The following is a 72089-nucleotide window of genomic DNA, read 5'->3' on the forward strand; positions in this document are numbered from 1 at the left end:
AGCTTCATCTGTGAATCTTAAATGCCACAAAAACACTGCTAGCAAATAAAAACAGGACAGGAAAATCATTTCTTCTCCAACTCCCTGTGACAACTCTGCTTCAAAGGCCATTTATCTTATCTCTCTGTGGCTATGATCTTTGTCCCTCTAATCCTACAAAACGCTGAAATCAATACTGCAGCACTTGCAATAAAATGTTTAGGAAAACTTACTATTTCCTCAAGGTCACAGAGCCCAAAAGGAAATATTTATCCCTGAATGTCTCAGCCTCACCTCAACGGTAGATATCTTCTCAGGCCATTGCCACCCCTTGTTCATTTGTTTCCTCATACCCACTTGTCTGATTACCTTACATGCACAGAGATGCCCAAACCGGTCCTACAGGTTCATGCGATTTTGGTCACTGTGTTCTTTGCCTGTAAATCTAATTATTTCCAGCCTCAAACTTTATCAGAAAACCATCCTTTGTCCCCCTCCCAGGGTATTCTGCAGACCTGCAACGTGACATGAAAGTACAAAACCTTAACCATTTTCTAGTGTCTTATAAGGAATGTACATATCCTTTTTCTTTTCCATGTGTGCCTATCTCTCCTCCCCAAGGCGAAACTCCCACACCGCCTCTCCAGGTTTCAGGTGTAATCATAAACTAGCTGAAGGCAATTATGGGTAATGTAGTTCCTTCGCTCACTGCTGTCTGTTTGCACAAGTGGTGTCGGGTACCTGCTAGACTGCAAGTTCCAGCAGGCATTGCTCAGCACCCCTAAGGGACAGGCACACGCCAGGTGTGCTCACAGCAGCTAACCAAGCCCTCAGCACACTGGAATTTTTCAAAGCTGGAGCAAAAAATAGGTGCTCTTTCAACAGTGCTGATGTCCTGAGCCACGGCTTAATTTGGATCTAGGAGAAGGCTTATAGTTTCCAGAATGGTGAGTTGTTTGCTTTTCATTTTTTCTTTCAATATTTTTTTATTGCTTCTGTTTAAAATACTTTGGAGAGTCTGAAAGACTGCAGTAATTATTAACCTGCTACTAATGCTGTAGTCTGCTGCCTTGTTTCTGGACATAGCTATTGCCAGGTACCTCTGGAGAAGGTGCAGAACCTGTGTACGTTTTGGGTTGTGTGATATTGTACCCTAGGGTGGTCTGGGATGTTTGGAGGAGGGCACCATACTTGCTAAGTGCTGGTCATTGCCTTTCCTGGGAGCATAAATAATGGTGAACCTCTTACAACTTTAAATCAGCTGATTTTAAGCTGGCCTTCTGTGTCTTTCTTCTTTTGTGAAATAAGACACGACTGGTGGGTGGGTGTGCATGTGCAGTGCTTTTATTTACCAATTTATTTTGTTGTTGCTATTCAGTTCTGTTTTTCTTTAAGCACTATATGAACTGAAGTATTACTGTTGATGTATGCAGCAGTTGGACTGGCCCCTAGCTTTGTGAGTTAGAGATCTGGAACATGCAAAAGGGTGCTGAACACCACATCGCCATCCTCTCTGTTAACAAGGCAGCTATTAGAAATTGGAAAAATAGAGTTTAAGTAGCACATATACTTCTGACCTTTAACATATTTGTACTGTATTAAAAGGATCCTTGAAATGTAATATCTCTAGGCTAAATGCAGTCAAATGTTTACAGACCTTGAACAAACTCTCTTTATGGCTAAAAAATGACAAGTAGAGCTGGCCAGTCTGTTTAAAAAAATAAAAAATAAAATTCCCACCCCCCCCAAACAAACAAACCCAACCACACATTTAAATGAAAGACAAGGGAGAAACAGTTCTTGTTCTCTTCCCACCTGCTGTTGCTACTCCTCTGATAACACCTCTGCTTTGATATAGATTTCCTTTTTAAGGGAGACTGCTCAAAATCTTAAGAACTTGAGAATAATTTCTGGCTGCCTTCACTACGAAATGGCAATAGGTATCCTACTAAGTAAGGGAGGGAGGGGATCATTATTACTGGGTAGATCTTAGGGAGGCACAAATTACCACACTGGCAACACTCTCCCTAGCCCAAAACCATGTATTTGACAGAGGTTAACGCGAAACACCCCAATGCAGAGCTTACACATTAAAATTAGTTGCACAGTGTCTGTGTTGGTGGGTGATATACAAGGGGCTTTACAGCACAAGTGCAAGCTGGGTATTGTCTTCCTGGAAGCCATAAAATAGTGTTTACCTTGGGTACATTAAAAACAAGGAATATCTATAGTCATATCCACTAAACTATTTAGTGCAACGATATCCTCTGGGAATGTGTTCAACAAGCTAATTATATGTTGCAGTAGAAGGCTTATTGAGTATTAACATGTTTGGTTTAGAATGTACCTCTTCCTGCCTCTCTCTCTCTCTATCTCCCCCTGCCTCTGTATGTCCTCCCCACCTCCTTACAAGAATGGTTAATTGGGTTCAATTGCACTATTTGCTGTTATTCAGCTTCCTTTTAATTCTTGATCATAGCGACTTTCAACTTGTGGCCAAAGAATATCTGTTAGGTGGACCGTCTCTGAAGGGTTTCTATGAAGGTATCCTATGGAAGGAAAAATTTTGAAATTCACTATGTCTCAAGTCAGATGCCTTTGCTTTCTCTTTTCCAGAGCAGATAAGCTTCTTGAGAAACCGCTCATGTTCATGCTATTGTAAACTTTGTTGTGAGTCCCTGCAGGGGAAGTTCACTCTTGAAAAACAAATGCAAAATAAGTGGATGAAACACCAAAACACATACAGTGGAGGAATATAAGTCGTGCTACTGTAAAAGCCATGAGTCTGAATTCAAAGAACTGGTTAGTCAACCCAATCTGATGGTCACTGAAGGATCTCCTGTATGAATAACTGAGCTCTCTGGCAATGGCAGCTGAGGCATATCAGACTTCTGCACCACAAATTCTATGTGGTGTACTTGGATGAAAAAGAAAATAAATAAAAATCATAGAGTAAGCATAACTCTGCCTGGAACTGTAGGAAAAGAGATAGAAGAGCCTATAAGATACTTCATAGGATCCTAATTTACCTCCCAGATCCCATGGTGGGAAATGGAATGTGGTTGGAGAAGCAAAAAGGAGCTATGTCAACAATGTCCCTTTCCTGATATTTCCATAGTCTGCTGCTACCACTATAAGCTTACTCTAATTTGACCTTACATCTTTATAATTTCTACTTCTTGCGTGGAAGCCTTCTCCACTCATGCTTTACCCTCTTTCTTGAATTCTTTTCAGTCCTTCTTCTTCTACTCTGTATTATCAGTAGACAGTTTTCTCAGAAACTGAACTCCAGAGTAAAGTCGAGGCCATGTACTAATATAAAACATATATACATTGGTTTTGTAATATTTTCCCATATTTTCATCTGCTTCTAAGTACAGCCCAGTATCTTATCTGCTTTCTTTGTATCTCTGGACTTCAAGAAAACATCCTTATTAAACAGTCCAGGATCATGCATAAACTTTTCCTAAGAAACTACAGTTAGTTTAAAACTCAGTCTACATGAATAATTTTAAATGGCTCCTCCAAAAATGCCTCTTCATGTGCTTATCTGCAGCAAGATTAATCTCATGCTATCCAGTTTATTTAGATTTCTGGTAGTTATTTATATTCTGTCCTAGCATTAATAACTGAAGTAAATTTATTTATTTATTTATTTATTTTATTGTGAGCAAATGCTTTCACTTCACTTTTCACTGACCTTACCTTCCCACCCTCAAGAACTTTATTTAAAGTGCCTGCTATGTGAGCATAGGTACTGATGTACCTGCCAAGGAGTGGTAGCAAAGCTGAATGAGGGTTTTGAACTACTAAAAACTTCAGCAAATTGAAGCAAAGTCTTATAGGCTGCAGCAAATGATGTTTTGGATTCGTGGTGATGGGGAAGAAAAGCTTTTAGGTTTGGATGTGTCTAGGTATTCCTTTCAAGGAATTTTATAGGAGGTGTGTGCTGTAATGGTAGGAGTCCCTTTCCTGCATGAATGAACTTCACTGTTTGAGCCAGTCTGCTCAGGAGGAAGCCAGCTGATAACGTGGTTGGAAGTTGCATTATGTACCTTTGGGTGCTGCCTCCCTCTTACTTTACGGGTGACTCTGAAGTATGGAATGCTCTGGAAACCCAGTGAATATTCTGGCAGCCTAGAAGAGGCTCTTCTAAACCTTGTGATATGTACTTACAAAAGACTCTGGATGACAGTTACTGGAATCAAAAATGTAAACAGTTCAATCAGCCATTTTCTTTAGCTTGCTCAATGGGAAAAAGACCTCTTCAAGTTATCAGAGGAGCTCTGTGAATCCAAGTACTTAATAATCTTTGTATTCCTCTTTACAACATACCTGTGAGATGGGGAACTTCCATTTTACTTTCAGTAAAGTCTTGCTTTACATTTAAGTTGCTCTAATGGCTACCTGCTGTTAAATGGCATAGTCCCACTTCTTGTACCTTGCCATTACTTCCCACAGACCAGCACAGGTGAACACTGACTCATTGGTGCCTGGGCCAGCTCACTCTAAGACCAGATAAGTAGCAGTGTTGATGCAAAGGAGGAGTAGGACTGCTGTTTTCTGGAGCAGCCAGACAGATGGCATCCCCAAGAGCAGGCTTAGCCTTAATCACAATGCTGGATGAACTTGTCTCTTGCCTAATGTCTTTAAAAACTTGGGGGATTTGACACTAGCTCTATCCCAATCTTGCTCTGAATGAATTCTCTAATGTCTCTCTTTCTCTGGAAGCATATAATACTTACCTGTTTTAAATGGGAGCTCACAAGTATATAAGTTAATTCTAAAATATTGGCTCTTACTTTAATTTGCATTGACCTCTAGTTAAAAAGTAATGGTATTAATTCAGTTTACACTTTAATTTACTAGTCTAAATTGCTAACAACATCGATTGTCTATTGTGCCAGTCCTCTTGCCATCACACCAAAGCAAACAACTCCTTGCCTATTGGCTGTATCACAGAGCATTCATGTAACGACTTGATGAATTGTTGGAGTTCCCACCTGAGCCTAGATCTGTCAAGAACAAAAATTTCACCAGTAGACTCAAAGCTTCTGACCTATTGCTGGAAGATCCTACAGCCTTATTTCAATCCTATAATCTAATTGGGATCAAACCTTGGGTATGTATTTACAAGGAGAAGAAACTGTATTTCTACATATGCTAAGCTGCGTAATTAAAAGGAAATGACTTTGTCTGAAATAAGTAGGGAGAGGGGTGGGGCAGCTGGCAAGACTTTTAGGTCGTTTGTTTTTATTCATAGGTGATCTCATGCAATAGCAACTCTGAGTCCTGGGGTAAAGCCTGCAATTCAGTGATCATCTTTTTGAATTCCCTCGCTTTGATCCACTAGCCCTAATTTAGCATATCCTCTGTAAAGGTGGGGGATGCAATACAGCAAGGAAACAAGAATTCTCCGTTTATTCGTAGTACTGTCCTAATTTCTGCAGCATAAATTGTCACCTGTTGCTCCATGTGAAATTATAGTGCCATGAAACTGAGTAATAGCCGTTTGTTCTTCTGCTCAGTGCGTGCATGCGTGCTTCTCTCTCTTTGTTGTTGTTGGCTTCCCATTTGAAATTTGGTCTGTTTAACTTGCTTCCTGTAAACTGTATACAACTATCGAGTGAAATGAGCAATGTGACAAATACATTTGTAAAAATGCATTAGCTTTCTAAGGCAACATCTAACAATTACCAGCAGAAGCAGCTGAGAACTGAGGGTGGGGGTGTGGAACAGATAAGCACAACCCAAGACGAGTCCCTTGGCTTTCCATACCTATGACAAACTACAAGCTGGCAAGGGGAGAAGCTGCCCGGTTCTTCAGCTAGATGGTACATAGGCCATGGATTACACTAATTGAACAAGCTCATAAAGCCCCAGTGTTAAACTCCATATAGCTATATGGACTGTAGGAGAAGCCAGCTTGGCTTTCCTGGTAGGATATCAACTTTTTTTTTTTTTTTTTTGTGTGTGTGTGTGTGCTCAGAAGCATCTGAGAGGGGTGCATGAATCTAATTCTAATCAACCTAACATAAGATCATAATTTATCTATCTGATCCATGGAGAGCAAAAGGTGCATATAGTGGCTCCTGGGTTACCTGTGCTCTGGCAGGCAGCAAGGCACTTACTGCTCTGCCAGCTGGATCCCTCCCACAGTGACTTGCTTGGCTTGCACCATCAGGTGTCTGCTAATGTGGCTGCTGAGCAGAGAAGCGTTGCTAATCTGGAAAATATGTAAGAGTCCTTTGCACCTTGGAATTCCCCAGTGTGTTCTTAACAGTCGTGATTGTACACCAGTCACAAAACACAGTCAGGAGGTACTGTGTACACTACTGGTGTGCTCCCCCGAAAACTTTTTTTTTTCCCTGAGAGTTTTCTTGCCCCTCGTGTTATGTATCATACAAGAAACAGAAGAACAATTTGCTTGAAGGCTGTGCTTATTTTTTTTTAATTAATTTTTTATAAAGTAATAAAATGTCAGACTTTTTAAGTTTGACTACTAGTCAGCTGTTCTACACAATAAATGAAAACGTGGAAGAGAGGAAAAAAAATGGTGTGTATTTATTTATCTACATAAATCAGTAATTTTCTGCTACCTGTTATATGTAACTACCATTTACTTGTATGCAATTTTGATAGGTGATTTCTCCTCATAGCTGAAAAGTGAGGCCAAACCTAGCCATGCCAAAGGCTCTCAGGAGGTGTTACGAATACTTGCCTTGTTCTTAAGTTAATTGCCTTCTCAGAGTGTGAACGCTTTGGGATAGAGAAGGGCTCTTGCGGTATTTATGCAGTGACTGTTAAAGCCCTGATCACAGTGGCAGTTTTCTTCCCAAGGCACCCAAACATCCTGTGCTCTGTCACTGGTTTCCTGTGTGGTCTGGGACAAGTTGTTTGGAGCCAGATTTTTTAAGGGGCTTAGTGCTTGTTTACGCAGTTCTTACGGTAGGAGTGGAAGACACGGGAATGTGGCTATCAATCTCTTTGTGTTTTAGTTTTACATCTGTAAACTGGTCTATCTCCACTCCCCCCACCCCCATCCCTGCCCTTCCTTGTCTTGTGTATTAAACAATCAGCTCCTTGTGACCAGGATGTGCTTGCTATATATTTGTACAAAGCTTAGCAGAGGGATGCTGTTGCAGCTAGGCCTGCCAAAATATAAATGAAAAAGTAAACCAAAACCCTAGTTTGGATCCCACCATAATATAAACATCAGCTCAGGGTCTCAAGATTGGATGTCTCTAATAATTTCAATTCAATAAAAATGTATTTAGCTTGGCACAGTAATAGCTAGGTGAAAGTCTGCGGCCTTGATTCTGCATAGGGAGAGTAAAGATAATTGCTTTGTTTCTTTTGGCTTTGAAATCCTTGAATAAATCAAATCTAGCCATTCTGAAATAAAACTGGCAGCTATAGGAGCTCCCAGCTTTTGAACTTCTATGCCTGTTGCCCTCAAATATATGTCTCAAGCCCCACTCCTCTTGGAACAGGTAAGTTTGGGCAGCTGAACTGCCTATACATTTCTTGGGTGGCAAATTGACTCTCTCCTAATATGGAGAAAGTGGAGCAAAAGCTTTTTTTTTTTTTTTTTTTTTTTAACATTGATCTCTAAAGAATATTAAGAGAAAAGTATTTGTGTGGACATTAGTGATTCAGCATACTGAATGATGATGACAGCCATTGAGTTAGCTTTGTAAAAACTTGCTAAAATCAGTAGTGTGAGGTGAATTTAATGATCTCACCTAAATAACGTAATCTGACAACTTTCAGAACAGAACAAACTGTTCTATTACGTTTGTCAAGGCAGTTTGGGCGTATAGTCATGGTGTGAAGCTGAGCACAATCTGCTGTAGTTCTGCGAATCATAACTTGCACCAAACTCAACAAATGTCTTCTCATGTTGCTATTGATGAACTACTGACTGATACTTCTTTTTTTTTTTTGGTGGGTGTGGATGGCTGTGCAATAGCTAGTAGAAAAACACTACAATATATAAAGTTTTTTATGCCACAGTTAATTCAGATTTTGAGCAACATTGTGCACATTTCTGCTTATTGCAGACTGAGTTACTATACAAATAAAACTCTAGGCTGAGATGTTAGTAGCTGACCTAAACTAAGTTAATGCCTACACAACATTTGGACAATGCGACTCTGCAAATACTTGCCAAATTAAAGTTTAGATGAAGCTTTGGAAGCAGAATGTATCTCCTTGGAGCTTTGATTTTCATACCTTCTACTCTTCTTGCTCTCTGTAATAGACTGCTCTCGGTTGGAGAATCCTGTGTTCTGCAAATTTCTGCTTCTCATCATCAATGACTTGAAACACAGAAGGATTACCATAAGAAGGGGGCTGAAAATCTCATGTGATAAATTGCACAATCAGGATTACATGCATCTGTAGCAAAGAGATGTGACAGGAGTCTCCTGTAACAACAGCCAAGGAAAAAAACTTCTTAAACAAAGTAACTTGCCATCACAAGGTTGTAATGCAAAGTGTGTTTGGTTTGAAGTTGATAAGTTAAATGTTCAAATGATATCTCCATGTTTTGACACTTGTATACTTTAATCAAGGAACCCCTGACAGTGATGACAAGGATACATGTATAACGATAGGAGTGAGTTGTTTGATCTGAAGTATTTCAGCTGCATTGTACATGTGCTCTGTATGTTTGCTTCTATAGAAAAGGTATAAAGTATGAGACTTCATTTAAAAAAGTGTAATTTCACATATATGAATCTGCGGTATTTCACATAACACATTTTGAACCCTTATTATCTGGAGCAGTAGGAGCAGGTTAAAGGTGCAAAAATCCAGAGTTCCTGCAACGAGATGAGATGGGTAGGGAAATGTTTGATCATCAAAGGCAGCAACTTCACAGAAAAGCTGTGAATTCTTCCTTCTACAAGTGGAGCAAGGACAGTAAGCTTATAAAGACGATGCAAACAAAAAAAGCATTTCTTTAGGGGTGGCATTTGGAAGAGGTTGCTGCACAGGCTGAATCCTCAGAGTTAACACATGGCAGATACCTCCAGCTTCCCAAATAAGAAAGTCAAATACTAGAAAGCTATTAAACTGAAATCTGGGCCACAGGTATATTCCACTTGTAACCTTTTACCTGGTTTCTTTCAATGTGAAGCAAATGTTACTATACTATTGCTGACCAGACTGAAAAAGGCCAGTTAGAGGAACTCCAGCTCCATGAAGGCAGTGACCCCACACAAAATGGCCTGTGCTGGTGCCTGTAGGGCCTCTGAAGCCTAGGCTAAGTGTTCCTTCAAATCTGCTGTAGCCAATGTATGAGACGCTATTGGCAATTTCTCCCAGCAGGTAGTAATTGGCCTCCTGTTCTGGAAGAAGAGTATCTGACAAGCCTCAACACTTGGCAGTGTATAAGAATTATCTATTAAAGTAATATTTGTGAAACTAATGCAGCTTTGCATGATGCTTAAATATCCTAGTAGTACCAGATCAATTTTCTACAACTTTTCTTTGGTAATAGCCTATAGAGCTGGAACCAGTGGAGATTGGAGGTAGGGTGCCTGTAGCAGCCTGAGTGGTAGGGCTGTTAGAAAGAGAAAGCTGGAGCTGTGTTGTTGCTTTTGGGGGTGAATAGAGGCAATAAGAGGTTAAAGGCAGCATAGGAATGCCTGGGCAAAAATGGGGGACTTTTCCTATTTGAATAGTTTCAGAGGTCAGCCAGCTGCCTGTGAGAACCTCAGGAATGGTTTCTGCCATTCCTGAGAACTTCAGTGTTCTTGAAGTGTTTTCAGTGGGTAACCCTACCTGCAGCATTAAAATATATATATATATTTTTTTTCTGGATGGGAAACCTAGCTTTCCACTGAGGTATTGTATCCATGCTAAGGGTATGTATGACAAAAGGGAGAACTGCTGGGAAAGACACTGCCGTGCAATGGAGAGAATGAAGAACGTAGAGACTGGAGGAAGAGGAGAACTGGAACAACTAGCTCACACAATACTTGTTCTCACTTTTTCTCTTTGAAGTATGACTTTGTCACCACTGCATAAACATAGATGAGATTGGACGTGCTATTCTAACAAGCAGTAAGAAAAGTATAGATTCCCTCTTCTCAACATAGAGGAGCAACTTGTAAAGCAACAAGATTTAAGAACTAAATTTTGACATGTAAGAGCATGGAATTTATTGGGAGCTTGTTGTCTCAAATCTTCTTGAATTCAACTGTTTCCTTAGAGTAACATCCATGGAGATACTGTAGACCGATTTTTACATATAATAGAATTGTTCCTATTCCAGATTATAAAACTACCAGCAATGTTAGAAGCAGCCCTTCCTCTGTTTTCTTATGTAGCACTTCTTAATTCTTCGTCTGAAATATGTAGTCTGCTGTGATCAGAGATGGATTCTTAAATGGGATCTGATATTATGTGGCAATTTATCTTCCTCTTACTTTTTTTTTTTTCCTGGATCATTACCACTTCAGAGTCTGTTTCTATTATTTCATATTAATCATATTATTTCAGTAAAAGTATGACATTTTTAACAGTACTGTTGATAAGAAGTAGTTAAGGGTACAATTTAGATTCAAATGTCCTTCATTAGTAGAGAAATTACCCATTTAAACATAAATTGCTTTACATTTAAAAAGTAAGATTACTTAAGAAGTTTTTTTTTTTTTTTTTTTTTTTTCTCATCTTGGAAAGAGCATGTATAATTGCTATGTAAAGGGAGAGTCTGCAGTATAACAAGAGGTACTGGGTTTGGTTTTTAGAGAACAGAGTACGTTTTTATGAATTCCCCTCCCTTCTTCCCTTCAAAATTGACATTTCAGCAAACAATGTCAAAAGTAACTGCAAAATATTGGCAGGTGTAACATAATGGACAGCTCAGCCAGTTACTAGCAACACAGGCACAGATGTTTTAAATGAAATGACATCTTACTGCCAGAGAAAGTTTTAGCCAAGCTTTGGGTACTATAATTGCCATAAAAAGCAACAAAGAAAATGTGAGCTTTCTGCAGTATACCTTGGAAAGTGTCACAGTGATTAAGACTCCATCTTAAATGCTCTCTTCAGTCTGTTTCTAAAGTGCCAAGAACTATCAAACAAGTTCTTCAGTCAAAGCAGATCAATATATGAAAAACAGGCTTTTTTTTTCTTTAATATATATATAATCACAATCTGTCAAGCATATTATTTGTTCTGTCACGTATTCCTGTCTCTGTTATGTGGTCAGAAGTAAAGCAAAATGTAATTTGTGGTTGTGCTGAAGAATGATTATGCTTATGGTTATTAACTTTTTAAGCTAACCTCTAATGACAGCCAGAAGAGTCCTTGCCAAATGGATTTACGTTCTTCTACTATGTTTAATACAGTTATTTTCTTGACATGGGTAGCTGTTTTAGTCATTTGTTTCCACGTTGAGCTTCTTCCATCATTTCTATTCTCTCTGTATCAATCTCCCCTCATATTTCTTGGGAGAGCCAGAAGTGTATTACTTGATTTCCTCCCCTGCCACATCTGCAGGCACTCACCTCAATTTCCAGAAACCAGAACACCAGAGAAAAGGTACTTCATACATGCCTAGATATCAAGCTGAATTTATTTTGAGGTTCACATCGCTTGTTTTGCCTGTACAACCTTTTGCTGTCCAAAATAAAGTGTCGACATGTACCCAGACAGGTACAGCAGGCAATCCAGTTTCACAGCTGAAAGTTCAAGATTGGGTCCTGGCACAGTGTCAGCAACATTGCTTTGTTGTATCAATTTTAGTTTGGAGTAGGAAAAACACATGCAACCTTTGCAGCCTATCCAGCTGATACAGGTGCTTAACATGATTTGTTAATGTTAATTGTAATTATAATGTTAAGAACTTAAAAGCATTGTGAGTGAGTAAAATGGTGACCCTTCTCTGCAGGTGGATTCCTTGGTACTTTGACTTAATGCCATGAAGAAAGCATAATGTTTGTATGGTTTCTGTTATCACATTGATGGTCCAAATGAGACATATTTAAATGTTGAAAGTCAAGAGGAATTTTTCCCCTGCCTGTGCTCAGCCCTTAAGTTAAAGAGTAATTACTTCTGTGAAACATGTAACTCAGTGAATGTCAGTTCATAATGGAAAACTAGTTCACAACTTGACCTAGGTTTGATTTTCTGGGAATTGTTATCCTTAACTTGCTTTATGGGTGGCTAGTGGATGTGCTGTTTTCTCTATAAAACTGTAAGAGTGTTAAACAGCAAGACGCTACCAAAATTCAGTCTTTGAGGTAGAGAAAGCTTTTTTCTCTCTTTTTTTTTTTTGTCATGACCTTGTGACTCTGAGACTTTTTTTTTTTAAAGAAATCTCCTTTATTACTCTTGAAGTCAGCCATGATATTGTAAATCATTCACTACTGTTAATGTTATTGCTGCCCCTCTTCCCTCCCTTCCCCAACTGCTTCCTGCCCTCAAAGACCACAGTTTATATCAGTTTGTATCAGTCCCTTTGCAAATTGTCTTTTGTCACTACTAGGCACAGGCAGGAGCCTTTTCCTGCTAAAAGCATAATAAACACTATGCAGGAAAGTTAGGAGTGCTGCTTAAGCAAAGCCAACACGCAGGTGCCTGAGATTTCATCTTCACTGGCAGGTGAGTTGATCAGTTAACTACCTAGTGTAATTGCATGCAGCTTGGATAGGAGGAAAGGTCTTATTTATTAGAAAGAAGAAAGTAGGGGAAAAATACTCAATATAATGAGTATTTTGGAGGTATCTTGTACTTACAAACCTTGTCAAAAATTGTCAAGTATCTAGGACTGTTTTCACAGTACCTCCAATACTTCCTTGCTTCCCATGTATGTATGACTCAATGCTTCCACAGTATGTATGTTTGTATATGGTCAGTGAGAATCCATTGTGGTTTTTAAAATTATTATTGGTCTTAAAGGCTCTCAAGAAGTAGTAAGAAAATGAGTTTATAGAACAATTAAGGTAATAAACTTGCAAAGTTGGTTGCTCTGTTCAGCAAAAAGAAGAAACATTACAACTTAACGATACAAAGTTGGAACTTTAAGGGCATCCTTACTTTCCATTTTCAGTTCTTTAAAAAATTACTTAGTGATACAGATGGAAGGCAACATTTTTTTTCCCTAATGTTGAAGAGAAACCTTACTATATTTCAAAGCAGCAGCTACAACCCAAAACACAACATCAAGGTTTATGTGTGTTTTTGAGGATTCTGGAAAGCAGTGTTCCCAAATGTGAGGTTTATAATAAAAAATAAATACCATAGCCCTTATGCTTACTACAAACAATTTTAGAAGCGTAGATGTGTGGGAGGAAAGAAAGGGTACTTCTCTTGTAGAGGGAGTGTAGTCATTTCTGTTTGCATAGTGTTCTCCAAACTGGCTGTAAAGCAATGAGTCTTAGGTAACACAGAGCTAAGCAGAGGTTAAAAAAAGCATTGGTGAAGTTGTGGAAATCTAATGAGAGAATGACCCACTTCAGGTCCGATTTTTATGTTGTGCTAAGACTACTAGCCCTACCCTTTAAAAGGTAGCTCAAACAAAGTATTACAAGCATTGATTACACTAGTTACAACTATCTCTGTAGAGAGATGTTTTGGTCTGCAGAAACCTTAAACCCTGAGTTCAGAAAGGAACGTGAGCAGATCTGCAGTACCGACAAAGTGGTAAGTTGCCAGAACTTTGAAAAAGTAGGTATCACATAGTCAACTATTTAACACTGGAATAAATTAGTACGTATATCATATATACACCTCACTATCATTGTAGACAAAGTGGCAAGTAAGGGGGTTGCACTAAAGCACTGACGTTGCTGTTAAGTATCAGTAAGGTAGGTAACACAGGACTTAGAGCTCTTTAGCTGGAACATTAAAAACCACTTCTGTCTCAGTTCAAAAGAGATATGGATGCAATCCTTAACTGTCTCACATGCATCAGGTTAAGAGAGTAAGTCAAAGACTTTATCACTTCAACTGAAAGCTTTGCTTGCTGTCCTGTACTACCATTGACTGCACTACAGTATCACAGTCGAGCACTGTAATCAGAGATTGGTAAACTCGTATCTAATAACCTGTCCCCAATCTCTGAGCTGTGTAAAGCTCTTCCAGATCATGAATAATAAGGGTCCATTAAAATATGTCCCATTACTGTAACTGATGTTCAGTTAGGAACATGTTAATTTGTTGAGATCAGGCAGTGTTTTAGACTTGATGTGTAGACCCTTTTGAAACCATCTCTTTCCTTTTTTTTTTTTTTTTTTTGTAATTGCTTTCTGTTTATAAATCCTTTTCTTCCCTGCATCTAATGGAAGTTAAATAATTCAGTATACTCAGTATCTGGTCAGGTCAGGAACAATGTATTTAATCTTCTAATGAATAAGCCTTGCTTCCTTTTCAGAAGTAAACTTGTATGTTTAATAACTCAGCCTATATACCTAGCAAGTCATCTTTCCACATGACAGCTGAGTGAGCCTGAGGAATGAAGCACATCTCTATCACCTGCTTGTGTTGCTTCTCTTGTCTCTGCAAATGCCAAAGCTTCCTCCTCTGGATACAAAGGCCATGAATCATTGTGAATAATGACATGGCTGAGTATCAGTGTGTGTGTGCAAGTCCATGGGGTGACACTGCCACAGCAGAGCTCTGCTGTTAATACAGCCTGCTCTTGGAGAGGGGCAAACGGGGCTAAGGTTGAACGAAAGGCATGTTGCTAGTGTCTTGCTCTGAGATGTTGATCTTTTAAAAACACAAAGGAATGTCTTTGGTTTTGAGGGCAGAGGCAGTGGGGAAGTGTTTGCTTTTAGGCTTTTTTGTTTTCTTCCTTACCACTATTTAAAGCACAGCAGGACATGTTTTCATTGGTGTAGACTCGGGGAGGGGAGGGAGTGCACTCAAATTTTATAAGACCTGGAAGACATTTTCTAGAGGCATTGCATGCTGCAATAATGCAGTTTGCAGCAAGTCTGTCTCCTGGCTTTTCTGAAAATTTAACTGTTCTACCTGCAGCTTTCTTCTCCCTCTAATATATTTTTCTTCCTCTGTGACCAAGTTGCAGCTTTTTGCCAGAAGCACTGTGGGTCCTGCTTTCCCTGCTCCTATGGGTCACGCAATGCACTCCGAGCTTTAAAAGCAGATTGCACCTAGCAAGCTATTTCTTGGCCTCATACAGAAAAATGCCACGTCTCTCAGCATTCACTCAGGTTCACTCACTGGTCACCTTCATAGCTGATCTCTTTCCAGCCTCTTCACTTCTTCGTTTCCTGCTCACTTCACGCTGTGAGCTGACATACTCTCCCTCAAATAATTCTCTGTATGATTAAGTACTTGTCAGGTTACATCTTTCTTATTTGGTAGCTACAGCAAATGAAAAGCTTAGCTTCTCTTTCTTCCTGTACATAATTCCCTCTTTTTTCACAGCAAAAGGGTTTCATAACTTCCCTCTTCACTTCTGCTCAGCATGGCTTTCTATACCACATGCATTAATCTCTCCTTTCTTGTGGGTGATCATTCTTCCGTATTTTCCCAGGTAAGTTCCTAATTAATAGGGCTGCCCCATCAAAAGTTTTAGATAGGGTGCTATATTTGTCATAGAATTTAACCATGGAAAAAAGGGGGAATATTAGATTTTTCTTATTTTACAGGTCTTGTACAAAGGCACTGGGGATTTAAGCATTTACAGCACTAAGGCTGGAACACAGAATAGACAGGATCCAGCCTGCAGTCAGATCATTTAACTGTGTTCAGGAGGCACATTTCCTGGTACCCCACAGCATGTGTACAGCTTGTCCTCAGCATTTCCCACATCCCTTGGCATTCTGACAAAACGTGGTCATCTTTTTTGCACAGAAACATCTATGTTGTCCCCTTTCCCTCCTCCTCTTCCTGGCTGGCCTGAAGACGTGCCTAAATCACAGGGGCTCCCTCATCATGCTCAAATACCAAGGAATGCTTTCTTGAGGGGGGTGGTGGTTATTTTTGAAAGTAGTTTTCCTTTTCAGTATCCCCCTCTTCTGTCCTTGTGCCAGGCTAGTGCTAAAGGTTTTAAGGAGTTCCCAGAGGGAACTTTTAGGAAATGGCTTATTCTATTTGCAGAAATTCATAGCTTGTATAAAACTTCTATATGCAATTTTGTTGTCATGTCTCTGTCAATATACTCCCACTGTGTACGAGATTTGTTTTTCTTTTTCATTTTCTCTCCCTCCCCCTTCCCGTAGGGTTTCCTATTTTAGCTTTTCTGCAGCTACTTGCACTGTTGTGTGCTCTTTCCTCATCTTTACTTACTGCCTCCCACGTCTCAGAGCTACTGAAATACTTGTGCTTTTTATTAACTGTTTAAAGAACTGTTCTTAGATTAATATGTCAGCTGATCGATAAATCATCAGTCAGAGATCAGTGCTGGCAACACATACACTGGTACTGTAAGAAGTGAACTTTTTTTTTGTACACTTACTGGGAGTTTAGACTATGGATACTTTACACTGGTGATTAAATAACCCTAGTCCGTGATGTAGAAATCTGAAAATCTTGCATGCTAATATGTGTTCAGTTCTTCAAATTTTGAGTTGCAGCAGCAATGCAAAACACTTTCTTTGTAGTAATGGATATGAATTGTCAAAAATACTGCCATTTACTGCAAATGGAAGGAGCAGTGACATTTTTATACAGGTGTGGGATGTCAGATGTTGGGATGACAGTGTTGGGATGAAGGAGGCATCTTCAGTTCCAGTTTGGCATTGGTATGGCATTAGTACCAGAAGCTACAAACTATTAGTCTTGGATGCTAGCTTTCACTGCCGTCTGAAATTAGACCTACTAAGGCCGGAGGCTGAGGTTTCTGGCAACAGGGGAACCTGAAAGTCCTTACTGCCCTGCAACAGCAAAACTGCTGGGTAACTTTCAGCCTTAGCCTGACATCAGCCTTGCATCCTGCCTGAGTACAAATCCACATCTGAACAGATTGCCATTTGCTGAATGTAGCCCTTGTGGTAAGAATAAAAAGTACCAATTTACATCTGTAGTGCAGAAAAAATCATGTCTTCAACCGTCACCCCATGCACAATGGAAACAGTCAGCCAGCTTCCAGTTTCTCATTCAGTAATGCTTTGATATAATGCATGCTTCCTTTTTCCCATAACTCACCTACTAAAATTGTAACTGAAAATTATTTTTTTCTTACAGTCACAAAAAAATCAAGCCCAATACACACACACACACATATATATATATATATTCATTTTAATCACAATTAATCAAGATCTGAGCAGGCTGCAGTTGCTGCTAAAGAAGTGGCAGTTTGTAATATTTCAGACACCTGAACAAAGCTAGATTTTCTATCCTGTGGATGCACCACAAAAAAAAAAAAAAAAAGCTTTAAATCCATATGTCTCCATGTGTTTATTGGTAATCATCCTTTACAACCCCAGTATGTATAAAGACAGTCAGAGTTTTCTTGGAAACTCACCAAGTGATCTCGGTTTATAGCACAGATTTAATGAACTCTCCTGTACAAAGAGGTCTAGAAGACTGTATTTCCTCCAGCTTCCGCTGTTGGGATGCAGTAACTTTGGCACATAGGATACCCAACACTCCTTCACAGGCCTGCAATTCCTCTTCCTGGGCAGCTGAAAACAGCAATAAGCAGTAGTACTTGTAAATGTTCATTTCCCTGTCACTTGCCTTAGAGGAATGTCCCTCGTGCCCTGCCTTTGTGAAGGGTTTGCTCTTGACTCTTTTTTTTTTTTTTTTAACCACAGCACCTGGTTTACAGCTCTCGTGTGGCCATATGCAAATGTTGTCAAAATCAAACAGAACTTCTTGTAACCAGAAGAGAAGAGGAGAGACCTGAACATCCTTTATTAGGTTGTTGCTGTGCTGACATGCACCTCTTAGAAGTGTGTTTTAAGTTATGCGTGTACAGACTAACAGGAAAATCTGACCTGATGTTCACTCGGGGAAGAGCATAGGAAGAATAATAAAGCAGAAGGGGTCAGAAATATTTTATATCAATTGACAGAGAAAGGAATGGACCTAGATCTTCCCCTTCTAATTCCCGTTTTTAGATAAGGTTGGCTAGAAACTTTGGATGTTTATTTGACCCGATGATCTGCGTGACCTAATCTAGGTGTTCCTGCTCCAGCAGGGGGATTGGACTAGATGATCTTTCAAGGTCCCTTCCAAACCCTAACATTCTGTGATTTTATTTATATATTAAGTTTTTATTCAAGACATTCAGAATGGAAGTTATTGTATAATCGTCTCAGTTCCAACTGCAAGACATTTAGTTGTGTGACGTATTGGACTTCCCCAGGACCTGGGATACTGCGTTGTACTATGACTGTTGCATCTGGTATTTTTGCTGTAAATTAAATAGTAAGACTCACTTGGGATTATGATGCTCTTGGGCAGACTCCATAAATTCAGTCTTACACCATAACTTCACTTAGGATTTTTTTTTTCCATTTATCCCATCATAGGAGCAAAGCTCAACTATTCATCAGTTTCTCCTTTTTCAAGTTACATATTTGCTAATGTTTTATACGTTTAACTGTTTCCTAGGAGGAAAACACTTCCAGTAGTGGAACAGCCTCCCTCCATAACTCAGAGATTCCTCGGAGCAGGTCAGAAGGGACTTTGATTGATGTGGATGACCGGACGCCTTCAGCCACCTACAGTATGCATCCTCTGTTATTTTCTTTACTAAGGCTTTCCACCTGAAGTCTGTACTTCTGCAAAACTCTTGATAGTGTGAAGAGTTACAGCTACTCTGTAAATCCCTGCACAACAGAGGTTTTTTGTTTGTTTGCTTGTATTATTTTTGTTTTGCACTACCCAGGCCATCATGGATGTCCCTGGAATCAGAGTGCAAGAAGTTGTCAAGAAGTTCTCTAGGAGAAACTTGACAGCATAAGACAAGTCCCCTGTTATAATAAATGTGGGTCAGGCAGGTTGAGAGGAATTGCTGGAACCATTAACTTTACATGGATAAATTCTATTTAGAATTCTATACGTTGGTTAACCAAGCTCCTTTCATTTAAGGTTTCTTTAAAATACCAGAAATCTGGAAGGATAATTTCGGAGCTAGTCCAGATTAAAAACTTGAGTTTTAGCCTGTAGAAAATTGTGTTGAATGTCAGCTATTAACCTGAGTTAAAACAAAATTGCCTTAATCTCATTGATATGTTAGCCAAAAAGGTAAGAGACAAGATAGAACTTCTCTTAGCTTTCTTCCAGTAGGAGATGTGAGTAACAGTGAGTCTGGCACTTGCTGTGCAATTTGGGGAGTAGGAATTTTTTCTTCGCTAACCTACAGCACCTCAGTAACCCGTGCTGTTATCTTGGCATGAGAAAAGACTCCAGCTTTATAATTTGGGCTCTGCCAGAGTTTTCAGCTCAGACTTTTTCTGTGGATTCATACCCTTTAGGAAGGGGAAGGCTGGAGTGTTTTTATTTTTTTTTCATTTTCATTTTTTAATACATATATATTTATAGAATGTTACTTTGGGGAATATTTACTTTATTTTCTAATAACCGATTCTACTGTAATAGCAACACAACACAGGGAAAGCTTTTGGACATTGGGCAGAAATGAAAAGCCTTTTCAGCTGGCCCTTGAGCAGTCTGGTGTTCCTGGACAAGCCCAGGTCAGGAGCTGTCCCCAGGCTCACTCACCCCGCCAACAGCGTTCCAGATAAATTCCATTTTGGTTCTTCTCACTCAGGATTTTTCTGGAACTGTAGAAAAAAAAAAATCACTGTTTGGGCTTTTTGTCACAGTTCATGAAAAATTGGAAACAAAAAGTACAAATGCTTCAGCATTTTTTTTTTGGTTGAGTGCACTGTCATTCCTACATTTGAGCAGTAATTAATAATTTTGGAGAAGGTGGAAGCTATTATGGGTAGTGTAATAGTGAAGGATGTAGGTATGCTGAATGAATAGCAGTACTGTCTTTCCCCTCTCACATTAAAATTATTTGTAAGGATGTAGGAAGAAGGGATGGTATAGAAAAATAGTGGCAAACTATTAGTGACAAAAAACTTTTGCATAAAAAGTTTCAGTCACTGTTTGTTGCAGGAAGAATGAGTCTTAACCTATAAACCAGCTTTTGGGAACTGTTATTAATATAGACTTGAGGCAACTTATATTCACAACAAATAGACATTGTTGTTAGTAATGAGTATTTTTATTAGAAGCCATATTTAAATATTACTTGTATCCTTATTTGCCTTTTTAAGTGCAATCTCAAAAACTAATAGCCACAAAAACATTTCTCTCAATTTCGAATTGTGCAATTCATAAATTATACCAATGAATTTTTAAAAGGAGAGATAGTGTAACAAATTCCACTAAGACTGAGATGAATTGTAAGAGTGCTGTTATCAATTAAATGCATGTGCACTACCATGAAAGGGAATCCTGAATAATGCATTTATCTGTATTGTCTATGGTGTTCAAAAAATGAAACAGTAGTTGTTTAATCTTTTTATAGAGAAAAAAAGGAAAGAAGGAAAGAAATGCATGAAATTTTGTAATAGGCCAAAGATTACTGAAATGTAAGGGTTTAAAGCTTATGGTACCTTAGTATACTTGATGCCAATTAATAGTTCTTGGAGTTGGTAATGATCAGCACCTTGCAGATTATGCTTTACATCCTTCAGCACTAATTCATTTGCACACTTTTTTTTTTTTTATTAACAAAATTCTTAATGTTGCTTAGAAATCAATATTGATGCTCTTTAAAGACCTGAAGAAATATATAAATGTGTTCCTTAACAACTTGATTCGTATGCATCTTAGGGGGATAAATTTAGTCACCTGTCATCAATTTAATAGAGTATTGGTTAGAAATGAATGAAATGTGTCAAGTTTCTGTGATTTAGGAAATACTTCTGTTTTTTTTCTTTTAAACAGATGTCAATGAAAGTAAATTGGATTTGGATATTGACTGGTCTGACTTATTCGAACATGCCCATGTTGTTTCCAAGACCAATCCTTTTTGGAACGAATTGTCAGCCTCCAACCCTTTTGTACATGACATAGCTGCTTCCAATAGAAATGCAAATAATAAATACCTTTCTGTCTTGAAAGAAAAACCCTATTTGTTCTCTAAAGTTTCTAGCAATAGGGATTCTTTGGCTTCCTCAGGTGATGAGCTAGATATTGATTGTCTTCTAAGAAAGACCTCAGCAAGAAGATCTGGACGATCCAAGAGTGTCTCTGACTTCTTGGATATTATTGATAACCGAAGATTTAATCCTTGCAAGACAATACCTCAAAAAACTATAACTTCAGACATTACGTATCTTCAAAATGACCGCGAAGCCTACAAGATGGCTTGGTTGAATCACCGACAGCTGACTCGGTCTTGCCTAGATTTAGAAGCCATGAGCCATAGTCCTGGATGGGCACAGACGCAAGCTACTGACATTCATATAGTTTGTAAACTGAACCATGAAGGGGGTTCAGTTCAGCTACCTGACTCTGATATCAATGTTCACATCCCCGTGGGTCATGTATTACCTGGAGAATTCCAAGAAGTTGGTTTAAGAGCTATTCTTAATCCTCCCTCGTCATTTAACAATGAGCTGTCTAGCACTGTAAGTCCTCTGATAGAACTCACGCTGAGCAACCTCAACACGAAGGAAGCTATTTTCCTAGAGGTGAAAGTTGCAGCTCAAGTGAAGAATGATCCTCTCAGCCAGGTTATGAGTGATATTGTGTGTTTTTTTAGTTTCAGTAAAGAAGGACCTTTTAAGAAACTGGAGAATTGCTACACTTATCAAGATACCATACAAGTGAAACTAACAGACCTAAGTCATGTGATGTACGCAGTGATTGCAGTCCAGGCAAACAAACTGCAGCCTCCAGCCACTAATGTCTGGGATTATGTTCATAGAACTGTCTCAGTTGGAATTTATGGTCCCAAATATATTCATCCATCTTTTACAACAGTTTTTGCAGTGTTTGGTCATAACTACATTCCAGGAAAACTTACAATTTGTGATATAAAAAAGGGGGGGAAAAATATGCCTCCTGTTGTGTTTCAGCTGTGGGGAAAACATACATTTCTGCTGGAAAAGCCCCAGGATCTAAACATTTCTTTGGTATCCTGTGATCCAGATTTTGAAGTAAAGATGGAAGACCAAAGCAAAAATATCAAAGAGGAGGAACTGAAAACTGGTGAAATGGTCCGACACCAATTCCTGTTTTCCATGCTAGGATGCAGGGAGATGCATTTCTTTGTTTTTCTTGTTCAGATTAAAGTCTTAAGAAGTAGCCAAGTAATGCAGTTCCATGTTACAACCCCTGATCCAGCTCCAAAATTATGTGGAATTATCAGTAGGCCAAAACGCTTACAAAAACGCAAAGAAATCAAGTCTGCACCTTTATTTTTAATACCAACAGTTAAATACCCAAAGTTTCAAGACAAAATCTTAAATGTTAATACTTATGGAGTGGCTTTGAAAACTGTGTTACGTCAAAATAAGATTGACTATTTGTTAGAATATTTTAAAGGGGATACAATAGCACTTCTTGGTGAAGATAAAGTAAAAGCCATCGGACAAACTAAAATAAAGGAGTGGTATGTAGGAGTTCTCAGAAAAAAGATTGGTCTGGTACATTGCAAAAACATAAAAGTGATTTCTAAAGAGCAAGCTATGGACACTACTGACAGTGAGCTAACAACCAGGAATCTTGTTGAACAAATCGTATTGCCATTTAAAAAACTGACTTATATCTACTCAGTAGTTTTATCTACGGTGTCAGAGAGTGTTTATGACTGGAGAGCTTTGTCTGACATGCTAGGATATTCACATATGTCTTTGGATGACTTTAATGAGGCACATGGTGATAAAGAATCAGACAGAGTTGCACATGTTGTGAAGAGGCTAAAGGAAGACTGCCATGCTAACAAAAAAAAGAGACTATTCCTTTATGAGCTCATTATTGTAAGTATTGCATGAACTAACTTGGTTATTGGGAATATACTGCCAACAGGCTACTCTATAGTAATGTATGAACAACAAAATGCTGTTCTGCACCTCTATAGGATTCTTTACAAACCCTAACATATTACTGAAACTTGCAGATACCTATAGGTGGAAAGTACATTTAGATTCTCATGAAAAAAAATGCTACGATCAATTCATTCTAAATAGTGTTCTGTAAGAGTTCCAGGAGCCTTGCTCATGTGTGATTACTTATTTAAAAAAAAAAAAAAAAAAAAGGCCAGGATTGAAATAGTTCTCTTTTGTCATGGAAGTCATGATCATGGTAAACGGTTTCCCTGAGTAATTCACAATCCCAATTGGAAGCAATTAGCAACCATGTAGTTTGGGAACTCTATTATTAGTATATCTGCTGTAATATGCATCTCTAAGATTGCGTTATGTTTTTAAAGCAAGGAAATCATGACCCACCTGTTGAAGACAACATTTTCATTCTATACATGACAACTTCATAGTTAATGTTGTAGCTACCTAAAGACAGTAATAAAAGTATTTTAATACATATTTTCATGGGCCTCAGTTGCAAGCCACTGAACAACTTCTACCTGATGCAGTACTGTTACATGTGAATTATGTGATTTACTCCTAAATGCTTCCAGGTTATTGGTTGCATTTTAAAGCATATTATTTTGCCTGCAAATAATTAAAATATTTAATAATAAAATAAATATTAATTTAAATCCTGTAAATTTACTCATAGAGCTGCGTGCACACTAATTTGGAATTCAGGATTACTCAATACTGTCCTTGGCTCTGCCTGAAAGTGTTCTAGTATATTTAGGGACAAAAGAAAATTAAGTTTTTCATTCAAAGATGAAGTGTGTGTAAACAAAAAATGTGTGTTTAAAAATTCATGTTTTAAAAATACGTGAATTCAGCCTTTCATCTGAAACCTTTTGACTGTCCCTGTGAATTGCAAACCTCAACAGGGTGTGCTTCTCATAACTAGTTTGTTCTCTTTGAAGTACTGACAGCAATTTCAGCAAAAGGATTCAGAAAATTTTGGCAGCAGTGGTGATTTACACAATTCCTAAGCCTGCACTAAATGAAATAAAACTGAACAAGTACAAAGTACAGTTTAGCTTGCTGTCTCTGTACAAAAAATGGTGGGAGAAGTTAAAAATGAAAATGATCCAAACTTTTGATTGAATATGATGATATGAAGGGGTCACACCAGAACAGGCAAAAAGTAGGGTGCAATTAAATTAACAAGATTTTTTTTTTTTTTGAGATGTATATGATTATGAGCTATGAAATGCAAAAACAGTTCCCTGTTTTTCTAAAGCTAGACTTAAAGACTTATCTTTTATCTTACTTGTTGGTAGAATTTACTGAATAGTTATTTTAATTAATTTCCTGTTTTCATGTCTAATAAGGTTCTTGGTTCTCATCAGATCAAAGACAAACTGAACAGCTTGGTGTACGCTTTGCTGAAGTGTAAAGGGATTTGGTATTGTACACTATAGTCTGCTTCTTGTTAGCAACTTCAGTATTTTATTCTAGACAGGTAGTAGCATGAGAGAGTTTGGGATCCATATTCAGTATTTTCTAATTAGTTAAGTTATATTAGACATCTTTCATACCAAAAATTCTACTGTTTACAATGAGGATTTTTATTTTTTTTTGACTAAATTTTACAAATATCTATTTTATAGATAAATGCTTGATATTTTATTGAAAATCTGGAAACTAAGGAGCTTTTCTGGGTTTGGTTCTTGATCTTGTACTGAAAAGTCAGTATTTACAGTGGAACATTCTGCTTTTAATTTAAGGAGGAAAAAAAACTATTTACGTATTTTTTTATTAGCTCTTGTGTAAGCAAATAAGAAAGGACAACACAACATATCTTCATTTCAGGGCTTCACTGCTGGAAACACTTAATTTGTTTGTTCTTGGAAGATCATTTAGCATACAGGAATGAAGACTTTAATGCTTGCATTTCTGTGAAATGGTCAGCAAATTATTGGTTCTGTGGGGGAGTAAATCAAAGGGTACTGGCCATTGTAATCAATGATTTTCTGGAAAAGTAAACCAAGGACCACACTTTAGTATAAGAGTGCTCTAATTTCATTTTTAAGTTCCATGTCATTCTTTAAGAAGCTCAGTTTGATGTCCCAGATATTTTTGCTGAAGAAAAATATTTTTCCTTTAGGATCCTTGAGCTTGGCAGCACCCATGTGACACTGGAATGCTGAAGCACATGAATGCCAGACTAATTTTTTTCTTAAGTTTATGGGCAGTTTTCCTATGAAATTATTGACAATACCTTTTGGGGAAAGTAAAACCTGAGGAGGGGAAGCTGTTCTGTCTGCTTAAAATTGCAGAGTAGTGCTGCGAAAACAAATTATAATGATGTTTGTAGGAAATTCCTTGGTGAAGGAACACTAATGAAAATGATTGTTGCAGGCACTTTTGAAAATAGATTGCCAGGGATTAGTGGCACGTCTTACCCAGGACACCATCATTTTGACTTCGGCTGTGAAGCTTGGCAAATACTGGCGGGAGCTCGCAGAGAAGCTAGCCCGACTCACAAAGCAGCAAATAGAGGCTTATGAGGTACCCCACCAAGGAAAGAGCGGAGCAGTAGCTCTGGAGGTAAGGCTCTGGTGTAAAGCAGTGTACATGCTTGCTCCTCAAATGCAGTCAATGACCTTTCTTCTTCCTTGCTATGTGCAGAAGAAACGCTTTTCCATTTTGTGTTTGTGTCAGATTTGTCACCTTTTAACTCAGGCAAGACAAACTCTGACACCAATTCCACCTCTGTCCTATTATATGAACCTGACAAACCCTGTTTTAATTGCTTAATTTGCCATTCAGTTCATGCTATTTACCCTCCTTTGTAAAGCACTCTGGTTAAACAGAAGTGTGACTTCTAAATAAAAATCAAGTTGTCCTCTCAGATGTATTTTAGTGTGTACACATTTAAAAAGAAATTCAGGTACCTAAATATATCTCTAGTGCTATTTGAAGGTGCTCAAAGGTACCCATGGCATCCATGCAATGTGACAGAGATGTCACAAGACTTAGGCTGGGCTCACACTCATGCTTCTCAGTTGAGGGCCAGCCTGTGCTCCTGACACACCTTTGCCTGGGCATCCAAGTTGCTTCCTGTATTTCTCTACTTTAACACCAAAGCAATGGGATCCACTGTTGGAACTGATCCAGAACTGTGGGATCCACAGAGTTGTGTGCCAATGACTACTAGGTCTCAGACTAGGTTTTATCCTGAGCATCCTCTTTTTGAGTGTTACTGAATGACACTCATAAATGGACCTTTCTGTTTAGCTTTTGCATTCAGGATAGACTCTCCCTTTGCCTCTACTATCTATTCCCTTATTATTGCAAATAATACACAATATCGAGCCTAAATTCCTTTTCTCTCAAATCTCAGTACCTAATGAACTGCTTCAATTTCCCATTCATACCTGCACAACAACTTGAAATTAAATTTTTATTTCCCTTTTCTTTCCCTGTAGCTGATTCTCCCTTTTCTCTGACAGGGAATTTTCCTTTCTGCAGTATGAGTCCACTGAGTCTTTCATCTCAATTCTGTCTGCCTTGTGATTGCTATCAAGAGATTTCTGCTCTGATCATGAACCTCGTGCTCCCTTTAAATGCCTCTCCCCCCCCTCCAGTCCAATGTTTGACCAAAACTCCAGGCATTCCTATATAAAGTTCTGCATTTCCTACAAAATTCTATCATTGCTGTTTGCAAACACTTCCTACTTGTATGATCTTACTTTTCTCTTTGAGCTATTTCATATGCTGTTGTTTTTGCTTGTTTGCTTGCTTGCTTGTTTGTTTCTCCAGTTATTTTGGGTACATTACTTGTGCATGGATGCACCTTCCTCCTTTTTTTTTTTTATATAAAACTCTCAGCTCCACCAAACCCTAGGCTGCTACTCTTTTCTTTTTCTTCAGTGAAAACAAACAAATAAACAAAAAACACCCCATTATTAGCTCTTTTTGTACTAGCTTATTCTAAAATACTAAAATCCATCCAACTGTGAATGCTTGTCACTTCCATTGTGCTTTTTAATTTCTGTATTGCCTCAACTAACTTCCTGTTTTTATTTGTGGTTTGTTTGTGTGTTTTGTTCTGTTTTGTTTTACTTGCTAAGCTTCCTATGTTAGAAAAAATCCCAGCTTTCTGAAACAGGAATCATAGACCTAATTATACCCGAGCAATATACAACTCCACTTGTCTCCATGGTGTTTGGAAATTCTTTCTCCTTACCTGACAGCAGAACTCTAACTTTTTTTCAGCACCATAATCAAATAAAAATATATAAATTATATATTTACTTTTCTTTATATACCATATTTACTCTAAATATATAAATATATATAACTACATGCATCCTCATATTATATATAATATTTAATATATTTGCTTTGCTTTAAATAGGTATCTATTTCCATTAAGTCCGTTTTGTACTGGATGTTTATTTTGCAGAAATGCAAAACTTATTAATGAATAAAATACAGTTTATTTGGGGTCTGAACTATAAAAAATGAAAAGTAACACCAGCAAGCACAGCAAATGATGTTCCTTATGAATTCAGTGTAGCAACATGCACTGTCTAAGACCCTCTGACCTCTGAGTTAGGAAAATGTAATCCACCACCATTTTTTTTTTTCGGAACAAAAATTGCTGATCAAAGAAAACTGTTTACATGAATGGTGCTGTCTGCCATTCCTTCAACTTTCTTCCTTCATATCAAGTTAGTGATTTGCCTGAATCGCAAATGTTAATGGAAAAGTAGTATGTAGAACATAGAGTGTCCCAAATTTGATATAAAATAATTAAATTATTTTCCTAAATGGAATTTGGAATCTACACAGATCTTCTAATTTAATTGATTGTGTTATTGCTCACAAGCAACATCTAAGCTAAGTTTTCATGGAAGCTCTGATAACAGTTACTTCCAGAATTCAGTTTCAAAGTTGCATACACAGAAAATGTTAAGGTTATGTTTGTATCAGTTGTTAATAAGAATACTCTCCAAGATTTCAGATGAGCCATATCAGTGTCTTGTTTATATGACAATGTGTATTTAGGCACCAGAGAGAATGAATTTTTAGGACATCTAAATATTACATAGAAATTATATTTTTTGTAACACATTTGGTGCCAAAAGACCCTCCATTGTATCATGATCTTATCCTTTCATTGCCAATAGTGACATTTTGTGAAGCGCTCAATGAGTCTAATGATGTACATCTATATAAACAAAAAGTTTAATGTTGAACATTTACTGTGAAACAGCAGCTGAATTACTTGCCTCAGAGAAACGTTTCTCTACCTATCCAGAGGAATTTCCTTTCTTTGTGCCCCAAATAACCAGAATCTTCTGCTTCATACACCCTATTTTATTTTTTTTTGTTGTTTTGAGGAGATTTTTACATTATTTATATGATAAATGACCTACAAGCTTCTCCACCGTTCTGTGGTGGCATCTGATGCCAAGAGATAAAACAGTCAAGCTCATTATACAAAAGGCAGTAATAGAGCCAGTTTTATTTTGAAGAGAACATTCGAAAAGCAATTGCTTTATTTTATTTCATTCCTCAAGACCTAGGATGGGATCATGGGGAATTTATTGACTTCCTGTGAGCCTTGTAACAGTGTCTGCCTGCACAGGTGTGAGTTTAAAGCACACCAGGTTTCTAGCACTGGTATCTCACATGGAGAATCAGCATCCTCACTGTCCTGCGAATCTAAGCTTCAATTTCAGTGCTTTCTACTGACCTTTGAAATTCTCAGTGGTCTAATGCATTGAACCTCTGTACACAGAAAACAATCCTCTTATAAAATTTTGTGTATATTGTTCAGCAGGAGTGCCTATGTGGGAAGCAAAATTAACGTAGCTAATGCAGTGTAAATTCATACCTGTGTGGGCAAGCCCCCAGTGTTGTTAGAAGGCTAACATTAGTCTGACTACTTATTTCAGACTGATTGGCGATCACTGTATTTACTTAGCAGCTATAAAAGAACCCCGATTAAAATCATCTTATCCTAGCCTCGAGTTTTCTAATGGAAATATTTCTTCTTGACAGTAGTTGGTGTGCAAGCGGGAAACTAAGTAAAGATGAAAGAGTAATAAGTTTTGACTAATGATTGACTATTGTCTGAAAACATGAACCAATTCTTTACTCATCAAGGACTATTCTACCATCAAAAGGATTGATTGGTCAAAAAATGTTTTTATTGAATATTTTACTTAGTGGGAGTAATCTTTTCTCAGATGATCACAGAGGCAACTTGAGGTGCATACAATCGGTGCCTAGCTTTTGAAGTGCTTTTCATCAGTAAATTCCAAATCACTTTACAGAGGATGTAGGTATCATTATTACCTACTCAGCAGAGGTAGGGGGAGAAGAGGGAAAGTGCAGGCATGCAGCTGAGGCATGACTTGCCCAGCATGCTGCAGTGATTTAATAGTTTGCCTAAAAATCTCCTTTGATAAAATTCAGGGATGTCAAACATGATACACTTCAGCCGTTGCATTAGAGTATGCAGATGTCGAGAAGGACCTACCTCAGAAGCCAGGTCTGCAGTATTAGTTAGGTATGATGAGAATGTAGATTACTGCTGCCTTAATTGGTCATCATCACTGATGACCAGTTCATAAAGTTTTTAGTTCTCTATTTTTTTCTGTTGTCCTAGGGAGGAAAAAAAAAGTGCTAGAGTTGAAGAAAACAAGGCTATTATTTTAAACATTTCAGCTGCTTCTCTGATTGTGCAGTCTGACCTTCAGTGTAAGTCAAAGAATAGCATCTTTTAATATTCCCTGTCTTTTCACGTACTAGTGGAAATCATCAAACAGAAGGCTATATCCTAATCCTTCAAATAGCCTGGTCCAACAGGAATATAAGGAAAGAAAGCAGGAGGCAGAGAAAAGCACAGCCAGCAGTAATGTATCAGAAAATCCTAGCTTCTCACGTTGGCTACTTTGTTTATCAAGCTAGAAATAGGCATAAAGAAACTTTCTGATCTCAGCATAAATGCAAACATGGTGAGGTGTTTTATTTCACTAAAGTTGTAATATCAAGTATTTACAGTAGTACATTACAATCTTTTTTCTTCTTTTTCTTCTCAAAGTAACATTTGATGAAAGAATTCATCTTTTTCCATTTCTTCCCACAAGACACCAAGTGACTTTTCTTCCATCCTTTTATAACCTTATAGTTATGATTTAAGACTGACTCGCGTAAAGTCTGCAGTAAGCACCATTCATTTTGGATAAATGGTGATATCCTTCTCCCCTCTAGAGCTAGAATGGCAGATTTCATTCAAAGCATGGGCACTTTCATATGGCTTAAATTAAAGGCAGAAACCAGACTAATCAGACTGAGATATGCTACAGAGGAGATGCGTTGTATGAGTTTTTCCATTTGAGGATGAGGAAGAAAGGCAGCAGAAGATAAAGGAGATGTTGACAAAAACTACAGTAGAATGAATCTTGGGATAAGTTCTTAGCCCAAATGTGGAGAAAAGCTCAGCATCATGGGCAAAGAAGTTTTCTCCAGCTACTTAAATCTTCTAGAGATTAAATAAATAGAGCTCAAATCAAGTGGAGCTTTGTGTTGTGTTTCACTTCTAAATTCACAGAATCGTATTGAAAAAATAACCATTTTTCTTCTGAACTATCAAAACTGCTTTTTCGTTAAAAAAGAGATGATGTTAAATCTTTTAGAATTAAGAGACTTTCTGATCACATCTGTGTGTATACATACATGTGTGCATATCCGTTCATGTGCTTTTATCACAATACATGAGTGTATTTCTTTTAAAACAGCATATGGTAGTACCATTTAGGAAAGTGAAAGATTTCTTTGCCTTTATGCATCATCCATGCAATTGTTAACTCAATTGCTGTTTGCAAAACCTCTATTGCCAATGAGGAGAAGGGAACTAGTCACCCAAGTTAAATTTGCAAAAGCAGCAGCTGGGAAAACAATCCTTCTGTTTGTAAACAGAGCAAACTTACTCTCAACATCAGCACTTTGAAGGATGCAAGTCCAGCTTGGTATCTGAATCATGCTGTCATATCTTCATTAATGTCACTCGGCAAATGACAAATTGCATTTGGGAAGGATATGCTCCATATTTGTTTGGCATAAAATAATTAAACGTATTGTAATTTGCAAAAAGGAACAGTGGTAACCTGTTTTTTATTTCCTTCATTGGTTCCAGGACACTTTAAATTGCGTGTAATTTTAGGAAGTTAATTATAAAAACTTCTTGCTCCCCTGTTCCTGGAATGTTTTTGTTTGTTTCTGTTTTGTTTTGTTTTAATAGGTGTATCTTCCTGCTGATGTTACCAGAAAACATTTTTGTAAAGATAGGAAGTATGTTTGAAAGGTCCTGGTTAAGTAATACAGTAGGGGGACAGTGAGATCTTAATGAAACAAAGTGGGTCTTTAACTACCAAAAGCACAGTGAAACTCTAAATAGGAAAACTGCTGCTGGGTGTATGAATTGCAAAAATGATCAAGTATTTTCCTTCTACCCATGTGCTTTGAGTTTTACTTTCAGACACAGATATATTCTGACTTGGTGATAATCACCTGAATGAAGAATTTTTCTTTCCCTTATTTATCTCTCTGAGAATTCAAGACTTTCATAAAAATGAAATACATAAGGTTACTGGAGTGTTTTTGTTTTTGTTTTAGTTTGTTTTTAAAAGAATATGCCCTACATGATAAAGCATTTCAGTGTGGCTAGGGACCAAATACTTATTTTGTTTTTTCTTTTCTCTTACTTTTCCACTGTTGGAGAGATTTAGCTAAATAATTTGATTTCTGTAGCTAAGCCTTATCATTTCTTCCCTTATTTGCAGATGATGTGGAAACCTGCGTATGACTTTCTCTACACATGGGCTGCACATTATGGAGACAGTTACAGGGATGTCTTACAAGACCTGCAGTCAGCCCTGGATAAAATGAAAAACCCGGTAACAAAACAGTGGCGAGAGTTAACTGGAACATTGATTCTTGTGAACTGCATGGAAGTTTTAAGGGCAAGTGCTTTCTCCAAAATCGAGGAAGAAGAATAGACTACCAAATATGGTTTTGGAAATTTTCCTGGAAACTGTACGGTTATTTATGCTTCATCGATGGTTCCAGAACAGGGCTAAATGAAGTCTGTTTTACCTGAGTTGATGTTGAGTATAGGCCCATACTTCTCAACTACAGCTACCTGAGATTACCAGAGCTTGCTAAAAACTATCAAGGAGAAAAGAAAAGAGTGGGGGAATAAACTGGTGAAGTCAACAAAAATGGTTGGAATTCTATAGGCCACTAGGAACTATTTCTGATTGCACTGATTTCTAAGTGGAGATCAGTTCTAGAAACAGAGCCATGCACAAATGAATGTAGCCCATAGGGCCTAGGTTTACATTATTTTCAGGGACATTAAAATTTAAATATTTAATACATTTTAATTGATGTCCAAAACCCTCATCTATAAGACCAATGGCTTCAGGGTAGCTTTGAAAGAATTTTAGGATTCTTTGTCCTCAACTGGGGCAAAATCTATTTTGTCCCAAAACAGGAATTCAAGTTATTTAATATGAAATACTGGCTTGGTACATACAGACAAGACAGGCTGTAGACAGCTAATACTCTCTTCTGTTTTATCATTCTTTTCTACTTTACAGTGTGAAGAATATGAGCAATTGCTATTATTTTCTCAAAAAAAAAAGTTAACAGTGGGGTGCCATTAGATTTTTTTTTTTAATGCAGCAATTAATTCTCATTAGTCATATGCTCTAAAAAGAACCCTGCTTAGATACAAACAGTAAAAATCTTGCAATTACTAAGTTTTTTATCGAAGTAGAAAATACAGGTTGAATAATGACTACAGGCTAACCAGACTTATTTTAATAATTTTTTAACATAAGCTTTTAAATAAATGTTTAGTTAAGTGGTAGCTCCAAAAAAGTTAAATCTCTTTTGACTATCTTTGATCAACATATATTCAGAAACATCAGCACATACTCATGACAAGTAGTTGAAAAGAAAAATGGTGTTCTGTCGTCACTTACAGTTGACAAGACAAAGCCAAATTCGTTCTGGAGTACCACAAAATAGTAGCATTACAGCCCAGAACCTGTGCTTCTGCTCTTTTCTTAGATGGCGTCTACTAAGAAGGAAGTTTTAGTAACTCTAAAAACAAATAGCACATGTAAAAATTTTTCTTCCCCTCCTCTTTCCTCCAACCTGCTTTCCTTTCTACTTTCATTAAGCTTTCCCAAAGTATGCATGGCTCAGGAGGAGCCATGAGCAAAAGAGCACTTTCCCCAGTAATGGAAGAGCTCACTCACCAAGAGACTCTTAAGCATCAGGGCATGACTGAATTAGCATGCATGGAAGTCATTTGGCTTCAGTGGACTTGCTCCTGATTTGCAGCAGCGTGAGGGATTCAGCCCACAGAACAGTAATTGTCTTTGCTGATCAATGAAACCTGGAGAACAAGGATGGAGATTATCAGAGATTTTTGTTGTTTCAGGTGCTAGCACCTATTTTATACTGTGTCCTTTGCAGTTTTAAAAAGTGCTGCAAAGTAAATATAAAACAACATTCTCTTGTTATCTTGTGCTCCTGTGCAGACACCAGCTGTTCTTTCCTGCTTGCTGTAATGAAGCCCCCCAAAGGGGAGAAAGTATCTGTTGGCTTCCTCTGTCATGCTGCTGAGTAAGGAAAGGGTGCATACTGGCTCCTTTTAAAGTAGGCTTCTTTAAAGGTAAAATGCTAAATTGAAATATTAAAACTATAAATTAAAAAAAAAAAAATTAAAATAAATTCTTTAAAATAACATTTACAACCCAGGGACATTTTTTGTAGATTTCCCAGATTTAATCTCAAGGCCTGCTTCTTTCATTGCTGTGAAACAACAGCAAAATTGTTTTTGCCTAGAACAAGAGTTGAATTTGGCCTGGTAGATTTAGCAAATATTGACTTAGTGAGTCAGTGTTCTCCTTAGCTTGCAGCATTATGCAACTGGTCTTGCAAGTATATTTCTTTAACAGGGAATTTATATCTGTCCATAGTTGTGCTGTACTCCAGGGTCTGTACTGTAGGATTTTGTTGCTAATTGCTCTCCCCATTTCTGCTTTAAGTTTCTGCTCATATGAATGAAATGTGCACTCGTGCAATATTCTGTTTACTTTAGCAGCCCACACTGGATACATTAAAAAAAAAAAGGTATTAAAACCCCATATTTTATTTAGTGCTCTAGTATTCAAAACCACAAAATGCCAGCTGAGAGTGGAAGCAGCTGCACTCAGCAGCAGCACACAGCGAGGAGCACATGGCTTTGGTAAACACACTCTGTTCTTGACCTTTTCTCCTTTCCTCCCACCCTGTCAAGAGAGAACAGCTTTCCCATGAGCCTGCACACATACCTTCTTGGGTTTCTGCGAAGCAGGGTGAGATTAACAACTCTTTGAGAGGAGACAACGAAAAATACCCTGGTCTCCACCTTAAATGACCCTCTGCTTCCAGTTTCCATTCAATTTTCCTTTATATGTGTAGGCTTACAAGACCCTTACACTATCTTTCTAACATCTGTATAAGTGCTTTTCTTAAACAAACAAGTGAAAAATGTGTGAGCACCCAATAATTTTATGATTTCACCTAACCATGAAAACTGGAAAAATGATTCCTGCAGCTCTGTCTGCCCTTGGATGGGGCAGACACACTCCATGGTGGGTAGCTGTGAGGGAAATCTAGCTGCCACTTGCACTAGAGACAATGTTTTTTCCAGTGAAACTGGAAGACACTCCTGTTATTGTAGTGCAGAGGCAACTCAGCTCGGTGCCATTCAGTGGCACGGTGAGGTGGCATGTGTCTAAATTAACAGCTGTCAAGAAGGCAGAGAAAAAGCAAATTATTTCCCCAAAGAAGTTCTAGTCCTCCAGCTGGATTTATAGAAGGACTCAGTTCCTTAGGTTTCACTTGCTTTTCTTTTGGAAACCAGAGGCTTAGGGAGGGCAAAGAAAGTTTCTTTTAAAATACAATCAAAGAGCTACTCCCCAAGACTTTCTCTGGGTTGAGGGATGGGTAGTGGCATTCTTCATTGACTTCTCCAGGGAAGAAAAAGGGCCACCCTTTTCCTGAAGAGGGCAGAGAAATGGGAAGGGGTAGGCAAATGTCATTTTTAAGTCACTTTTTGTGAAAATGACTGATTTTTCACAAATTCTTCCTGTTAACCTAAGCTGTGTGAAAAGCAAACACTGAGCTGCTCCAAAGCAACAACAGTGTTTTTTTTTTTTTTTTTTTTTTTGTGTTGAGCTGGCTCTAAAGCTTTATTCCTAAAGTACTTCTGGATTTGGTAAGTGATCAAGCCAACAATGGCAGATCAATCTAAACAATAAAGGCTATTCTTAAGAAGTACAAATGGCAATGCCATGTTCCCAGCTAAACCCAGTGAACCTATTTTTTCATCATCATCTTCAGCTACAGACAGCTGAAACAAATAGGAATAGAAGGCTGTGCTGTTTTATTCTGTTTGGGTTGTAGCTATGAAAATTGTCTATGAAAAGATAATGCTATGGAGAATAAGGGTGTTGGATTTATTTATTTTTTCCCCTACGAAGAGCATATAGCAAGAGGTATTCTGCACAGTAACAGGAGAGAGCATCTCATCTGTTAAAGTCGTCAGAGAAGTTCTAGACCAATTGTAGATCTGTAAAGAAGATGTTAGCCTAGAGTGGTTGGTGACTCTTGTTCCTGATGGTTCTCCTGCTGTCAGTAAATGTCTAAAGACAGTATGGATTGGGATGTAGTCCTTAAAATAACCTGGTGATTTTTCTTAGTACAGAAAGTGCTTTTTTATATGTGTTGCAAATGTATATATGTTATCTATTTTTTTTTAATAACAGTATATGTTTTTAAAAAAATAAACAAGGGAAAATGATATTGTCCACTGAAATCTTGCATGGATTTTATTTTGCATTTGTAAGACAAAGAAAGAGGAAGATTTCCACAGTGTGAAAGATCACAGTTGGATTAATACCAGGGAATTGAGTAATACCTGTATGCACATTTTCCTTCATTTAAAAATTCTGTGTTAAAACACGGATAGACACTCCTTTTAGCCTGTTCATAAGCAAAAGTAACTTGCTTTTATCACCTCCTGAGGCAGTAGAATGAACCCACTGCTGAGAACAGGGCTGTCTGCGGAGCTTGCTAGGGTGGCCAGGCCTTCTCACAGGGTTGTGCCCCTTCTCCTTTTTGTGGCAGAATCATGCAGGCCTGTTTGGAAAGGTGAATCTTTGTTTGGAAAGGTCAGTTAAAACTAGCAGGAGCTTCTGAACCTTTGGAAGAAAGAAATAATACTGCTGATTGTTTTTAATTATATATGTATTTCAGTTCTCTCAAATCAAATTGTTACTTGATACCCTTTCAGAACAACTTGTCCAGGAATACAGCCTATACCTTCAATCCTAAATTAATGATCTGGATTTTAATTTAAAACTAAGTAGCAGGAATTACTATACCAACTGGAAGATGCATTTACATATTCATTCTAAATCCCAGGTTTTAAAATGTAAATGAACTGGCCTGCGAGGAGTAAGGATGGAAGTACAGTAGTCCCAAGAGACCAGGCAAAGACAAGTGCATTCAGCTCCATTCCAAACTCCAGCATTTTAAACATTACATTTGTGGTAAATTCAGAACAAGATCTAAACTGCAGCCTTGGCAAATGCAATACGCTGAGAACAAAGAAAATCAGGACTGACAGGGAAGAAGTGAATAAGCAATGACTATTCGGTATGTCTTGTAACAATAAAGTTATCAGGCAATGGGTTTAAAAATAAGTTGAAGTAGCTTTTCACACAGTGAGGAACTGTGGAATGAGTTGTTATGGGATGTTTTTGAAGGCAATAGCATAAATGGGTGCAAAAGGCAGTTAGTCAGCTTTATCGAAAAATGTGATGGCCTGTCTACAGCCACCAGCTGAGTACAATGCTGAATCAGATACTGGGAATGTGGCAGGGACAAACATACCCGGCTCCTGCTTGATTTCTCACACTGCCCTGGAGGTTGCAGCGCTGGACCAGGCAGGCACCTGCTCTCACGCTGACCCTCCTGGTGCTCTCATTAGCACACGTCTCACACAGTCCTCACATCCCAGCAGGCTCTTTTACAGCTTCCTTGTGCCCCCACCCATGAGATAGCTTGTGAATTTACTCTGCAATGACCATGGCCTCTTACCTGGTACATGGTTTCAAGTGCCAAGAGCTGCTGATTGGGATGAGTTGTCATCCTCTGGCCTGGATGCTGAAGTCTAGGTAGGGAAATGGCACCCCAGCCAGACTTTTTTCATGGACTTTATTATCTCTCAGGATCCAGCACAGCCCTGTCATCCATCAGCGTGGAAAACGTGAAAGGAACAAAGGATGCAGGGGGGGGTGGGAAGGAGTGATATATTGTAAAGGAAATCTTACACAAGAAAGCTCATGTCATAATTCTACTCACAAAAAAGAAATGTTATTATTAGAATCTGAAACCATTTCATATAATGCCACCTTCTATTCTTCTTACAAAAGCCTTTATTGTTATTAATAAAGGAGTTTTAAAAAAACACACAAAAACAACACACAAAACAGCTAATGGATGGTTTAATAATGCTCTTTATAAAACTAATTGTGTGTAACTGAAAAGCTCTCCCTGGGGTCCCATTTGCAGGAGGGTTAAATAGGATTATCAAATCTTAAAAAATAAAATAAAAAAACACCAAAGCCCCGAAGCTCCAGCAAGAAGACGTCACAAAACAAGAGGGAGCTGCGACATTTTGCTGAATAAATTACAAAGCTTAGTCATGGTGTCAGGGGATTATCTCATAGAAACGAAAATCTGAATTAGCGCCATATGCCTGCAAGCATCAGTGAAGGTTTTAGGTCAGAAGGCCCATTTTCATACATATGGACACATGACTGGAGACCTTTAGCTGGCAAGATAACTTCAGAGGCAGTCTGCATACACTGCAAGCTAGGATATCAAACTGATATCAAACTACTGTAAAGAAACTAAATGGACCTTGCCCTTTCATCATTTTTGTTTGCCTCTAAAAGGCAAATATTACTCCACAGAGCAAGAGAGCTGGTGCAGCTGAGACGGGGAGAGTGATGTGTGGGAGCTGTCTCTGTGCACATCTTCCACTGCAGGTTTTGGTTAGACGTGCTCATATCAGTGCCTTGTTTACAGAGACCCCTTTGTGCCCCATGCTTCCAGCCTGCCTTCCCACGCCTGCCAATCTCTCTAAAACCTCTTGTCCCTCTCCCTGGCAGTGCCCTCCCCTTCCTCTTGCCCTGGCTAGCAGCCATTCAGCACAAAGTCTCACCCCACCTCTGTTGCCCTCCCTTGCCCACAGCCCTGGGTCCCTGTCTTCCCTGAGATCCCAACCCTCTGACCCCAACCCTCTGCACCTTCTCCCTGCCCCAAAGCTTCTCCTAAGCTTGGCCCACCTCTGTCAGCTTCTCTCCAGCTTGACTGCCCCCCTGCCTCACAGCCCTGTAGGTCCTTGCTGGGTTTTTACAAACCCTGTCATCACCCCTTCCCACTCTGACCAACCGCGTGCGATGCTCTAATGTGAGCACCACAGCAGCTGAGCCCAGCCCTTCACTTGGCTCTTTGCTCAGGGAGAAAGGCCAGGATCTGGCCCCTGATGAGGTTGAAAACAACCTGGATGCAGGCTGAACCAGCCAAAAAAAATCTGCCCACGCATATCTTTGAGGGCAGGAAAGAAGAACTTATCCAGATGAAAATTAAAAGAAAACACGGACATGTGATAGTCCTGTATAGACAGAAGCCAAACATGCAGGGTGATTTTTGACTCTGGACAAAAGACACGTTCTCACAGGTTCCTGGTTTCCTGCTATTTTATACATTTTTAAACGAATTAGGCAAGGAAATTTAGGAACAGCACTGTAGTTAAGGTTAGTCAACTGTTTTTAACAGTGCCTTTACCTCACATGGCTTTTGTTCTTTTGAAAAACTTCACAAATAGGATTATGCTTTGGCGATTTGGTTGCATAAAGGTAAGCACTGCTGGCACAGAAACTCAACGTGTTAGAATTTAAGAATGATGTTGATGGAACTTATATGTGACTATTGCACTCCTACTGAAACTCATGTCACATTACTTCAGTAGCGAAAGAAAATCTGACAAAATGCAGGGTGTGGAAGATACTGTAATTAAAACCACCAGAAGATATTAACAGCCAATCAACACATTTCAAGCCCCCTTCACAGTTTATTTGTGTCTGCTCTAAAGTATGTCTGGAGAGGAGGGTAAGGAAAAAGAGGCGAGGGAAGGGGGAAAGGAGTTGTTATTATTACTTGAATTATTGTTATTATTATCTGTTTGTACTACATCAATGGCTTGTTTAACATTGAAGATCTATTGTACAATGATTTCAGATAATATGGAAAATGAGGAAAAAGCACAAGAAGTAAAGTGAAGGTAGAAAAAAAAATTTGAAGGTCACCCAAAGGATATATCAATTCCAAACTCCAGTTCAGGCCTCATCCATTGGGCATTCCTGCCTTTATATTTACCTGGGTTATTGTTAATTTGTGTGTTTGTTAAAAGATATGGTTAATAAGGCTCAGGTTGAATATTAGCAAAAGGTTCTTCACTGAGAGGGTGGTCGGGCACTTCCCCAGGGAAGTGATTATGACACCGAGCTGCCAGAGTTCATGAAACATTTGGACAACACTCTCCGACACATGGTCCGATTTTTGGGTGGGCTCCTGTGAGGGGCTAGTGACACCCTAGCACCATGTGCAGATGCCTTGGGGGCCTTTAGGACAGAGAAACTAGCCTGCATTGTAACTGTAGGACGTAAAATGTGATGAGTTATAATATTAACTGTGTAAGAGATGTTTTTATTCGCTTACCCGTGGACCGCTGAGACAGGATGTTTTTGTAGAAATCCAAACTGCTGTAATTCTTTTATTTCAGCCTTGGAAAGGTATATATGGCCAATAAAAATAAAAGCTGGGAAATATCTTTAGCAGACAAAGGCATTGATAGAGAGTCTGTCTTTCTGTGTCAGACCCAACTGTAAGTAGGATCTGAGATGCTGTAGTACCCAGTCTACAAGCAAGAAAAAAAATATTATTGTATTTTTTCTAAATTTTCAATTTTTCAGTTAAATAATTGCAGAGACTTTAAGTAATGTCAGATGCATATCTGGAATGTGCAGTAACAAGAATTTCGACAATATTTTATTAATTGAAATATTATTTCATATTTCACTATATAATTGGATCATTACCAATGTGGACAGCTTTCTTATAAATATAATTTTCAGGTGAGCTGTCTCAAGCAGTGTGGTTCTTTCACAGAATATAGGAAAATAACTTCCTAGGCTAGTTAATCTAAGCAAGAAATCTTGAATTGGACTCACCTACAAACTTCCAAATAGGGTACAGGCCTTGCATACAGTTTTTTCCCTCAATTCCAATTATTTTTGTCCTCAGGGATACCCATTAATCTAGAATAGTGCTACTAGGCCTCTCTCTTTCTCATTAATGCAGTAGAGACTCATTAAAATTGTGTATAAGCTGAGGATAGTCTGGCCTTTCATTATGTGTAGCAATAATAATTTTCACTGGACCTATTAAAATATCTCAGTTATATAGCCACATTCACCTGTTTTCTGCAAGTTTTATTCATTGTATTACACTTTTAAGAGCATAGTCTTGCAAATGCTAGCAAAATATACCCCTCTCCCCCAAAAAGCTACACTGTTTCCCTGTTCTTACATATACTAGATAGCCCATATCACAAAACATCTTTTTTTTTTTTTCTTTCTCTTACTTTTTAGAAAAGGAACTTAAAATTCCAAATTTCTTCTCCTCTTCATCTTTTCCCTCCTTTTCTGTGCATCAGAAGAACACAGGATTTTTGTACTCAGTATACAGGAACATTTTTGTGGGAGGTACTTTTTGAAATACTGGCAGCACATGACTGAGATTGCAATGAGGCCAAAAGTGCTTACACAAATCCTAAGAGGAAACCAGGATAGTACAGAGTAACAGGCAGAGAAATAAATGCTGAGGTTAGTTATAGAGTTCCTGTATGATGTTATTAGTTATGGCCAACCAGAATTTTGCAAAACAACTTGACTTAATGGAAATAAACAGTAATGTCAGCCATTGTCTCAAATCACAGACTAATAAAAAACAGGGTGACTCTTCATCATTCTACAGTTATTTCTTTTTCCTGTATTTCATTTAGTGAAGGATGCCTCACAGTTTCCATGCATGAATGCAATAATAAAAAAATATGGATTCCTTGTTTGTCTCATATACACTTCTGGAAAATATTCCTCTGTGGCTAGTACTCCCCCCAAGAAAATCAACAATTTCTCAGCACAATATGGCAATCAAAATCAAGCTTGCATAATCTTTCCCGTGATCCTATTTGTAATTAGCTTAATTAATGCAGGAGACGCACAGAGGAAAGTTTAAAAGGTTTAAGTACCTACAAAGTACCTACAGGCATTAAAGTGATGGCATCCAAAATCTCTCTTCAAACTTATCTCCTTTTTTTTCTATCCCAGTTGTTCTATTTTTTTTATTTTTTTTTAACACTGGTTTACTGGTTCTCCCTTCTCTGTCACATTAACATTAATTACTTATTATCATTAATTTAAAGTCATGTCCTTGTTCCTTATTATTCTTCTACCACAACTGCACCTCCTCTCACCTCTTTGCACACATCTTTGGTATTGATGTAAACAGTGAAAAAGCTGTACTGTGAAAATCTGTGGTCTGATGCTGATAGGACCAAGTTGAAGGTCAGGAGGTAATTTAGACCAATATATTTAAATGGATTTATTGTTGTGCTGCTTTGTAGCAACTGATCCAGAAACATGCAGCATCAGTAGTCGGTTATGCTAGGCATTGAGTAAACTTGGAGCAAAAAGCAGTTGTCAAGAACACCTTAAAGCAACAACAGAATTCAACTATAAAGGGCACAGAGATTTTTTTTTTTTGTTTATACAGAAAGGTCATAGACATCCACTAATTTACAACCATCATAGTATCTCTGAACATAACTTTTAATACCATTAGCCACCTGATTCAGCAACAGCGGTTTGAGTACCATGGACATAGTTCGCTTGGACACAGACATGAATAATCATGATCCATTGCATAGGACAAGTCAAGGTGATTGGCTTGAAGCAAAGAACAGAAAGTCATGTGTTCTAGTGCCAGTCATTGCCCCACTCATTCTTCACATTAACTCTGCCTATGCTGTTGAACATACAATGGTCAATCTTTTCCTAATTTGAGGGTCCAGACTGACCTTTCTACCTTGTTTTGAGCACTCTCAGTCTGTCTGCTCCCATTACTCACTTATCAGAACTCACGTAACTGTCAGTATAAATTATCAGAAACAGCAAATGCAAACTCTTTCCAGAACTGTCTATTTCACTAAATCCTGTGAGCTACTTCTGCAAGAGACCTGGAGGCCAAGCATGCATCCCACTACAGTGGTACATGTTGAAGTGCTTTCATGGTCACCACCTTTTACTGGAACGTACTTGTTTCTAACAACTGTGGCAGCAGATCTTTAACTGGCCCATGCAGCTAAAAGAGTGCTCTCACTTTATAGATTCTGTGGGGGCTATGCTGCAGATCCAGGGTGCTCCAGCACAGAGATTTGCCATACTGCTATCTAAGGAATGCTCTGCTCCTATTTATATACCACAAAGTCACACTTCAGTCAAGACAAGTCAAAGTAAAATTCAAATGAGAGCATGCCTTCATATACCTCCAAACTGGGTAACACAGTTGCACATATTTAAACAAAACAGCCGACCAGACAAATGGCTTCGGTGATTCTTTCTTTCTTTCTTTCTTTCTTTCTTTCTTTCTTTCTTTCTTTCTTTCTTTCTTATTTATTTATTTATTGTTGTTGTTCAACACCACCTCATGGTTGTATGGTCCTTCCCTCTCCTTTGCAATTCTCTGACTAAAATCTGAAATTTGCTAATCTGAAAGAAAGCCAGTCACTCATTTTCCTAGATTAGTTTCCTACTGATTCAGTGAGTTGAACAGACTGACTTCAGTGTCAGAGCATAGCTCAGCTGTCTTGTGAAATCCCACCTTGAATCTGTTTCTTTCTTGCCACTTTCAATTCATATAAGCATGGTGTCATTTTCATTTTCTTAGAGAAAATGGCAAGGGAAAAGAGAAAAAGAAAAGGGGTTAGGGCTAACGACAATCTCTCTCTTTCTCTCTCTCTTTTTTTTTTTTTTTTTTTTTTTTTGAGGGTAGAGCAACACATGCTAGCACAGATACTCTGGAATGTAAACATAGGTACTCAGCTAGAAAACCTTGACTTTACTGCCTACAGCTAAGCATCTTGCCACTGCTGCAGGGCTTGTCTTCTGCCCAGACAAAACAGGAGAACAAACACTACATGGGCATCTCAACACTGCAGGACTCAAAGCACACCGAATGGGGAAAGTTGAAGAAAGAGCCACAACCCTCCTAGGACAGCACCATCAATTCATGGCTGATTCATTCTGTACCAGAGGCTATGTTCAGAATTTTCCACTTAAAATTTCTGCCTGTAAAACAGATATAAAATTTTGCTTATCAGACTCACATAGATAGTAATCATGGGTCAGATGCAGAGCTGACATATACCAGTCCAGCTTCACTGACTCCAACATACACAAAGGCTTGGGTCCAACATCTTTAAAGTGGCTATAAATACATACAAATATTATAACTTAAAACAAACTAACAAAACCCCACACTATCACAATAATTTTTAAAGTCTTGTTCCAAGTGTACTTTGATTTTACATCCAGTGGCTAAAAAGAGCAAGCCACCCCACTTGTTGTCAAAACCAGAAGCAGGCTCTGCAGCTCCCTGAACCTGTGGAGATTGCCATTGGAATTTTATTACAAAATTACAAAATTCCATCATGTATTTGGAGACACATTATGAATGGTTTGTTGGTTTTGCTAAGATACTTTCATATGGTTAGCCTCTTCTGGGACACATATATCTATGACACAGCCTAGGTAACTAACTGCAAAATGTCCATTTGATGTCAGCAGCAGAATGCAAAGAGCAGAGTGAACTGGATACAATTTAAAAACAATGCACCTGGGGACAAAGGACTCTATTTTTCAGTAATGCTCTATTTGTTTGGCCATGAGCTCTTTTCTTTTCAAAATATTTGCTGATCACAAACTTTACCTGCTTGATCCCACCACTGGGATCTTTTCCAATCCTTACTTTTGTATTGTAAAATTAGCTGAAAATATGTTTAAAACGGTAATGAAGAAATACTGAGTTTTACTCGACTGCCTGAAGTATATAAGAAATCATTCTCATGAAGGATAAAACAGAGTCCAGTGCAGACTGTGAACAGAAAGTATTGACATCACTTATTGTGCTCTTAATATCTGGGCCTCAGGTTAAGCCTCCTGCATACATCCAGATTATATCTTGGATGCTCACCATCTTTAGATATTTAATTTATTCTTTGAAATGGCATATGCAAGCCACTGCACTGAATGAAAAGAAGAAATGCTTCTCTCCCTCTTCAAACAGGTGTTGTGACAAAGAAGGCCTGAGAAATACAGAACAATTTTCAGAGATGTCCAGTTTGTCTTGATTTTAAGATCCTGTTTTAGGAAAGGGTATCACTCCCTTACAGACTTTGAATTACAGTTTAGTTTTACAGCATAACAGACCATAACAGTAACTCTTGTTCATTCTCAAGTCAGCTGAAGAATGCCTAGCTCTGCACACAGCCATATGGCCCCTGGTAAGACATTCCAGCCTAATTGAAATGTAAAGCAAGAGAGAACATATTGTTTGTATACTTTTTATTCTAAATAGGGATGTAAACTTGTTTAGGTGGAGATGAGAAATTTTCTAAGCACTGGGGGATATATTATGTTGTCACTAAGCCAAATGATCTCTCTAGAGTTTTCATGGCTCATATCAGCAAGGAATTTGACTATATTGGGCAAGTATCTTTTTCCTTCTTTTAATAAAAATTGCAAGTGAGAAAAGTCAAAAGACCGAGCCATATTCCTTCTCTTAGTTTGCTGACTTACCATTTGCTAGTATTAACTGAGCAGCAGAGCTACCAAATATTACAAGCTAATATTAGTATTTTATGCTGAGAGACTACTTACTGTCTACTTTTATTTTTTCACTGTAAAACTTTTGAGACACCTAAACCTATGCCTGCATCATAATAACTGCCTTCAGTTTTAAACCTTCCAGCCACCTCCTTCTAAGTTCTCAGTAGCTGCTCAGCCCTTTAGGTTTGCTATATTAAATGTGTCTCCATTACTATTTTGTTGCTGACAAGAATTCTGCTTTGTCCTATAAACAAAGCAGATGCAGCAGCCCGCATCTCCAAAGTGGCACTTTGGAAGTGGTTTATTTCAGAAAACTGTGATAAAGAAAAACATCCAGATCCAGATCTTTGATAGATTTTTGTTCTTTGACTAGAATAAGAATTACGAATTTTAATTAAAAGGCCATTTGTTGTAATAACACTTAAAAAAAGTAATCGAAGTACATACACTTGGTATCCAAAAGATGGATACCACAGAATTCTGCAGTGAGCAAGCAGAATCATGGCAGGAGATCCAGATTCAATCAAAACAATTCAGACTTCCAGTAACAACTAATCAGTTCAGGATAATGTTGTCTTTTTCAAAAAAAAATTAAAAAAAAGGGCCATACATTTTCATATGGACAGATTTATTTTTTCTTCTTTCATTCATGCAAAACAAAAGAACAGAAACTTGTTTATAAGGAGGAAGTAAATTATCTAACACATAAAAATAGCCACAGGTCTTCGGAATACTGATGCTAACCATCTTAAAATTTCTATTATAGACTGCTTAAGTTAAATGCTCATATTCTTGTCATGTTACTATTTGATCATATATTTCTTCATATCAGGATCCATCTACTCCATTTTACCATATTTTTAATAAATCTTACAATTCTTAATTTTAACAAGGATTTTCATACAATAATTTTATGATTTGGTTACACTACTTTTAAATCAATACATTTATTACACTTTTTATTTACATGATTAAGAATAAATTATATTTTAGCAAAAAAAAGGTTCGAAGAATGTTGATGAACTGATTGAATGTGCATTATTTATAAGAAATACAGAGAGTTTTACTAATGATCACTATACTCTATAAGATCAACTTTTATGCATTTCTCTTAGGCAAGAAGTCAAGGAACTGAAGTTAATTAAGGGAAGATAGAATGATGATGGAAAAATTTCCATCATGTATTCCCTGTTAGCCCAGTTTAATAAGCTGACTAGAAGTATCAATTTTCATGACTCCAGTGAATGAAAAGTTACATCAAGGGAAATAATGTGAAAGCTGTCAATTCTGTAATACTAGCTAAGAATCATTGCAGCTACAGTATAATTTAGAAGTAAAGAGTTAATTGGCCCTTTATTCATTCTTGTTATTTCAGGCAGATACCTTTTAAATATAAATGTTAGTCATTAAACATAGGTAGAAATGTAAGACTTTCTGCACTTTCTCATCTGAAAAATGCTGTCCCCAAATGTAAGAAAATCACAAAACTTGAACTAAACTTAGTTGTAGTAGAATGACTGAAGTACCTGAAAATGTGCACAATGGTTTTATAAAATGGCTGGTAGTCTCTGGAGAAATGAAATGAGAGAGCAGAGGTGACTGAAAAACATTTCAGTACTGAGGGACTTGACTATTATGATATTAGATGATATTTCATTCAGCAACTTCTCTATTTATTTATTTATTTATTAGGATTTTTGCACTGTGCTGTCATGGAGTTTTTATCTGTCTGCTGGGCTGCAAGTAGAGATTACAAGCTACACATGGCTTGTAGTTGTGGCACTTTGTCAGACTCACTGAACTGAAGAGTTATTAATATGTTAAGTTATAACACACATTCGGTACTAGCCATATTTTGCTGCATCTGAAAGCAAAGCCTAAACTCTTACTTGTAAGGTCAATTCCTCATCTGCAAGAAGTCTTGCCTTATTTTTGTGGTATAAAATACACTCAAACTACACTTATATCCTCATAAGTGCCCTGAGCCACAGATGTTTTAGGGGACATTTCAAGAGGAGAAGGTGGAAAATATCTTTTATCTTTTCATGTTGAAACAAGAGCATTTACTTCTGGCACCATCAGAGACAAAAAGCCAGGTCCTGATTCTCAGTATGTCCACTTTATGCCGCTCTCCTTATCAATTTCTTATTTCAGAGAAAATAAATTGGAGAGTAATAAATACAGCTTCTGCTGTGAATTAGGCATTTTTAACACTTCATTTCTTATATACAATTGTACATGATTAAATTCACTTAAGAACCTTTTTCTTTTGATATGAAGAATCTATTATTTGAAATGAGAGTACTTCAAAGGGAACAGCTTTGAAAGCTTTCTGTATATCTATTTCAATACAGCTTGCAGTATTTCTTATGACGGAGAAATCTGTATGACAAAGACAATTTTTAGAGGACTAAACAGTGCCTTGCATTTCATGTACACATATTATATAAGTGTGTGTGTGTGCATATATAAGTTGAATATTACTAAAAAAATATTCCTAAAACAGGTATTGAGAAAACGTTTATAGTTTAGGCCACACTCACTGGGACCACCACAAAGGAAAAAACAAACAAACAAACAAAAAAGCCCACCACCAGCACCAACAACAAGCCAAACCCAAAACCAACTAACCAAATAAAAAAATCAACAACCCCCCCACATATTTTTCTATGTTTCAATAATAATAATTTGCTTCTTAAGACACGGCAAAGTACTTTCTATAAAAAAAAAACAAACAAAACAAAACAAAAAAAACATTCCTCGTGTAAGACACAGGTGATCCAAGTGCTTAGTAAATGCCAGAATTCAAGGTAGTTGCAGTGCTACTACAAACCACCTACATGATTTCAAAAATTCAAGTTGACTCTCAACATAAGGAGTAAGTCTCATAGGATTTTTTCTTCCCTTTCCTCTTCTAAGAGAACCTCTTATTTATTTATTTATTTATTTATTTATTTATTTATTTATTTATTTATTTTAATGATGCCCAACAAGGAAACCATGGCTTTGGAGCATCCTCACCCCAGTCTTCTACAGAAATGCAAAACCAGAATATTTTGCTTTTTTTTACACTGCCATTAATCCTAGACTGGGGGGGGGCTCTTGAACACACTACTCAGTGCACCAACTTTTGCTGCCTTCTCCTTCATTTCTGGTGACAGCTCTGAATAGAGAGACTGAGAGGGTGAGAGTTATGTCCCAAGAAGAGGCAGAAGGAGAGGGGACAGAGTTGAGCCTGTACATGATCACTGTACATGATTTGCCTGACACCTCTAAGAGCCATGGATGCGTGGCAAGAATTACTATGGAATTACATGCTCCAGCAATCAACCACAATCATTAATCTTTATTTTTACCACTGTATGGTGCAAACACAACTTTTTTTTTTTTTTAACTTTTTTTTCTTTCTTCCATACTGAATTTGGGCAGTATCATTCTTTCGTGGCTAAGAGTTAACAAAGGGCAGAGACTCTAACAAGCCACTGTGTACAGATAAATTTATCTTCATGTCATCTGCTGGTGAACAGCATTGACCACCCATTTCTGATAGTGCTACCATTTGAGTATCCCCAGTCTCAAACCTGGTCCTTGTGCTGAAGGGAAATGAACAGAGAACTAATGATATTCATTTCATGGTGTGTTAAATAATGTAATAAAATTACTGTGAGCAGTAAGTGCCACTGGATCACTAGGTCCCAGAATTGTCTAAGGACTATGATGGGAACCAGAAGGATGATGAAAACTCTTCAATTGCAAAGACAGGTTGTGAGCACAAAAGCAGATTATTCAGTTGCTGTGGTACTTACACTGTAAGTACATAAGATAAGAAATCTAATGTGCTTCATTAGAGTTACATGTGGGAGTCAAGGCTGAAGTAGGATTACAATGTCTAGAGAGCAGAATTGGTCAATTAAGTGTAACCAGCATGAACAGAGTAATTGGGAAGGAGTTTTTGGGATATGAGACCATCTGTACCTCAGGAATTTTATCAGTAATACCAGAATGAGCTGAGAATACCCAAGTAAAGCTGTCAGGCTTTCAAGGTGTTTCTGACACTGTGTTTATGTGCATGTGGCAGAAGTGGGAACAATGAGGGAAGAAACAAACAAACAATTAATCAAAAAAAAATCACCATATTTTGGAGCAGGCTTTTGGATAAAGAGGTGAAACAGAGCAATAAAAAAGAATAGGCAGTAGACTCAGGTAGAGAATAAAGACGGGTGGTGTCTCAGGTGGTTGTGAAGTCCCACGGGATGCTGGGAGGATGCATCCTGGACAACTCAGCTCCCCAGCAGGGTTTTGCCCAAAAGACTTGAGATGAAAGAGTGGAGTAAGCAGGGACCTTAGTTCTAAATGGAGAAACGAAAACAGTAGTGCTTGTGTTTGACTTTCCATAGCACTTTTCCAAAGATTTTTCCATCTACTCCAAAGCAGTGCAATTGTGATTTAATACTACCAGTAACATAGGTGTGTTCATTAGATAATTAAGAAAGTACTTTCCTGGTGATGTGCTTAACCAATAAGCACAGTAAGTGTCTAAATCCATTACATATCAAGTCTGAAGTCTAAAGGGGTAGAGTCGTATCTTGGCAGTAATTGTTGCTTTCCATATTAATTGGGGAGAACTGTGCTGTTCCTAAGGCACAGACTTATCAAATCTCATAATCTTAATTGTTTTTAAACCTTCAGTTTCTGGAGGTTTGTGATTAAGAAAATCTCAGCTTGCATGTTTTCTCTTAGGACTTTCTTGCAAAGAAAATGGTGCAAAAAAAAACACAACAGAATGTCATATCTAAATGCTCAGTAGCTAGAATGTAAATATAAAATATTTAAAATTTATTTAACGATTTTTTTTTCCATAATTTCCATATTTTTTTCCATATTTTCCATATTTTTTATTTCCATATAATCTTTTTCTGAGATTTGTCTCACAATTATAAAACTCCTGAGATAGGCAAGTGTTAGCATAGAAAATGCTTGAACCTTATGATACCATATTAAACATCTTGTGTTTCTGATGAGAAAAGATAATGAAGAAGCCACATAGTTGTTAAATAATTTATGTGAACTTTCTGATACATTTTTAGAATTGGTAAAGCAACATGGGTAACAATTGCCTAGAAGCCATAGAAAATAATATGTCGAGTAGAGACTGTTAATCACCACAAGAAATGAAAGATATATGTATATTGTAACACAAGAATGCTGTCTGATAAACCAGGACATAATTTAAAATGAGAGATTGATATCTAAGTTAAACAGCCATTTTGGCAGCTATGTAGAAACACGGATTTGTATTCAATATTAAATTACTGAAGTGTGTCAGTTCAAGCAGAAGAAGGGAATGTGTAAACAGAGATATGAAGAATTTTAATTAACTAATCTTTATAATAAGCACATTTTCTCTAATAAGTTTAAGACAGAACAGAGAATAATACTTCTGGGCAAAAATAGAAATTTCTTTTTAGAATTCTAAATCCATATTTAAAGTCCCCATGGGCAAAATTAAAAAAGAAGCAAGATCCATTTAATTATTTTTATTTTCTTTTATGGTTACAGTGATTTAAAATATGACTTCTTATTTTTTATTGATGATGTTTTATTAGATCAACACTATCTCCTTAACAATATTTAAAAATATCTTATTACATTATATTAAGTTTTCAGTTAACATTAGAAAAATAATTTTGAAATGGATAAAAACCCTGCAATTTTATTGGAAATCAGTATAAGCTCCATAGTGCTGAGAGTTTTAATTCAAATTTTTAAAAATTATGCGTCATCTTGCCATAATTTTGATGATGTCAAAATCATCATGTTACCATGGAGTACATTTCTACGTTTTTGTGAAATTAAATGAAAAATAGGCTCATGTGACAAAAGAAAAGCTTTTCTTTAACATCCTCATCCTCCCCAGCTTCCCTTTGATGAGCCAACCTTTGCAGATGAGAAAAAAACCTACTCCCGATTCCTGACCAGCCCCACAGCACATTTAGTCTTTGAGATGTTCAGCAAGACTACCAATAATGGAGTCAGTTTTCACAGTGATTTTTGTTTAAGAGTGATGTTAAGCAGATTGTAATGCTAAAGACTGGACAGAGAACACACTTTTTAAATAGACCATTGAACAGACCTAGGCACAACTTTAAGATAAATGATTTATTTAATAAAACCTTTTTTTTTTTTTTAATATATCAATCTTCCCCTCTCACAATTATTCAAAATGTTAGGACAAAATTTATTACTGAAAAATAACAATGTTGGGTAAGAAAAAAGCTTGTGAAGTAGAAGAATATTTTATTTTGTCATTTGCTAAACAGAAATCTAAAACTTTTTCTTAAAATTTGACTGATACAGGCATTTGCTAGAGGGACATGACTTTCAAAATTTGAAAATAACTTAAAATAAAATGCATCTTTTTTTTAAAAAAAAAAGTTATTATTTTTGTCTGGGAAAAATGTATTTTGAGTCTACCTGATCATTCCTTTTGGTTGAACACTGAACTATTATAAACCCACTATAGAATGATTTGCTGATAAATATTTGGGATCCCAGGGCCAGAAGGTAATTTACTGCATTCTGTATCAAGTTTTCATGTCTGATCCTACTCTGGAGCTTTTAAACTTGCCAGAAGACTGCAAAAATGAGAATTTTACCCATGCTGTGTTAGAATTCAGTTTGCATAGCTAACATAAGGTCTCTCTTTCACCCATTGTATCTAGAAATAAGGGTAAGATTTTTCTCTAATACCTGTAACATCCTTCTTTTCAAAAACAAGCCCCAAGTTAGTCATTCACATCATTTCTATTTTTATTTCCCTTTTCTTTCCTGTAATAATAAAGGAAGTGTTTACTCAGTGCATTGCAGCATGCATTAATCTGGGTGATCAGAAAGGGTGATGCTGTCTCAGTGAGAGGGTCTGTATTACAGTATTGATTTAACAGTACAAGGTTAACACTGTGCCAGCCCTTCTGTTCTATGCACTTTTTTTCAGATTTTTACCTGTATTGGAATTTGTGTCTAAACTGAAAGCTATCCCCATAACTTATGGTGTAGAACTTGCTTACATTAGCTATCATGTCCTGCACTTCTGAAGGAGAGGTTGTAAGAGCTCTTTGAATGAAATGGATTCATCAGAATAGTGATCTATTCTAAGATGGCCTAATGACTTGAACTAGCTACTTGTGAATCACCAATCCGAGAGAAATTTAAAGGATCATAGTTCCAAAAATGGTCTTTTTAAACTGGACAGATGAAGTCTTTAATCTCCAAAATGGTTTGATCAGATCAGAGGTTTGGACCACTCTGATAGCATTATATTGATGATATGAATACTGTTCTTCAGTGGCTTAAGCTGCAATGGAAATCTAACTACAGTTCTTCTGAGTTTTAATGCATTCCTTCCTTTAAACACCTAACCATAAATACTTTTAAGAATGTTAAGAATTATCACCTAACATTAAGTTTCTAGACGACATCATACTGATCGCATCTCTGAAACACTTTAGACTGCTGGTTCTTGAGCATCTGATACAAAATTTCACATTTCAGAGAATGGGAGACTATTTTGTCTGAAAAATTGATTTACCTGAGGTCAAATAGGAAGTTTTGTGCAGAGGAGTACACTGAAATTGGCTCACCCACTGGCAACCTAAAGCCTGGCATATCCTTCATGTGCCTATTCTGCTGTTATAATACTGGAAAGAGAACAGAACAATCTGTTTCATTATTTCAACAGTTACTAGAAGTACAGACCGAATACCATGTTTGACAGTTAGGATGTAGTGGTGTAGGGGTTTTTTTATTATTTTTTTTTCCCCCTTCAGCTGTTCTGCAGATATGTCTTTTATTCTAAAAAAGTAGCACAGTAACAAATAGATAGATGCAGGAGACCAACTATTTACCTTTGTTCTTGAAAACTTTGTGAGCTAGGTTAAATAGCAGTTTTTATTTTCCTTCCTGCAAAATGGGTATTACCCAAATTACAAGTGTATTAAGAAGATTTAGAGAGCAATTCAACAAATCCCTTTAGTGCTTAACTTCTACCAAAATCAAAGATTTTATGTGCATCCTTAAAATGCTTTGCTAAACTAAACCTTTACTGTCACATCTGTAATATTCACTGAGATGGTGCAGTATTTCATAGAAACACAGAATAGTTTGGATTGGAAGGGACCTTAATGATTATCTAATTCCAAACCCCTGCCATGGGCAGGGACACCTCCCACCAGACCAGGTTGCTCAAAGCCCCATCCAACATGGCCTTGAACACTTCCAAGGATGGGGCATCCACAGCTTCTGTGGGCAACCTGTTCCAGTACCTCATGACCCTCTGAGTAAAGAATTTCTTCCTAATATCTAATCTAAATCTACCTTCTTTAGTTTAAAACCATTATACCTTGTCCTATCCCTACACTCCCTGACAAAGGGTCCCTCCCCAGCTTTCCTGTAGGCCCCCTTTGGTTACAGGAAGGCCACTGCGAGGTCTCCCTAGATCCTTCTCCAGGATGAACAGCCCCAGATCCCTTAGTCTGTCCTCATAGGAGATGTGCTCCAGCCCGTTGATCATCTCTGTGGCCCTCCTCTGTACTTGTTCTACTTCTGTGTTCTTGTGCTGGGGGCCCCATAGCTGGATGCAGTACTCCAGGTGGGGTCTCACGAGCAGAGGGAGAGAATCACCTCCATTGACCTGCTGGCCATGCTTCTTTTGATGCAGTCCAGGATACAGTTGGCTTTATGGGCTGCAAGCACACATTGCCAGATCATTTTGAGCTTCTCATCAACCAGCATCCCCAGGTCCTTCTCCTTAGGGATGCTTTCAATCCATTCTCCTCTCAGCCTGAATTTGTGCTTGAATTTGCACTTCTATTCATGTAATATTTTTTATCAACCTTATGTAGTTATATTTCTAAATATTTTATTTAATATAAAATTAACTTCTAAGATCAAACTGACCACATAAAACATGGACTTTTTCAGATGATTTTATACTGGATTTAGAAAAAAATCATAAATAAGATATTTGGGCATTACATTTTGCCTGATAAAAGTCATTAGTTTTCTAACTAGTATGTTCCATTGAGCTTTCAGCTGTAGAGCTTTCTAAAGAAGTTGTCAAAAAGTATGAAAAAATTATTCTACTTTGATTTGATACGATTCTAATTGGTTAAGTAGATATCGAAGCTACTGCTTTTAGGGAAGAGAGAGCTATATACAATTGTAATTATTTTGGAAAACTTTACTTCTGCTTGATTACTTAAGAAGAATGCAATTAGAGTACTGCAATTATCTTAACAGCAGCAGTAGAAACCATTAAGTACTAAATTTTCTTTTTTCCCTGATCTCCTTCTTGGTTGCACCTCAATTAAAAAAAAAAAAAAAAAAAAAGAGTTAAAGGATACTGTCAGTCTTCCTACTTCCTATTTGCATCAGTGTTCCTACCAGCAAAATAATAACTGTCTTAAAAGGGACCATAATTAAAAAATTGATACATCTCCTACTGATAATAACTCAATTTTATTGTAAAACACTGTGTTAGAATATATTACCATGACAGAAGCAGTCAGAACACCTGGGAGAATTTGATTTGCAGGAGAATAAGTGTGAGTTTGCTACCAGGAGCAATCTAGCAGGAAGCTCCGTCCAGCATGAACCCACTGCTGAGGAGATTGTGAAATCTCCACTTTCAACCTCTTTTTCTCCACAGTAGTCACACATCTGGCTGGTCCCATGCTTAAGGAGAAGAATGGGGTAGATGACCTTTTCATATCCCTTCCATACCAGTTTTTCATAATACTACAATTTCTTGACATATTAATCTGTAAAATGTATTGAGTGGCCTTTTGGATTTTAAGATTGGCAGAGACACTCTAGAGTGAGTATCCAGTAGCCAAGAAACAAATATTTGTTTTCCAAAACTCATCTGTTTTCATTACACAAGTGTATGATTCCAGTGGCTTGGAAAGACTGAATCATAGAATCATAGAGTCATGGAAGCATAATCACAGAATGGTTTGAGTTGGAAGGGAACTTAAAGATTATCTAATTCCAACCCCCTGCCATGGGCAGGGACACCTCCCACCAGACCAGGTTGGTCAAAGCCCCATCCAACCTGGCCTTGAACACTTCCAGGGATGGGACATCTACAGCTTCTGTGGCCAACCTGTTCCAGTACCTCATGACCCTCTGAGTAAAGAATTTCTTCCTAATACCTAATCTAAATCTACCCTCTTTCATTTCAAACTTCCCTCTTGTCCTATGGCTATCCACCTGTGTAAAAATGCAAAACACTTTCCCAGCTTACTCAAAAGAAGAAGCAGTAGTTTAGACAGAGAAAAGAAAAAGATTGTTTCTGTAGCTTCATTTCAAAAGAATTTTATAGAAGCTTGTTCTGGTTTTCCAGATCAGATATTCAAAAAAACAATCAGGTGTCATAATATGCTCTGTTTACCTTCACATTGGCTAGTATTTTTGAGGTGTGAAAGCTCACATCTCATTGTTCACTCTGTACTCATAAATCTGTTGTCTCTTAGATGTCTAACTAACTCTTATATTGCCAGCTCCTTTGGGACAGGAATATCCTTCTGTTATAAATATGAAATATCTAGTGCAGTGTTTGATTGCCTCAAGGAATTCTTGACTGGATTTCTTAGGAGCTACAGTAACACAATGAACAGCAACTATAAGATATAAGGGAGACTGTTTCCTCAGTAATGCAGCTAATTGTTAAGTAGAGTTTACATATTTTAAGCAAGTTTTCTAGTATCTGTCTAATTTTTATCTTTGAGCATTTAATTACACATTTTTCTCCACCTTATTATAAATCAGATGTTCTTTATATAGCGAAACTCCTTTAACAGTGCTTCCATTTCATGCAACAGTTATGGAGCTGGGTTGTGACTATAACTAGCATGGGCAGACAAGCATAAAGCACTGTAAAAGCTCTTTTGCATTCTTTACTGATATTTTGCCCTCATGTAACATTTCATATATATGTAGCTTCCTACCATTTCTGATAATTTCTTACCATTGGAAAATGGAGAGCCAGACTTAGTTACATATATGTATATATGTCTATATATATATATTATGTATATATATTATATATGTATGTGTATATATATATATATTTTAGCAATCTCACAAGGATATGAAACCAATACAGAAAGTTTCATTGCATTCCTCAGGAACACAAGATCCTGTACACACATTTTACTCAGTCTCCATACTGGTCTGAACAGACCATCAGTAAGTTCTGGAAGACAGACCGAAGCTGAGATCTGAGGACTACAGTAAGCATCTTGTTTCTCCAATGTGACAGAAATCTGTACAGCAACAGAAGAGTCCATCCGAGCAAGAGACATAGATTTATGGGATAGTTCTACCTTTTCCAAAGAGGATATGCATAGTAAATAAAATAAAAAATAAAAAAGCAAACAAACAACAACAACAACAAACCAACCTTACTTCCCCTCCAATCCACTATATAAATAAATAATAAATACAGAAAGCTGTCAAAACCCATCTCTACATTATTCAAAAGTCTTCCTATGCAGAGATAATGAATCAGAAGAACAAGCCACAGTTATTGTGCTATTTACATCAAAGACTTCATATACCAATCTCAGTGCAACTTTCCTTACAAAAGATTTCTCAACTTGCAGAAAACTTTTTTTTTGTCAAAACAACTGAGCTACCACAGAAATTTGTCTTGTAGTTTGGATACCCAAGTGAGTTGCAAGAAACTCAGGGTTCAAAGTCAGAGGTGATAATTCAGACCAGGGAAGGTGAATCTTATTGGTTGTTCCCCACCCTGATGACCCATGTGCAAACTGAGTTTCCTTACAATCAAAGTCTTCGGTATTTTGGGTTAGATCTCAGTGTCCAGTATTATCCAATGGGAGAAAAATCTCAGGAAGGTTTTGTTTTCATCCTGTTGCTTATCAAGACATTTTTTAGCATTGCTATGAAATTCTGTGAGACAGGAATTTTAACAGTAGCAGGAACAAAATCAAGGGTGAGAACATGAATGACACAGCAGTACAAGATTCAGGTCTGGGTGATGTACCTGCCCCCCACTGTGTGATACTGAAGAGCCTGGACAAGACAGAGTTTTCCATGGAAACTCTAGATACAACATTTTCAGTATGCTCCATACAAGTTGATGACCTCTGGCATGCCACATAACAACAATTCTGCTGTGTTTTATGCAGAATGACTAATTCATGTGTTCTTCATGTTTGTTATCTATGGTAGTTTCGTTTGTTTGTTTGTTTCCCAGTCAAATTACCAAAGATACTGAATAAACAATATATTATTTTAATAGATTCTGCAAAACAATGATAGCTTCCTCAGCAGTATAAAGAGGTTATTCCCTGTACATGTTCTGATTTGTTCTATTTGACATTTTATAACCACAGTAACCCACAAAACATATGTAAAATGAATTTCTTTCTTTCAGGTTCAGATGTACTATTTGCCATATTACCTGGAGTAAATACTACCAGTGTAGTATTTCAAGCATGCTAAAATTAAGTTGTCATTGTTTTTAGAGTTTTGTGGTTTGGTTTCTGATAATCCCAGTAATGAACACTGATGAAGGGCTTCAGAAGTTTGAAGTCATGTTGCTTTGTTGGATCTCATGCTCAGATTATTTCTGAGCTGAATGACTGCTACAGACAAAGTCATGTTCCCTTTTCCACCGACTTTCAAAAGTTAGAACAGAAACCCATAATAATAAGTCACTTAGCAGTCAAAATCAATACAGAACCAGCTAAACAAAATTTGAACACATAAACTCTGAAAACAAATCAGAATAAACTGCAGTTTTCCCAGGTATCCGAACATTAGTGAATCCGTGGGGTATCAGGAATGTCTTAAAAATCAGTGATTTTATACTTTATCTGGAACGATGGCACAAAATCATCTTCAAAGAAATGACAGTAATATGAGAGGACAGATATTAATTGTTTCTACCACTTAGGTGAAAAAAAATAATCCTAACAAATGCTTGTCATGGAATATGCAGCAATATGTATTGCCTCAATAATAGACAGCAGACTGATCTCAAGTGGTTGTAAGTGTACAGACTGAAGAAACAGCTCATTTTATTTCTTTGTTTTGCTTCCTTAGCCTTTTCAGCAAAGATGAAAAAGTCTCTCTCTTCAGGAATGATGAGAAACCAAATAAACAACAAGATTGTACATGACCCTGTATGAATACTCCTTTCATCTGCTTACAGAAATGGAAGACATCCTTTAACAGGATGGAGTCTTTCTGTCAATACTCAGGACCTGACTCAAAATCTAACAAACACAGTGAGAACTTTCTCAGAAATTTAAATAGGTATAAAGCTAGAGAAAGAAATTATTATCTTGCAAACTTAAGTGAATCATTTTGGTACTGATTAAAAACAAACAAACAACAACAACACAAGAAACAAAAAACCAACTCTCTAAAAATACAGTTCTCACAAAACAGTGGAAATTTTTCTGTAGGGAATGATGTTCTCTACAAACTCTAAACTTTCCTCCAGATTCATTTTTTTTAAATCCTCTGGTTTGATCAGTAGCAAAATACAACCTTTAACATCAACAACAACAACAAGTAGATGAAAAAAAATCGTGCCAAAAAAAAAACAACCATGCAAATCTTTTACAAAGACTACTGGAACCTTGGAAATGAACCTTTAAAATAATAATTTTTCAGACTTGGGTTTATTATACATTTTATATAGCTATTACTAATAGCCTCTAAAACCAAGTTTAAAAACTTAAATACAACTTGATTTGATGTTAATATGATTTTTCCTATGGCTAGTGAACTAATACAATACCATATGTTGCACTGTGTCATAAAAAGTAACCACTATAGGTGAAAATAAACCTTTTGATTTTATCATTTCCATTAGAAATTGTTTTAAAGGGACAGCCCCCTTGCACCTGCTATTCCACCATACTTACCTAGACAACTTTGCTCATTAGCACACGAAGAACACAAAAGCAAGTTGCCCTTTATTATCATGAAACACAAAGAACCTTGACCTTCCATTTTCTTTTGCTGCTGTTTGTCTTGTCTCCCTTTTGTTACTATTTCATTATTTTATCATGGCAATGTAATATGCATGTCCAAAGAAGGGCAATGAAGCTGGTAAAGGGTCTAGAGAACAAGCCTTATGAGGAGTGGCTGAGGGAGCTGGGGTTGTTTAGCTTGGAGAAAAGGAGGCTCAGGAGACCTTATCATGCTTTAGAAATACCTTAAAGGAGGCTATAGTGAGGTGGGGATCGGGCTCTTCTCCCAGGCTTGAAGTGATAAGAGGAAACGGCCTCAAGTTGCACCAGGAGAGGGTCAGGCTGGGTGTAAGGAAAAAATTATTCATTGAAAAGGTTGTGAAGTATTGGTACAGGCTGCCCAGGGAAGTAGTTGAGTCACCATCCCTGGAGGTCTTCAAAAATGTGTAGATGTAGAACCTAGTGACATGGTTTAATGGTGGACTTGGCAGTGCTAGGTTAAAGGTTGGACTAGATGAGCTTAGAGGTCTTTTCCAACCTAAATAATTCTATGACTCTATTCTAACATAACAAACTCTCCCCAATACATTCCTTATAAATTGTTTTCATCACCACCAGCTTGTTAACGGCATATGAGGAGGAGAAACTAAACTTCCTCCTCCTAGATGCCAGCCAGTGACTCCAAATACTCTAATAAAACCCCCAAATGATTAACAGTAAGTGTCCATAACTGTTCTAATAGTTTCAGTTAAAGAAAATTAATTCTGTTCATACAAGTACTTGAGACTTGAAGAAAGGACTGTTCCTAAAAGCTTGTTTTCCCCCATCAAATTGCATGTCTAATAATAACTAGGTATTTTGTAGCTGGTGAAACAACAAGTTTCTAGATAATCTCAATTTATTTTAAGCATCATATTTCTTGTGTGTGCTGAGAGTCAGCCATTTAAATGAATATCACAATTTCAGTATTTGCAAAATAAGCCTGATGGGAGACTTCCAAGTTTACTAGAGTGGACACAAGTTACAAGGCACTCGAGAACCACTGCTCTGTGCCTTGAAGATGACCAAAATCATAATGATTTCTCTTGGACTAAAAGCAATTCCATGAATCAAAGTGCTTTGTGCAATCCTGAAATGAAAAATGTTACATAAAAAAGTTATTATTATGAGTTTCACCTCAAAGCTCTTTAAAGCTCATATTTCTTTTGGATAGAGATGGTTATGAGATTTTAGATGTAATGCAAAAGAAAGTGCCTTGAACTCTGTTGAACTTAGTATCTGTTGGTTGGAATAGGTATAGCTTCATCATAAACCACAGTTATCTCCAGAAAAATGATTTGGTCAGTGAAAAGTTTGAAAGATATTTGTAATGACATAATCTATGATCGAAGTGGACCCATGTATACCTCATTGGGACATCAACAATGTATATCAACATTTCCCACAGAAAACAAGACAGAATAGAGGCATATCAGAATTTGACCTTTCCCAGTATTTCTGAAGTAGTATTTCAACTACTGGTCATTAGTCACATGTATTTTTATATTACCGAGTTTATCTGTAGGCTCCAAAACCATGGAAATTTACTTCACAAGGACTCTCAAATCCTTTAAATGTTTGCCAGTATTTAGATCCAAAGGAAAACAAATGAACATCACACTGATATTAAGCACACATTGATTTTGACATGTTGTTTTAGTACCATTAATTTTGATCACAGAATTTATTCAGACTTTTTCTTTTTTCTTTAGCTAGAAAAATAATGTTCACATTTTCCTTCTAAGCTAATATATGAAGGCTCTGAAGTGCTGCTGAGCAAAGTAAAGGTATATTTTCTGGGAGGCTATAAAACTGTGTGTTCTGGCCGAGATTTTTCTGAAACAGTCTCACTACCTGATGCTAATCTTTCACATACCAACACTATATTCTATTCTGTACGATCTGACTTTCTTTAATTATCTCACTTTATAAACAATGCCAGCCAAAGCTGCTTAATTATTCAGTTCTTTGCTTGAGTTCGTTGCTGCAGTTCTTTGCTTCACCTGGAAAAGTTCTGAAATTTGTGGTAATTAATTTCAGCAGCTGCAGTTTTTAATTTCAAAGTTGCAGAAGTAAATTTGATCTCCTGTCCTTGCTCTAAAGGATTACTGGGTGACTCCCATTCAATGGTGCAAATTTTTCTTCCAACGACTAAGTGAAAACCTGACCATTCTACAAATAGATGTCACTATAATGAAGAGGTGAGTAATTTTATTTGGGCATAACAACACCCTCCAATTGATCGTTTTCTCTTAATATCTGCTCTGAAAGACAAGCTGTGCATTCATACTGTAAGTTTTCTACTCCAAATCTATTTCATTGCACAAGAGCTATTTTTACACACATTGCTTGCAAACATCAGTTCAAAGATAGGCAAACAGATAGCATGCCATACTATCTTATCATCAAATCCACAGAGCAAGGAAAAAGTTCCCTGAGTCAAAGGATGCAGAAGTTGCTGCCCCTTTCTTCAGGTACTCTCTGACCATTCAGTCTGGAGGTACAAGAAGAAACCTGGAAGTCCCACAGAAAAAGAGCTTGTATCATTTATGAGAGGTCAAAAATTAGTAAATATACCCCTTGTTGACATTATTCTGCGTTAATGGAAACCTATGATGGAGTTCCTGTGTAAATAACACAGGACTTAGCATTGGTCCCTTATTTCTATGTGTTTGCCTCTGCTTGAGGTAGAGCTTTTACAGGAGACCATTGACAGCATCAGGCAGCACCAATGACAAAGAAACATCCCTAGTTAAAAGACTGCCATAGAGCACTAATTCATGTGTAAATGATCTCTTCTGAGGGGAGGGATGGTGGATCCCATCCCATGGGTGACCCTAGGCTGCACCGGGCCCTGGGGAGGACCATTTACTGCCCCAGTGGGACACTCAGATAGCCACTGCCAGTCTAGGACTCCCTATGCCAAACCATCCCCCAGGTTTTTTTTTCTGTGGCAGCATCGTTAGGTCAACTAAAAACAGGGAGATTGAAAATATGTCCTGAAAAAAATGGTAAAAACACTGCCACTGTAACCTGAGGAATTTTGAGGCATTTCTGTGCAAGTAACCTACCTCATCCTTACCAAGTTAGAGGACTATAAACTACAGGCTATAAACTTCCTCTACCCATCTTACAACACTGCCTCTGCTGTGAGCTGTGCTTTCTGATGACTCGATTTGAAATGATAGATAAAAATACCAACTAAGAAAGAAATTTCACTTATGATTTATTATTCAAAAGAATTCCATAATTGATCTCTTAGGGGGTTAATAAAGCATGTTTTACCTATTTCTGAGGTGGTGCAGGCCACACGGAGGTCCTAGAGATCTGTCCATGCTATAGTTTTTTTTTTGGATACCAGCTCCTTCATAATGATCTCCCCAGTGAGACAGTGTCTCTCCTGGGTTACAAAGGCAAAACTGGCATTGCTGTAGGGTGTTCTGCAGGCTGTTCTCTTTTCCAGTCTCTGTGAACACTTTATATTTTAGTCGCCTTTGCTTCTCAGTTCCTCCAGGAGTTTTAAAAATTATCTCATAATGAAGTTTTATGCAGATTCAGCATCAGCTTTTTAAATAATATGTGCCTACCTTTGTGAAAGAAAATAGCACTTTTTGGTACAAATGTTCCTTGCAGATGTTAAGATGAGTTGCTGCTTGCTGCAGGATTTTGTATTTATGGTTTCTGTTAGGGAAATAATTCACTTTCCTGTAGCTCTCACATCCTTTCATGCTCAGCACACTAGGAGCTCTTTTGAAAATAATGGAGCAAATAAGCAATATATATATATTAATACACTAAAATTGTTCCTTTCTGGTTATTGAACAGATAATGAAGACCAACAGAGACACAGAAAATGGGGAAATTTCTCTGTTTACTAAATCCACTTTTTTTTTTTTATTCAAATGGTGAAAAAAAAACCAATTGTAAATGTGTTGTAGCATTAGCTGAATATTCTCAAATATATATTCATATATATCAATCAATTTCTAGCCATGAAAGTGACCTTTAGGGACCTTAAAGAGAACATTTGTCTTAAATCAGCCTGTTGCTTCCTATCCATCATCAATAAGAAATGCAGATATTCCTGTCCCCATTTGTATCTCAGTTCCTTTTTCATCGTCAGCTCCTCCTTTCTGTTTCTGCCTCATAACCTTACTTTGCATTTCTGGTCAACCTGTTGTTCTGGCACAACAACTGTAATTTATGTATATTTCCAAATACAGAAGTGACTGTTATCTAGACTGAGCAAGGAAAATACTCTGGTGAGATGCCCCATGTGCTGCCTGCAGCCCTGCCTGTGGGCATTGATCAACCTGACTGGGGCAGAGGAGTGACAGCAGTGACTGTCCTGAGGAATATTGGACTATTTTTCCCTTAAAGGACAAGGTCATTCTCCCATAACTCCAACACCTCCTCTCCTCCTTTACACTTCCACCAATACAATCTTTCAATTTATTTTTTCATTCACAAAATGTTTTCTTCCCCATGGTCAATGATTCTTGAAAAGCAACATTTCAAATCTTCCACTTAGCTGTGCAGTGAGACATTTCCATAGAAGTGGTCTTTTTAGCACCATCTGTGAGGACACTCCAGAGTGTCCCTTCTCCAGAGTTACATCTATTAGCATTTTAATTACTTTCTGGTCACAGGTGGTGTGCATGTTCCCTGGCCAGTATCTATTTCTGAACAGTGAGTAAACATTTTTCTTCAATCCCAGCTTAACTTCACTTTGAGGACAACTGTTATTTGATAATCAAATTTTGAAATGCACAGGAATCGAAGGTAGAAAAATAAGAAGGTGAGAAGGATGAAAATATTCTGGAAATATGAGAAAAAAAAGTCACAAAATAAATAGGTAGAAATAAGTATGAGATGGGAAAGGTGATAAACCTCAAATATGTTTTGTTTTCTAATGGAATAAGAACTTAGTTATCTGGGCAGAGGGATCAGATCTAGAACACATTGAGCTGACTCTGTACATCTCAGTACACACAAAATGAGCCTGACACACTCTGGACATTTCAGTCTGAAGTGTAAATGCTCAAATCAGCTACAGAGGGCAAGCCCATGCCCTGGAGTGTGCTGACTGCAGTGGGTGTCTCCTTGAAATGTCTGGACTTCTGAGCATCACACAGCTGTCGGTGGTGTTCCTAGAAATCCTGGGCAAGCCACCAAGTCTCCCTTATTAGGTTGGACTTCTTTTGTTTGTTTATTTGAAAAAGAAATTAAGTTCAAATACAAGGTAGTACCCTCAGTCTGACCTACAAATCCTACTCACACATATAATCCAAATGCTAGACCCTCTCCACTCAAAGACAGAAGGCAGGTGGTAGTCCTATTTTAAAGTGATTTGCAGTTACATGATGAATGTTATTACTGTTACACTAAAAAATCACTTTGCATGGACTCCGGCAGCTTTGATGAACAGGCTACTAGAGTTCAGAAGAATGGTGGTTGGGCATTTAGTGAAGACTAGAAAACTTTAGGTGGGAGAAATATTTAGATTAAAGTGTATTTCTCTATATACTACATTCATGACTGTAAAGAAAAAAAAAAAAAAAGGCAATATGAAAAAGAGCAAGCCATGAAGTGTTAATTCTCATTGACTTTTCTGCATAGCTATGGCTAATTTTTCTATATATTGGCTAATTTTCAGCTACCAGTAACTGGATACTCAAATGAGGCTGCTTGTACTTGCTGTGTATGCTGCTTGAACACCTGTTTGGTATTGTGTAGTGGCAGCCAGCTCCTGGTGAGGCCAAGAAACCCTGCTGTTCCTGGTGCCTGCAGGAAGGCATAGAAATCTGGGGGAAGCTTAGAATGACAGTGGCTGAAACAGAGCACTCCCCTTACTACCTTGTAGCATTGCAGATTTTTTGGCAACGTAAGGTAAGATTTGCCATGATATGCTGATGTGAACTGGTCTTTAGAGAAGGCTGGGATCCTTTGTGTCCTTTTTGTCACCCAAGAAGGAGCTGTCAGCTACCTGTGGCTTTCAAAGCTTATTGACTAGGATGAGGGAAGGTGCAGAAAATGGCTACAGAGAATCTGTCAAAAGTTAGTATAGACTGAGAGTGTATATATAGTCCTGAACATCTCACTGCTTTATTTCTGTGAAGTAGTAAAATATCTCCAGCTAAAAACAAAAACAAAAACAACAGTTTTCCTTGGACCAGAAAATTATTTGGACCAGAAAATTATTTCATTAAAGTATAGCATCCTCTCTTTGCACTAGGATGAGGTGCCAAGAAGTACTCTTGGAGATCTTGGTGCTAATCAGCCCTCAGAATGATGTTACTTGAGGAAAACTATGCAGATTTTCTCCATTTTCCTTTCCTCCTATCACTTTTCTGTGTTTTTTTCCTGTTTCAAAGCAGACATGTGTACCCTAGTTTCTTTACACTTAAAACTACTTACAATATTATAGATAGGATATCTTTGCTCAAGAGCAAACACGAGTTCATTTAACAAATCCAATGCATTTCATTTTTGAAAAATAATATATAATTGATTTTCACATAGGAATCCCTGGGTCAGTTGGCTAATCCATATGTTATGCTAACTCTTTTAAACTCTTGTAAATTAACATTTACAGCCTAATTCAATAAGACTTAATAATCCAAAAGATCTTCAAAGCAATTTTCAAGAGGTAATGCCTTGACGACTTTGACAATAATGAAATAGAGGCAATGTATTTTTTTGCCAAGTGGAAAGACTTGAGTTTAGAAAGGGTGCCACAATCCAAAGTGATAATAAGAAATCTGCAACCTCATAAGAGTCCCCTAAATTCCACACAACACAAAGTAATCCCATTATGAGAGAGAGAGAGAGGGAGAAGAAAAAGCTTATACGTTTTTTGTTTGTTTGTTTTAATTGGAAGTCTTCTGTCTTTGTTTCTGAAAATGTGAACACAAAAGAAGTTTTCAAACTTTCCTATACAGTTACAAGCCTAGAGAATTCACCTAAATGAAAGTAGACAGTCTTACAATCACCAGTCTTTGGGAGCCAGGTCATTAACTTAAACAGCAAATGCCAGGAGATTTCAGCTTAAAAATCACGAAGTTGGCAGTGCAGAAAGACATGCTCCCTGCAAATCAAACCTATAGAGTTCAGGCACATTTGGGTTCAATGGTTCTTATTTTTAGCACAAAATCATTTCAAGAAATAGTTTTTAGTGTATTGGGATAAAAGTCACACATCAACAGGACAAGATTGGTGTAGAGGAACACTTAAAGGCCCATGGTAATCTTAGAAACTACCCCATCTGTCTTGGGTAGGGACATGGCACAAAGCTACAGCTGTACCATCAGAGGTCCTCACTGCAGCTCCTCATGTGTGGCAATGGCAGGAGGGGTAAGGTGTAACACCCACTTCAAAATTGTTGATAAGTTCTCCAAATACTGACACTGGAAATTCCCCAAAAGTAAGTTGAAGGTAGGCAGTAATGTTCTCATAATGAATAACCTTGGGAATTACTGGGAGAATGACAAGTGAACTTTGTGTTAGAAAGGAGGTACCAAAACAGAAAAGAACAGGAAGGAATATTAATGCTCAACCACGTAATAAGTTTTCATCAGATATTAGATTTCCCAAAATCAAATCACGTGGAAAATGACTCCTATATTACTTCAGTTACAGTAGCCATTCTAGTTTTATAAGTGCATAAAACACAATAAAAGGCTACAGTCATTTGTAAATTCCAACAAAGTCCCTTGCATGCAATTTATAGTACCACACACTGTGAGGATATAAAACATAAAAAAATAAAAAAATCTTTAAAGGAGGAAAATCTATTTTCCCTTGAGAGAAAAATGAGCTTATTAACTGACAGCCAATACTTCTGCAGAGATCTCTACTTCTGAGTGTTCGTATAGCATTCAGCCGACTCCTTTGTAATGCAGCTCTCAAATTTCTATAGTGGAGTGCAATAATAAATAACAACAGTTTATGTTTCCATTGTACCTTGTCTTCTGCTGCAACTTGTCTATGATTTTCATTAATTTGAACCTCAGAGCTTTGCTGCAAGGTAGGCAAGCACTATGGTCTGGGTTCAAAAACTCACTAAATGTCAATGTAAAAACTTCTACTGGTTTACCTTATTAGAGCTTTTTACATCTGTTCTGTAGACATAAAAGATGATTCTTCAGGTTAGTCTGTACATCTCAGACATTGAAAACATGATATCTAGGCACAGTAACTTATATATTCTTTGTGATATGTAAATATATATACATATTTTTTAAAGCAGGATATACCTACACCAGTCAGTCATTTTGTTGTGAAGAATTTAGATGGAAGAACACAACTTGGAGAATCATAACAACTGCAAGGCAAGTTACCCCTTCCTCCTCGAGTTTATGTGCGCATGATAGAAACAAAGCAATGAGTTCCTGAGGATGAAAGGAGTTACCCATCTGGCTTAACGTTAACAAGATGTCCTTGTTCCTTTAGCATATAATCCTGGTAGTACTCCTATGAAATGAAGATAAATGAATAACTATTTGGATACTTTGCACGTTTCACTTGTTAGAATGCTAGAATGTTAGAATGCTGCTGGTTATGCTGCTGAGGTATCTTTTCTTCGGATGAATGAACATGGGTATGGTTTAGTGCATGTGGTTTGATAACATATGATGTTCTAATTAGTGTTTACTAGGTTTCGGTGTCTGTTCAGATTTCTTGATAAGTTTCTTGCCAGAATGATTCTAGAGACTGAAGTGTCTTGCAACAGTAGTACACAAGAAAAATAAATATTCAGAATCCTGAAGACACAGCTCTTGAATTGTGCAGACACAATTATCGTTATAATGTTATGTTATCTCCATGTTTGTAGCACAATATTATTCCCAGAATTCCAAACTTGTCAAAAGCAAGAGCAACAATTGTTCTGAGGTGATCAGGGCACACTGACAGGACTCTTCTGAAAGTAGTCAGTTCTTATTCTTCTTACTGTCTGTCTCCAAGAGTTACCGTCATTTCTTCCTGATGCTTGTATTCAAGTACACTGGTATTCTCAGCTCTCAAAAGGACTAAAGGAAAAGCTTAAAAATTGGAGAAAACAAACCATTTTCTTTATGAAAATGTCATGTGAATCTCCTCCCTTTCCTTTCCTGACACATCTGCTTTCCTCCAAGCAGGCGACATTCCTGCTGGATGGGTTTGCTCACCCAGCTGAGCAGTGCTCACGGCCAGCCAGGGATGACTCATTGTGTGCTCTCAATGGACCCTGGCTCCCCAACTCTGTTCAGATGTCCGAGTGAGCAAGCATTAGTGTTTTGTACTCTTTACAGCCCTCAAAGTTGACACACCTACAAAAAAGCACTTGTTATTATGCTTAGCATCAAGCACACCCATCCATACTCATTTTACTGAATTTCCCTAATTAGAGGATGAATGGACAGAAATTAGCTAGTGAAATTTTTAATCTTCTGTGGGCATTACTAGAGTCAAAGATGCTATCTAAACCTAGAAATACATCATTTGTTTCTCTTATCCTTCCTAAACATGCTTTCTAGATACATACATATTAAAAAAAAAAAAAAAGAGAGAGAGAGAGAGAGAGAGAGGAAAAAGCCATTTCTAATACTTTCTACATGTTTTCCCTGGAAGTAAAGGGTTAGATTTGACAGTATCTAGAGAAGGAATCTGAAGCGCTCTCTGATTCTGAATAAGATTTAGGTGAATCTAGCTGAGGAAGATTATTGCTCATATCCTTTTATGAACAGGCAGAGCGTGAAAAGACATTTCTATATAGCAAATCCACGTAATAAACTATTCCTTCTGACAACTTGCACTGCTTCAGCTATTCGGATTACTTGTGTAACCTCAGCCACACACACATACGACAGAACCCAAAATAGATCCGGAAGATGAGTCATGAGGTTCAGGAAAGATTTTAAAACAAATGGACCTATTTACTCTTGCAGTTGTCAGCTGAAGCTAATACTATTCTATAATGATGTTATTAATTTATCATCGGCTGCATCTGAGAAGTTTGTTTTGGGTCAGGGTTTTTTTGTTTTTTTTTTGTTTTTCTCTCTCACATCAGGTAACTAAAACAGCAGTTTAGCTCTTCTAAGAAAACATTTGGGGAATAAATATGCCAGAGGCATACCAAATAGTCTTAATGCTCCCATTTTAGATTAACACATCTTCAACAGTGTTGTAGGGCTTTTACTTCTTGCTTGCCAAATGCCATTACATTGCATTTCAGTTTAATTAATCACAGGGGAAGATATGGACCATAATGGTTTTGTGTCAGTCCACTAGGGATGCTGCATGCTTTCTCCAGATGTGCTATGCAATATGCTTGTTAATGTGTCATATTTGTTTTTTATATCTGATTGCTATGGTGGCAGAGCTGCCTGACCAGAGTAAAAGGCCCAGTAAAATGTGATTTCAAAAGTTTGTATAGAAATGTTGTTCAGGTGGACACAGACCTCTTTAAGCACAAATCCTAGTGCATTCCTAAAGATAACAAAAAAAATTTATGTTAGCAAAACTCACAACTTGGCCTTTTGCCATAACATTATTTTTTCTTTGACTGACAATGATCTTGTGCTTGCTTTAAATAGAATTCTTGCTCTAAAAATCATTCTCATGTTTGACTGCCAAATCAACAATGTTTCAGCAAGTCAAATTATTTTCTTAATATAATACTACTTGAATCCAAAAGAAAGGTGATGTTTTCATTTAATTATTATTATCATTTTTGATAAGAAGTTCACTCCTAAAAGTGTAAGGCAACTGCTATTGTCATGATAAAATGTACATTAACTTCATTGGAAGCTTTATCAAGCCCTAACAGCAAAAATAATTACTACATAAATCTTAGGACTTCATATATTTCCAGTGTAGCTGACTTAAATGGCAAAATCTCTGCAAAAAGATTATGGACTTGATTATTTAAAATGGCTTTATGTTAGCATGGCTCCATATAAATTACTCACAATTTATATCATGGAAAGTGAGGCAAATATGTATCTAACTGGTGAAGTAGTGTTAACTTTTATGGTTAAAATTATGATGGTTATCACATTATCCTTTTTTTTTTTTCCCAATCAGTAGATTGAAATGCAAATAGAGCATAAATGACTGATTTACTGCAGTAATGCAAGGGCGGGACGAGTGAAGGCTTATACTGACATACCAAGATTTTAAGGTCACCAGGAATAACCTATTTGCTTCACAAATTAAGACACGAGAACAGGAAGAGGCATTTCTCCCAAAATTTCATGATGAATTCTTCATTCAACAAGGTACATAAGATGAATTTATCTTTAAAATGCAACAATGCCACAGAAACCAGAAATATTGACAGACTTCTACTAAACATTCAACTTAAATTATAGCCAGCAGGAAACAGGGGAATCCAGAAGTATTGTCATTCACTGAAATGGATATGAGTTTTATTAAACACACCCTACAGCATATGTTTATTGAATTTATCTTTTGCATTTGGATTAGAGCTATTTAACTTCCTAAGGAGATATTTATGTCTCTAAAATGCTGCTGACCAGTAACTAAATTCATGCAGACATTGTTTCTAAAAGACTTCATCCTAACTCCATTACATTATATTGGACTCCAAGCAGGTGATTAAAATAACATTATAAACAATATAACAGCATTAATACACAGACACAAAACAAAACAAAACAAAGCATAACAAGAAAAAAACATTAAATGAATATTGAAATTAAGTATATGAGCAACAAATATCTCACTGATTACAAGGTAATAATAAACAACATTTTTTTTCATATTTTGCAAGCAGTGATTTTTTCCTTTACTAAAGTTCATTCATTATAACTCTTGAATTGGGGTCTCCCGCATTTTTTATTTTTCGCAAAAACAAGTATCAACAGAATAAAAGAGGAGAGGAATAAAACAAACATAACACATCACCCATATGTGTAGATGTAGTCATAAACAACAATCTGGTTTTGGCTTTCTTTAGGTTAGATAATGTTTTGGTTTAACCAGTGAAGTCACAGGTGAGCTTTCAGAATGCAGTGATCATTCTAAAAATAGGATTTACTTTGGCACAGACAGCTTTGCTTCACTCAGCAGACTGTGCCTGTTACTAAGCTAACTTAGTAACAGGTTTAATTTTGAACTCTTTCATTGTTTGCTTTGCCTCTAGAAATTTAAACAGAAATTTACCTATTTATCTTTATAGGTATAGATTTTGCAAATTGTTTTTGAATTTCATTGATTTTTTTTTATGTGCAACTAGGTGACTTTATGATGTTTTGAAGAATATTTTACTGCCTTACATAAGGAATAAGTGCTTACCTTCCCTTTTCCTTTGAGTAGATTTCCATGGAAACTGAACACATTGTCTTTGAATGTCTCCTCCTGGCTGCATTTCCTGTCTACCTGAGACAGAACTTTGATTAAATGTGCCCTCATAGTTAACAAATTAAAACCTTTATGTGTTCTCTGAAGTCTCTGCTAATCTTTTAAAAATAAATGTTTTAATATTTTGAATTTAATTTAGCACACTTACAAGGAAAGCAAGAAATAATATTTTCAGATCTAGCTAGATGCCAGTACTGCTCAATTTTTTTTCACTGTTATCGCAGAACTTCAACAATATGTGATGGACTGTGGTCTATAGTCAACTCTCTATTCACAACCAGCTACAGACTCCAGTGTGCCATTAGTTCCCTGTTTCACTGCCTTTGTTTTGGTGCTAACTGTTTCCAAAACAATTTCCCAATCCCCATTCTCTAAGTCATTGTCCTCTAACTTGCATTCATAACAAAAAGATGGTTCACAGTAGTTCATCCAAACCATATGGGGTTGTAGCATTTTCTTAGAAATGTTTCCTTGTAACATATACAGATCCTACTAGGGATGGAGTAATGGCTTCTGATGATTCACTGCAGTGAGCATTTCTTTATAGCTACCCAGTCTAGGAA

At 37.3% G+C, this 72089-nt stretch overlaps 1 protein-coding gene and 1 long non-coding RNA gene across 3 annotated transcripts; one reads left to right on the plus strand and one right to left on the minus strand.

Moving 5' to 3' along the window:
- The first annotated feature begins 711 nt into the window (after positions 1-711).
- Positions 712-37591, plus strand: MACC1 (MET transcriptional regulator MACC1). 2 transcript variants are annotated; one of them, XM_083825697.1, is made up of 5 exons: positions 712-926; positions 18523-18637; positions 20875-22913; positions 25380-25568; positions 31820-37591. In XM_083825697.1, the coding sequence occupies exons 1-5, from the start codon at positions 924-926 to the stop codon at positions 32033-32035; spliced, it is 2562 nt and encodes an 853-aa protein (XP_083681823.1). In that variant the 5' UTR covers positions 712-923; the 3' UTR covers positions 32036-37591. The 2 variants fall into 2 exon arrangements, with proteins under 2 accessions (XP_083681823.1, XP_083681822.1); XM_083825696.1 differs by lacking the exon at positions 712-926 and adding an exon at positions 14291-15493.
- On the minus strand, positions 34835-45959 carry LOC310894965. Its single transcript, XR_014580319.1, has 2 exons — positions 40813-45959; positions 34835-40086 (listed from the first exon to the last, which is right to left on the minus strand). It is a non-coding gene; the product is annotated as an uncharacterized lncRNA (long non-coding RNA).
- Between the last annotated feature and the right edge of the window lie 26130 nt (positions 45960-72089).

Source organism: Anser anser (genome assembly GCF_964211835.1).
Source record: "Anser anser genome assembly, chromosome: 2".
NCBI classification, from domain to species: Eukaryota; Metazoa; Chordata; class Aves; order Anseriformes; family Anatidae; genus Anser; species Anser anser.

Excerpts from the sequence above, each read along its gene's own strand:
- MACC1 (XM_083825696.1), top strand. The coding sequence starts at position 15,425 with ATGGCTTTCTATACCACATGCATTAATCTCTCCTTTCTTGTGGGTGAT. Across the intron at positions 22,914-25,379 it reads TCCTTTATGAGCTCATTATT|GCACTTTTGAAAATAGATTG; the intron begins GTAAGTATTGCA and ends TGATTGTTGCAG. Across the intron at positions 25,569-31,819 it reads GCGGAGCAGTAGCTCTGGAG|ATGATGTGGAAACCTGCGTA; the intron begins GTAAGGCTCTGG and ends CCTTATTTGCAG.